The sequence below is a fragment of the Bombina bombina genome, chromosome 1, assembly GCF_027579735.1.
Source record: "Bombina bombina isolate aBomBom1 chromosome 1, aBomBom1.pri, whole genome shotgun sequence".
NCBI lineage: Eukaryota > Metazoa > Chordata > Amphibia > Anura > Bombinatoridae > Bombina > Bombina bombina.
In genome coordinates, this window is record NC_069499.1 from 1,042,172,965 (window position 1) to 1,042,245,053 (window position 72,089).

Here is a 72,089-nt window from a genome sequence, read left to right on the forward strand (position 1 = left end):
TTGTGTTACCCCTGGCACCTGATGCCGACGTTTCCCGTTATCGGCCAGGAACATAGGGGGGTGACATTCAGCGTAGCTGGGCAGTTTCTTTGGTGTTTGTTTGTTTGTTATTTAGTCCTTATAGTGGGTAAATATTTAGGTGATTTGTTTCACTTTTCTATACCGTTTTTAAATTGTTAGAATAAAGTATGTATTTTAAGTAATTACCATTCACACATATGTTAGCTGTGTTTACAGCATTATACACAATAGATAGGAGCAAGGGTGCTAAATAATCCCATGTCAGTCCTTTTCTATCCCTTACCCTTCTTTTGAAGCAGTAAGGTATTGAAATACTAAATATGGCTTTTCAGATACATACATTTTCAAAAGAGAATACTTCTGTATTCATATTTTAAGTATAAGTGGTGGTTTCAGCTATTTCTAATGACAAAATGAAGGTAAAGGAGCTATCTGCAAACAATGTAACTCACTTCAGCAGATAAAATAGATCACTGGGAACAAGGGTATAACATTTTATAGTGCAATGTCTCTTTAATGTACTAGTCCTTTGAACAGCTTAAGCATTTTTTGAAAAACAAATATTTAAATTGGTATATAGTTAAAAAGAACTGATCATCATTTATACCTTTAGCTATAAGTTTCATTACCACCAATAAAAAGTATTAGAGTAAGACAGTTTGTCTCATTAGTGTAGGCAAAATCTATATATACAGTATATTAAAAGTAAGTTACAATTCTTCCTGGATGTAGTGGAGGTACTATTTATTTGTCTATTTATTTTTCTTCCTTGCAATATTTAACTGCTATCTGCATATTTGTTTGGCAGCGCATGGATTCAATAAGAGAGCTACTGATATATTTGCACAAAGTGTTAAAGTGTTACTGGAATACATGCTGCTACATGCAGATGACTCAGATTACATTGTTTGGTAATTCTTTGTGCATATCCGGTCCGGGGAATCCAACATGCATATAAACAACCCTGTACCTAAGGTGACTATTTATTTCTTTGATGTGAACTCTTTGCCTTAAAGGGGCAGTATACACCAATTTTTATATAACTCCATGTAATAGACACTACTATAAAGAATAATATGCACAGACACTGATTTAAAAATCCAGTATAAAACCGTTTAAAAACTTACTTAGAAGCTCCCAGTTTAGCTCTGTTGAAAAGATTAGCTGGAACACTCACTGCAGGTGGTTCTACAGCAAAAACAGACCCTCCCCCTTCCTCTGCATATGAACAGACTCTTTACACAAACAGGAGCAAGCTGGAGTAGGTATACATCAGTATTCTCCTAAATCTTTGGGGCTTGGTTAGGAGTCTAAAAATCAGCGCAGTGTTATTTAAAAATAAGCAAATCTATACATTTTTACAAAAACACTCCCAGGGCTATATAAATGGATCATCTACAAAACTTTTATGCAAAGAAAAATGTCCCTTTAAAGGGAGTCGGGATATTAAATAGCAAATACATTGTAAAAAATATTAATTCAAAGGAAGTAATTCTTTTAATCAGCTTGGCCCCTGCAGAGCTTGGTAGGATAAAAGACCTAGCTTGAATAGTATGCACCATTTTATTGGCACCCAGTGCAGGAAGTGTAGGATGGGTGTTGCTTTTGACTGGCCAGTTAGCAGCTTTGCTGCAGCATTTTGTTCTCACTGAAGCCGATAGAGTAGTTTTTCTGGGAGACCATAATAAAGTGCATTGCAGTGGTCCAAATTTGATGTCACCAATGCATGGATGATCATGTGAAGATCTTCTGTAAGAATCAGGTGCTTGAGCCTGGTTACAGTCTTTAAAAGGACAGTCTACACCAGAATTGTTATAGATTAAAAAGATAGATAACGCCTTTACTACACATTCCCCAGCTTTGCACAATCAACATTGTTATATTAATATACTTTATAACATTTAAACCTCTAAATGTCTGTCTGTTTCTAAGCCACTGCAGACAGCCTCTTATCACATGCTTTTTTTATTTGCTTTTCACAACAGGAGACTGCTAATTCATGTGGGCCATATAGATAACATTGTGCTTACGCCCGTGGAGTCAGCACAACACAGCACTAATTGGCTAAAATGCAAGTCACTAGATAATAAAAAGTCATATGATCAGGGGGCTGTCAGAAGATGCTTAGATACAAGGTAATCACAGAGGTAAAAAGCTATATTAAAGGGACATAAAACAAGTTGGAATAGAGAAAACATAATATAATATGTACTTTAATTACTTTACCTGCAAATGTATGCTACAGTGCCTCGCCATTAACCCTTTCTTTTTAGTTTCTGAATCGTAAAGCTCTAACTCCTGCCACACAATTCCTTTTATGGCTGTATCTATATCTATTGTTGTTTTGGTAAAATGCAATAGTGAAGAGGGCTTATCTGCTGGAGCAAGCCTAGAAGCTGTGAACTCAGTTGAACTACAATGTCTGTGTCTAAACACTGATAAGAGGGGTGGAGTTGGCTGCTCCAGACAGTATAGCTATGTAACTAATTTTGCTTATGTTTGAAAATTATTTTAAAATACTTGCCAGCAATTTTTAAACAATTTTATTATGCAAACTAATGGCTTGTACTGTGGCTGATATATGATGTTTCAGAGAAAGGTCACTGTCAAGCATAACACCAAGATTTCTTGCTAGATTTGAGAATTGTAGTTTTGATCCGCCACATTCTAGGTCAATTTGTTGATCTTGTTGCAGCTTTGTTATCATACTATTTCTACCCATGCTTTTTGGTAACCAAGGCTTTGTGGAGTATATAAATGTTACAGTAATTTTATGAATCAGGGTTTAAAGTCCATTCAACATTACCATTTTTGTATACTTTATCCCTAATTATCAGCAGTAGAGTCTATTTAAAAAAACCTAGGTTTCAATATGGATGTTCCAATTATTTTATAGAAACTCAGGAGAGTTGAAATACCTACAATTTTCATAGTTAAATGATAGGAAAGGGGACAAAATAAGTTAATAATGAATAAAGTGCATTTTTTTACTAAACATACATAAACATTTTTTTTTATTACAATCTAACTGTTCATATTTGTTTAAAGGGAAAATAATAGCATTTTATATATGCATAGTATATAAACAACAATCTAGTGCATTATTTCAGAAAGATCTGCATACAAAATTAATATTTATCAGCATTTTAAAACCTTTTTGTTAACAAAGTTTGCATGTTTTTCAGTTCAATGATGCACCCCTTAAAAATCTTCTTGTGTATTTTTATCCTAACTCTTGTGTTGTTGCCAGTTAAGGCCCTCCACTGATGAAACAATAATTATGTATAATGTTGCGGGTTCCATTTCCCCCCCCCTTTTTTTTTTAAGTCATTGGCATATACACCAGCAGTTTCATAAATAATACAACAGAAAAGGGGAGTAAATAAAACATTGATGTACTTACGCTGTTTATTTTCTACAATGCATATTCACCTACTTTTACACAACATTTATATGAAAAAAAATATTAGTTACAGAGAGTTAAATTATGTATCCATTAAATAAAATAAAATAAAAGCTGTCTAAAGTTATCATGAAACAGCAGGAAGTGGATGTCTGTGTGCAACTGATTACTATGTATCTATCCCACAGGAAAAAAGTTGGTTTGTTTTTGTTTAACAAAGAAACATCAATTTTCAAAACTAAATTTAGAAATAAACACAAATCACTGTTACAGATTTTAAAGGGACAGTCAAGTCCAAAAAAAAACATTCATGATTCAAATAGGGCATGTATTTTTAAACAACTTTCGAATTTACTTTTATCACCAATTTTGCTTTGTTCTCTTGGTATTCTTAGTTGAAAGCTAACCCTAGGTGGTTCATATGCTAATTTCTTAGACCTTGAAGGCTGCCTCTAATCTAAATGCATTTTGACAGTTTTTCAACACTAGAGGGTGATAGTTCATGTGTTTCATATAGATAACATTGAGCTCATGCACAGGAATTTACGGAAGAGTGAGCACTGATTGGCTAAAATGCAAGTCTGTCAAATAAACTGAAATAAGGGGGCAGTCTGCAGAGGCTTAGATACAAGGTAATTACAGAGGTAAAACGTGTATTATTATTACTGTGTTTGTTGTGCAAAACTTCTGGTGTTGACTGTCCCTTTAAAGTGTCTTCTGTAACAGAAATGTTGTTGAGTAGATTCTTTCCACTTTTTTAAAACAAATTTACACATAATCTCTCTTTTATCTCTCTTACAACCTGAAAAACGGCTTCATCCAGCAACACCTTCCCCTGATAATTATAACTACTGAAGCAGGTTATTGGTGTTAGCATTATAATACCTGATCCTTCAAGCTAACATGTATAATTAGCGTTACTAACCCCCTGATCAGACAGCTTAGATTAACCAGAAAAAGAGGGGCGGTTCTAAGTGCACAATAGTTATTTTTAGGAATTTGCATTAAAAAGACAAGCACAAGTCGTAGACGTTGTCCATAGGCCTAGCCCCCAATAGCTTCCAAGGTATCCAGTTATCGTCCAGAAATACCGGGCGCACCAACTGATATTGATTCACATCTCCAGTCTGGGGTGTTTTATTATATTTTGCCCATAATGATTACGTCTTTTTAATTATAATAGCATAGGGAATATAACTCTGTACAACTGTGCCTTAAAGGGACAGTGAAGTTAAACTAATTCTAATCACGTCACTTACTGTGCTGTCATGTTAGATGCACCCCCTGCTCTGATTTATTTTTGGTTTATACCTCTAAAGTTAATTAAAATCATTCCCCTCTGGCCACCTACCTGCAAAAGCTTCCCCCCCCACCACCACATTTTTTCCTATAAGGATCAACACACCAAATGCTTTCTCTGTAGGCAAATACCAGTGTATGCTCCCCAGTAGTCTCCAAATTGTACAAGTTGTGCAATCATGTACATGCACTGATCACTCACCGGCTGATAAGCAGAACTCAATCTTCTTAATTGGTGGACAGGGACACTCCTCATGATCATAAAAACATTGCAGTACATTTTAGAGAGCCCCCTTAGATGCAAGAAAGAAAAATGGCTTTAAAGGCACATTCTACTGCAAAAATTGCATGCTCTAATAGGTTAGAGTATCTAATTTTTGCACAACTTGCAATGGAACTGTGTTTAACTCTACAACATGGTTAAATGCATAGGTAAAGTATCACTGGGGAGCTGGAAGCACTGGGGCTCCTGACTGGAACACAGCTAGTCAGGGCCGGATTTAAAGCTCAGATGCCTGTAGGCACCAAAATGTGAAGCATCCCCATGCTCCCCGCTCACCACTGTGCCAGCAACTTTAACTAAGATAGGCGCCAGCAGTGAAATAACAGCATTGCTCATGCACAGGGTTGCCGTGCATGTGCAATACTCGCTGCTACATTAACAAAGATGAGCGTCACATATATGCTGCTGGTGGCAATCTTAGTTAAAGGGACACTGTACCCAAAATTTTTCTTTCGTGATTCAGATTTAGCATGAAATTTTAAGCAACTTTCTAATTTACTCCTATTATCAAATTTTCTTCATTCTCTTGGTATCTTTATTTGAAATGCAAGAATGTAAGTTTAGATGCCGGCCCATTTTTGGTGAACAACCTGGGTTGTCCTTGCTGATTGGTGGATAAATTCATCCACCAATAAAAAAGTGCTGTCTAGAGTACTGAAACCAAAAAAAAGCTTAGATGCCTTCTTTTTTAAATAATGATAGCAAGAGAACGAAGAAAAATTAATAATAGGAGTAAATTAGAAAGTTGCTTAAAATTGCATGCTCTATCTGAATCACAAAAGAAAAAATTTGGGTTCAGTGTCCCTTTAAGTACGCCAGCTGACCGGTATTTATAAGAGACAGGCACCCCTGCCGACTCTGCCTTACTTTAAAATCGGTCCTGAGGGCCAGTGATTGGTGGGGTCATGCAACTGCGCTGACGATCTGCTCACTGATGTACATAAACAATAATAAATGTATCTAAGTGTTTTTAAGTACATCTTGCATATTTCAGTTTGAGGAAGTTATGCTACGCTACGCTACACTACATATATATATATATATATATATATATATATATATATATATATATATATATATATATAGAGAGAGAGAGAGAGAGAGAGAGAGAGAGAGAGAGAGAGAGAGAGTACTCAATGGAGCATATATAGTGCTCAAGAGAAAAAAGTAATTTTGAAAATAGAAATAAAATTGAACAATTTTCAAAACTGTACTGCATGAATCATGAAAGTTTAATTTTGACTTTCATATCCAGTTAAAGGGACATTATACACTCATGTTTTCTTTGCATAAATGTTTTGTAGGTGATCTATTTATACAGCCCATTTTTATTTATTTTTTAATGTATAGTTTTGCTTATTTTTAAATAATATTGCTGTGATTTTCAGACTCCTAACCAAGCCCCAAAGTTTGATGTGAGTACCATCAGCTACCTACTCCAGTTTGCTCCTGTTTGTGTAAAGGGTCTTTTCATATGCAAAAGAAGGGGAGAGGGGGAGTGTCTAATTTCCCACTTGCAGTGGGCTTTCCAGCTACCTTTTCAACAGAGCTAAACTGACAGCTTCTAAGTAAGTTTTTAAACCGTTTTACCATGGATTTTTATATCAGAATCTGTGCATCTTGTTCTTTATAGTAGTGTCTATTACATGCAGTTATATGAAAATCAGTGTATACTGTCCCTTTAACTATATAGTGTTATATTTAGATTAATATATAGCTAACAAGAATTTATCTTCACATTCAATCCTTTAGACACAAATTCAGTTACCTCAAATGATACTAAATAAAGAATGAATTTATGAATTTTATGAATAAAATCAGTGTATAGGACTTCAACTAATTGTATATTTGGTTTTTAATTGTTTTATTGTAATTTATTGTTTCCTGTTTGCTTGTGGATTTATAAATATCATGAGAAAAATAATAAAAATAATGATTATATAAGTAGAATCACACGCTGATTTTCTCCTTAAATTATTACTAAATTCAACTGAGATTTTCAGAGAAATATAAAACTGGGACAAACTTAATGTTATTGAAATAGACTGCTATTCACTTTATATCTTCAACACACCTACATTTTATTGTTAGAGTCTTCTTTTTCAGCAGCTACAAGTTGTCATGTTATCTACTGACCCTTTATGGGTAGAGACTAAGTTAACAAACAGGTAATGCAGCAGGGGGTGGGGCTAAACCTCTAGTACAGCTATGAGGAAATACAACAGAAACTGGAGAGATCATGTGGATGTAACTGGGAATTTCTTTGCCATTGTCAGACAACTAGAGAGTTATTTAAGGCTGCTATATTCAGTTTTGTTATTGAGAATGTCTGACAAGACTGTATAGCACACAGCAAGGAGCACACGTTTATAAGGAACCAGCTGATTATTATTTTTTTTTACCAGCTGTGACTATTTTTGTTAATTAATCTACAGCAATGCTAAATCCAGAGACAAGGAGAACGGCAAGAACATCTGGCCAACTTAAAAACCGAGTAGAGGGACTTAAAAATCCCTGGAGACAAAGCTCACCCCTGCTTCTGAATTATAATGAAACTTCACGTCTTGCTCTGGATGCTTTACTGGAGAAGGGGGAGAAAGGGTATATTGAAGTGCTAGACGAAGAAAAGGAACTGCAGTTTTTATCAAGTTTAGATATTGGCTTTATATGTAATAGTGCAGATGTGAACAGAGACAATGATGACAGCTTTGGCCCCCACTCACCATCTAGTGATCGCTGCCTTTCTGAAATCACATCAGGGACATATTTTCCACTAATGTCAGATATTGATATACCAGAACTGGAGCTTGGGTGGCCTGAAATTCCGCTAGCCACAAAGACTGGGAAAACAGAAGTGCAGATTATTTTTCAAAGACATCGATCTAATGAGATCAAGGATCTGATTAGATCCCTTATAAACAAGGCAAGAATGGTAAGTACCAGTTATTTATATATTTAACCAGACAGCATGGCTCATTTCAGTGACAGATGGATAGACAGACACACAGATAGATAGATAGATAGATAGATAGATAGATAGATAGATAGATAGATAGATAGATAGATAGATAGATATGATAGAGCCAAAAGCCTATCTGATATGAAAATCTCAGTATTAATAATAGTATGATACACACATATTCAATGCATTTTAATGTGTTGTTTTAACGTTTTTTATGCTATTAGTATTCCTGGGTGGTGGTTTATTGTTTTGGACTTGTCAGTCACATTTTTGATAGACAGATAGATAGATGATGGATGTTTATGAGATTGTATAGTCACCCCAGTACTCACAGTGTATATTATCTGTACAGTTTGAGCAACAAATGTAACTTTGTAATATCAGATGTTACTTCTTAGCAGTTTTGATTCATCTTGATAGAAAGTATTAAGAGTATCAATGTCTACAGAAAATCAATCCATAACCTGATTGTATTCCATTTATGCTGATATTGTATGTAATAATGACATCCAGTAGTCCCCTGAATGTAAAGAGGATCTCTCCATCTGTACCTGTGACAAAAGAGTAAGAATAATGCATATTCAATTCCTTATCTAACATTAGTCCCCTGAATCTAAATAAGATCTCTCCCTCTGTACCTGTGATAAGAGTCAGAATAATGCATATTCAATTCATTATCTAACATTAGTCCCCTGAATCTAAAGAAGATCTCTCCCTCTGTACCTGTGATAAGAGTCAGAATAATGCATATTCAATTCATTATCTAACATTAGTCCCCTGAATCTAAAGAAGATCTCTCCCTCTGTACCTGTGATAAGAGTCAGAATAATTCATATTCAATTCATTATCTAACATTAGTCCCCTTAATCTAAAGATCTCTCCCTCTGTACCTGTGATAAGAGTCAGAATAATGCATATTCAATTCATTATCTAACATTAGTCCCCTGAATCTAAAGATCTCTCCCTCTGTACCTGTGATAAGAGTCAGAATAATGCATATTCAATTCATTATCTAACATTAGTGCCCTGAATCTAAAGATCTCTCCCTCTGTACCTGTGATAAGAGTCAGAATAATGCATATTCAATTTATTATCTAACATTAGTCCCCTGAATCTAAAGATCTCTCCCTCTGTACCTGTGATAAGAGTCAGAATAATTCATATTCAATTCATTATCTAACATTAGTCCCCTGAATCTAAAGAAGATCTCTCCCTCTGTACCTGTGATAAGAGTCAGAATAATGCATATTCAATTCATTATCTAACATTAGTCCCCTGAATCTAAAGATCTCTCCCTCTGTACCTGTGATAAGAGTCAGAATAATGCATATTCAATTCATTATCTAACATTAGTCCCCTAAATCTAAAGATCTCTCCCTCTGTACCTGTGATAAGAGTCAGAATAATGCATATTCAATTCATTATCTAACATTAGTCCCCTAAATCTAAAGATCTCTCCCTCTGTACCTGTGATAAGAGTCAGAATAATGCATATTCAATTCATTATCTAACATTAGTCCCCTGAATCTAAAGATCTCTCCCTCTGTACCTGTGATAAGAGTCAGAATAATGCATATTAAATTCATTATCTAACATTTGTCGGATCAAATGTAAAAGCCATGCTGACACACACAGGGGCTGCCCTCAGGGAATTCTGTAAAAGGAGGGGCTGTCCCTGCGAGTTATAAGATGCATCTGAAAGAAAGTAATGGAGTTCACTAGGAATGGAAACTTCACTGGTGAATGTAAAGTTAGCAGGGGCAAGTTACATACAAACCAGATCACTCTGTTTTCAGCATATCGTACAATTTCCTCTGTGAATGCATGTGTCTTTTTTCATTAGGGTAATAAGTGTTTTGAGTATTTTTACATGTTCTCTGCCCACCTTTCAGCTTGTGAGATAAAAGAGCGAGATCTGCAGGGGGAAATATTTAGAGAATATGCCAGACCCGGAGGGGAAGTGTCAGCTAATGCCATGGAACACCACTATTAAGCCACTAGTAGAGGCAGGAAAATTAATTTTACAATAAGAAAAACAATACACTTTGTATTTTGTATAATAATGGGGGTTTTTTAAACGTGCAGTGTAGTTTATTATGATTTCTACTGTGTACATTAAATATTGTGTTTAATTTTTACATAAAATACAATTTTTGAAGAACAACTTTATTACAATTTTGAATTCAATTTAATAATACAATTTTTACAGCGTCTTTTTATTTCAAAATCTCATTTATTCATTTCATACTATTTTCAAATTATGATTTTTTTTTTGTGAGCCCTATTGTAATTTATGCATTTCCTTGCAAGGAACACCCCTTTGCAGCATATAGAGCTCGATTTATCAATCCATGGCGGACAACGGCGTACATATTCACCCCTATCTGCACAAGCTCTCCTCTGGCGGGCAGCAATCAGCTGCCGGATTTAAACATTGCACACGAACGCTCCTTTGTGCATGTGTGCTGGACAAGAGCTGTCATTCTCCTCGGTCGAACAAGACCGAAGAGATTGAATTTCTCCACCTAAGAGGTGGAGAACAGGGTTGGGAAGCAGCGGTCTGATGAATGCTGTATGATAAATCCTGACTGCAGGTTCTCTTGTTCGAACCTTCAGTCAAAGGGAGGAGAACAGCTTGATAAATGGAGCCTGTACTATTCACAAGGTAAAAACTGCCTTTAGAGAATCCCACCATCATATTACTGGCAATATTTCTTAGAGAATATGTTGTATATACACAGTGCTATAAAATGTCAGCCCCCTTGGTGTACTTTACCTCTGATGCCTAGTTCCACCTTCTGTTACCAGCTGTACATAAATTTAGTCCAGTGTGACTGAATCCTTTACAGGCCATGCACGACATAACTACAGGCCCCAGAATGCCACTTGGGCAGAGGGGGTATGTGGATCTCTGCTCACAGATCTGACGGTAACTATTCATGGTAAACAAAGCTTGTGAAGCGAGCAAACCACTGCAGTTTCACAAGCGTTGTTTATGGAGGATGCAGCTCTTGGATGGTACTATAGAGAGGAGGCCTTGACCCAGTGGCAATACTGCAATGTCAGCCCCCGCTCTATGCACAAAATGTTGCATAAATATGTTAGGGCAGTCATGGGAACAGCGAGGTCTAAGGAGATGTCAGCAGTGGAACAAGTAAGATGACTGATCCAAACCCCATTGCCCCTGTGTTCCCGTAGGAGTCCCAGGTCACCCTTCTACCGGTCATATGGGCAGCAAGCTCTTCTCCAAGCTGCTGTCCTACATACCTAGGCTGACCCACAAATATCACCTGCTGGGAAGCAACAAGCTCATGGCAGAGGTGAGTGCAGGCCAGGGGTATGGTGACGTTTGTCAGGCAGGTGATACCTGGTGGGGATTTATGGGTTAAGACAGGAGAGAGTTTTATAAATTGAACATGGGGGTTGAGTCTGTGTCTTTCCCTGTTGGCAGCTGTGTAATCCAATACAGGGTCTTTTTCACATTTTAAATTATACAGCTAAAAGGTTTTGATAAACCCAAGACAATGACTTATTACCTAGTACCCCCAAAAAATAAACATTTTCTTCGGTATTTGGGAAAAACCCCTGAAAATACTCCAGTGTATTTGAAAACATTAGGAAGTGACTTCACCAAAAGATACAAACACTACCTGCACAATCAAAGTTAACCCAACAAACACACATGCTCATTGCACCAATAATGCTCCTGGTCAAATCCCTGTAAAGGGACATGAAATTTAAAACATGTTCTTTCATTAGTCTGATAGACTCCCAGAGCATACCATTTTAAACAACTTTCCAATTAACTTCTCGTATCTAATTTTCTTTCTTCTCTTGGCATTCTTTGTTGAAAAGCACAGCTATGTAAGCTAAGAAGCTGAGAGCTAGCTGCTTATTGGTTGCTGCACATATACAGGGAGTGCAGAATTATTAGGCAAGTTGTATTTTTGAGGATTAATTTTATTATTGAACAACAACCATGTTCTCAATGAACCCAAAAAACTAATTAATATCAAAGCTGAATAGTTTTGGAATAGTTTGTTTTTAGTTATAGCTATTTTAGGGGGATATCTGTGTGTGCAGGTGACTATTACTGTGCATAATTATTAGGCAACTTAACAAAAAATAAATATATACCCATTTCAATTATTTATTTTTACCAGTGAAACCAATATAACATCTCAACATTCACAAATATACATTTCTGACATTCAAAAACAAAACAAAAACAAATCAGTGACCAATATAGCCACCTTTCTTTGCAAGGACACTCAAAAGCCTGCCATCCATGGATTCTGTCAGTGTTTTGATCTGTTCACCATCAACATTGCGTGCAGCAGCAACCACAGCCTCCCAGACACTGTTCAGAGAGGTGTACTGTTTTCCCTCCTTGTAAATCTCACATTTGATGATGGACCACAGGTTCTCAATGGGGTTCAGATCAGGTGAACAAGGAGGCCATGTCATTAGATTTTCTTCTTTTATACCCTTTCTTGCCAGCCACGCTGTGGAGTACTTGGACGCGTGTGATGGAGCATTGTCCTGCATGAAAATCATGTTTTTCTTGAAGGATGCAGACTTCTTCCTGTACCACTGCTTGAAGAAGGTGTCTTCCAGAAACTGGCAGTAGGACTGGGAGTTGAGCTTGACTCCATCCTCAACCCGAAAAGGCCCCACAAGCTCATCTTTGATGATACCAGCCCAAACCAGTACTCCACCTCCACCTTGCTGGCGTCTGAGTCGGACTGGAGCTCTCTGCCCTTTACCAATCCAGCCACGGCCCATCCATCTGGCCCATCAAGACTCACTCTCATTTCATCAGTCCATAAAACCTTAGAAAAATCAGTCTTGAGATATTTCTTGGCCCAGTCTTGACGTTTCAGCTTGTGTGTCTTGTTCAGTGGTGGTCGTCTTTCAGCCTTTCTTACCTTGGCCATGTCTCTGAGTATTGCACACCTTGTGCTTTTGGGCACTCCAGTGATGTTGCAGCTCTGAAATATGGCCAAACTGGTGGCAAGTGTCATCTTGGCAGCTGCACGCTTGACTTTTCTCAGTTCATGGGCAGTTATTTTGCGCCTTGGTTTTTCCACACGCTTCTTGCGACCCTGTTGACTATTTTGAATGAAACGCTTGACTGTTCGATGATCACGCTTCAGAAGCTTTGCAATTTTAAGAGTGCTGCATCCCTCTGCAAGATATCTCACTATTTTTGACTTTTCTGAGCCTGTCAAGTCCTTCTTTTGACCCATTTTGCCAAAGGAAAGGAAGTTGCCTAATAATTATGCACACCTGATATAGGGTGTTGATGTCATTAGACCACACCCCTTCTCATTACAGAGATGCACATCACCTAATATGCTTAATTGGTAGTAGGCTTTCGAGCCTATACAGCTTGGAGTAAGACAACATGCATAAAGAGGATGATGTGGTCAAAATACTCATTTGCCTAATAATTCTGCACTCCCTGTGTACATATTATAGTTGGCTTACCGGTGTGTTCAGCTAGCTCCCAGTACTGCATTGCTGCTTCTTAAATAAAGGCTACCAAGAGAATGAAGCAAAGTTGATAATAGAAGTAACTTGGTACGTTGTTTACAATTGTATGTTCTGTCTGTATCATAAAAGAACATGTTTGGGTTCCATATCGCTTTTTAAAAGACATAGACACCATACACATCTCTATGGATTTGGGGCACAATGGGTTAATTGCACACTTGTCATCTATTAGTATCACACATATTATTAAAAAGGATAAGTCAGGCTACAGACCTTTCAACCTGTGATGTAATCGCTAAACCCACTCAAATCGCCATTTTGTTTGTTATTAATCATGTACATTTGGTTTTAGACTTTCATGATTCAGGTAGAGCATGTCATTTTAAGAGACAGTAAACCTTATGAACTATGTGCAGAATTGTGTAACATAAGGATTGCCTCTTGTTTTATTTTTGTTCTTCAAAATAACTATTTTGGGTGCTAAAACTATTGTGATCACTAAAAATAGCCACTGGCTCCTAGAATTTTTCCCTTGGCTCCTAACTTTACACATAGAACTGTCTGGCTCCTAAACATTCTTACTGGCTCCTATATTTGAAACAGATTAGTCAACCCCTGCCCTAAGCTACAGGTTAAAAAGACTGATCTTGTCAGATCTGCTGAGACCAATAGGGGATAGTTATAAAAAATGAGCTGGAGAGTAAAAATCTCATGGGGATTTCATGTCTGTTAGAACTTCTTTCTGTCTAGTTTGCATTTAGTTTACTCATCGTGCTGACACTTTTCTCTTGTTCAAAACATCCAATAAGGTCAGTTTGTACTGTAGAATATGACGGAAAAAATAAAGGGTAGACCGGGGGACCCAGCTGTCACTATAATATACCCTCCAAGATAAAAGTGGTAAAGTAGTTAAACAAAACAAAAATAAAGTGACAGCGCTCCTAAGCTAGGGTCAAAATAGAATTTTTAAAAGGCAGCACTATTGATATAATTTAAGCGTTGCTTATTAGCAAAGATAAACTATGGCTAAAATAAGTAGAGGATATAATTAGAGTGAACATTTTTATATTTAATTATATATTAAGAAATATATAAGAAGGGGGACGTCTCCCCATAAAAATAACCTAAAATAGTATCAACATAAAATCAAGTGAAAAATAGTCGTATAAATGTCCACATATAGGGTAGGATACAAAGCTAAAAAGTTCAGATATAGACTGGTATCTCGTTTTTGGGTATAGTAATTATAAGTTCCTTATAGGTTGGAGATTGTTTCAATGGGAATCCTCCTAGCGGGTCATTCTGTTTATCCAAGGGTAGTTTAAATGGAAAACAGGTTAGGGTGAATACCTTCTGATGAGTGTAAAGCGGTTTGTAAGTGATACCGTTTCTTGGCTGGGTTAGTCGTTTGATGTCCTCCTTGGCAGAGCTCTTTGCACCACTCCGGGCGGATAATGCAGTCCTCCTCAGCAGAGTTGTTAATCGGCTCGTGTGCCTCATTATTGCAGGTGATGCTGTTAATTTTCCTCCTTGGCTCTGCCTCAGTGATGTTTTTGCTGTGTTCGCCGTGTGACGTCCTGGTCAGAGGTCACCGGTTGGAGTGTGATAGGTGACAATAGCGCTATTGGAAGTGTAGTAGAATGGATTTGAAGAATACCACTAGTAGTGGATGATAGATCACTTCGTTGGTAAATGCAGATATCCAGTAAAAAGTTTTTTGTCCATATACACCTCCATCTGTTCAAATTCGGAACTCTTCAGGATAGGTGTACTTAAGAAAAATATATCAAAGCAAAACTGGGTCCTGGTCAACGCATTTTGCCCACTTGTGGGCTTTATCAAGACTTAGAAAGCCCACAAGTGGGCGAAAAAAACAAAACATTTTACTGGATATCTGCATTTACCAACAAAGTGATCTATCATCCACTACTAGTGATATTCTTTAAACCCATTCTACTACACTCCTAATAGCGCTATTGCCACCTATCACACTCCAACCGGTGACCTCTGACCAGGAAGTCACACGGTGAACACAGCGAAAACGTCACTCAGACGGAGCCAAGGAGGAAAATTAACGGCATCACCTGCACTAACGAGGCACACGAGCCGATTAACAACTCTGGTGTGACATGTACAGCGGTCCCACCCGCTCTCTACATCCCTCTAAAGCGCATTCACGATCGTGATTTAAACTGCACATGCGTCAAACTCCACAATGGCTGATCAATTGTTTAAACATGTATACATATTTGACATTCAATATTAGAGATACGCTATTTAATCCAGCTTTGCTACTTACTTGTACTGCGATTGATGTGCAATCATATTTTGTAACTAAGTTTCAACTATGGTGCCTATAGAGCATGCGCGTCTCATGAACGAGCATGTAGAATAAACAGTGCTATTCCGGGTTTAACACATGCGCTTAACAATCGTGTGACATTTCAGAGAATGGGCTGAACACCCCGGGGGGCGGGGAGGGAAGCGACCATTGGAGCATTGAATATGACTCATCTGTCAATCATTTAGACAAAATGGAGGGCGGAGGAATGTAGGTTATCGTAGGCTGTTTAAAAAGTAAAAAACATCACTAAATATGAATATTTAAAAAAAAATGGATGTATTAAAGTATGCCTTATTTTAAAAAATCTATACGATGAAGTTATTGAGCTGGGTTAACTTTACCTTCACTTTAAACACTAAGGGCCAGATTACGAGTAGAACACAAAATATCACTTATGCGAGCACGATATTTGGGCTTCACTCAGTAATACCAGCAAACGCAAATGTGTGCTGGTATTACAAGTTGAGTGCAATGTGAAAGCGAACTCGCATTCACATAGCATTGAAGCTTTGTGCTCACGAGACTCGAGCGCGCTTCCATATGCTGGTTATGTATTGTGCACCCCATAAACGTGCAAATTTGCCCGTTTACGGGCACACAATTCATTAACGCTCCACTTGTAATCTAGCCCTAAATACATTTCATGGGCACTGCAAGTATTTGAAAGAAAGCTGTTGCACATGTGCAAACACGTCAGCCCTGGAGTGCAGTGAAAGATAGATTTCAAAATGGTGGCACCCATGACGAGAGGGAGGTGGGGTATAACTTCAATTCTTTCAAAAAAAAAAAAAAAAAAAAGGCTCCTTAACAGGACTCTTGCCTTATGACCATCAATTTTAATTTACTGTGGTAAATATCACCTTAAAGCACAGGTTTTCAAACCTGTCCTCGAGCCTCCCCAACAGGCCAGGTTTTCAGGATTACCTTGGATGAGAGCAGGTAAATAACTTTCTTTACTAATCAGCTGATAATTTAACCTGTGCTCTAGTTCAGATATCCTCAAAATGTGACCTTTTAGGGAGGTCTGAGGACAGGTTTGAAAACCAGTGCCTTAAAGGGACAGGAGACTGTAAAATTGTTTTCCCATTAATGTATTTTCAATGACTTGTTATACCAGCTGCAGAGTTTAAAATGTATGAGAAATTGCATTTTCAGGTTTATTTGTGTATTTGAAGTAGCTGGTTTTGTACTTTTAAACCACAGCCTATTGAAATGGGTTAGCTTTCAGCTAATATAAATCATTATGTTATTACTTTTATGTACACACACTTGCTTCCTTATCTTATATTTGTCTGTAAACCAACGCTCAATACTTAGAAATAACTTTGGAAAATTATCATTTTATTACTTAACAATCCTGAACCCCAGTAGAAGTGTAATTTCTTCTGCTGGCTGTGTTTATATAGGCTTGTCAATAACCCAGACTCCAGTATAGAAACTTTCAGTATAGGTTGGTATACCACAGGCTAAATCAGCTATTTTAAATGCGAAATAAGGGTAAAGGAGCTACTTGTAAACAATTTAATACACTCCAGCAGGTAAAATGGATCATTGGGAATAATTTAAAGAGGAGACTATTTTTGGGTGAATTGCCCCTTTAAAAGTGAATATAAACTCTGAAATATAGTTGGTCACAAGTTATTACAAACATATCTCACTGAATATACATAAAACTCGACATCTAATTTCTTATTGCTTTCAATGAGGAAACCATCTGGGAAGCCTATCAACTGTTAAAACAGTAGGCTTTTTCTATAGCTCTGTGAATGTGTGCAGAAAAGATTATGGCTTTGTCACAACTTGTGACATTCTGTCAGTCTGTCAATCATAGCAGAATCAATAACTGGAATAACAATGGATATAACTATGGTAGTTTGCCCTCTGGGATTGTACCCACCCTGGGTGTAGCCTCTTGTAGCTCATGTGTCTTATACAAAAGATTCTAAAAAGACAATCCAGCCCCAAAGTTCTTCACTAAATGAGGAAATTGTACAGCTAATCCCAGACAATATGTTTCGGCCTGTATGTGACTCTTCAGAGGAGGTGAAACTATATCCCTCTGAAGCAAATTAGGCAAAAGATGGGCCTCATAACACCAAGAATCCCTGAAGGTCAACTGCAAAAAATAATTTTATATATATATATATATATATATATATACACACACACAAGAAAGGAGAGATGCTCAATTGGGAATAGACATAGTTATAGTAGCTTGCCCCATGGATGATTAAAGCCCACTCCCAATATGTCAGGCAGTTGCTCTTTGAATAAGGATGGCAATGGACTGATATGCTGTCGGAATGTCCTTCTTTGTAAAAGACATGTGAGCTAAAAGACGCTGCCCCCGTGTGGGTACCATCCCATAGGGCAAGATTCTATAGTTCCCAGTTGAGTTTTTTTGCATGTTTCATGTGTACATAAAATCATAAATGCACTTCGCTGACGGACAGTCTACACCAGAATTTTTGATGTTTCTAAAGATAGATAATCCCTTTATTACCAATTCCCCAGTTTTGCATAACCAACAGTTATATTAATATACATTTTACCTCTGTGATTACCTTGCATCAAAGCCTCTGCAGACTGCCCCCTTATCTAAGTTCTTTTGACAGACTTGCATTTTAGCGAATCAGTGCTGACTCATAAGTAACTCCATGGGAGTAAGCTCAATGTTATCACACAAGTACTAGCACTGTCTAGCTGTAAAAAAACTGTCAGATAATAGTCGGCCTTGAAGGGCTTAGAAATTGGCATATGAGCCTCCTAGGTTTAGCTTTCAACTAAGTATACCAAGCAATGGATAACAAGAGAATGAAGCTAATTTGATAATAGAATTACATTGAAAAGTTGTTTAAAATTGTATGTTCTATCCAAATCATACATTTTTGGGGTTTTCTGTCCCTTTAATTTTCACTTGAGTGTCCCTTTAATTATGTACTAGACGTGCATTACCACCTAGAGGAGACAGACAGCCTCATTACACATATGCTAAACTTACATTATACAGCACCTGGTTTGTTTGTTACTTCATTATGCATATCTAAGGATTCATGTTCTGGAGGAAATCGTCTCTTCACATATTCCTGTCAAATCATTCCCACTGCTTTGACCTTGTCACTGTAACATAAAATATGCTCTTGTTTTGCATATTTTTATAGCTCTTATTCTGTATACTGTATATACATTTACCCAAGGGTTCATTTGTAAATCACACTGCCTGACAAATAATCCTTAGTGTCTAAAAAAGCTTGCAACAGGTTCTTATATATTCAGGACATATCAGTCTGAGTTTTCTTATATTACTATTAAAAATACAAATTAAATTGAGGTGGCATAAACTGGTGTTCAGAAGCAACATACATTACCCCTGTACTATTCAGACACTTAAAGGGACAGTCTAGTCAAAAATAAACTGAACTTTCATGATTCAGATAGGGCATTTAATTTTAAACAACTTTCCAATTTACTTTTATCATCAATTTTGCTTTGGTTCTCTTGGTATTCTTAGTTAAAAGCTACACCTAGGTAGGCTCATAAGCTAATTTCGTAGCCCTTGAAGGTCACCTCTTATCTGAATGCATTTTGACAGTTTTTCACAACTAGAGGGCGTTGGTCCATGTGTGCTATATAGATAACATTATACTCATGCCTGTGGAGTTACCTAGGAGTCAGTACTGAATGGCTAAAATGCAAGTCTGTCAAAAAACTGAAATAAAGGGGCAGTCTGCAGAGTCTTAGATAAAAGGTAATCACAGAGGTAAAAAGTGTATTAATATAACTGTGCTGGTTATGCAAAACTGGGGAATGGATAATAAAGGGATTCTCTATCTTTTTTAACAATAACATTTCTGGTGTAGACTGTTCCTTTAACAATTCTTTCACAGTATTTCTATTTTATAACAGCACATTGAGAAGCAAACTCTTGAGGCTAGTTTAATGGACGCTTATTACACTAAGGTCTCATTGTTTAGACAAGATTATGTTCTAAATTTATTGAAATTCGCTTCACCTATCTTTTCCAGCCTCTTGTCAGTGGGCTTTCTTACAGTTAACATGTATAATTGCATGAGGGTCCCAAGATATGACATCTTGCACATCAAACCAGAATCCCTAGCAATGTTGAAAACCGTTAATTAAAACCTGTTTCTGTAAATGCATGTATTTGTTAAATATGTGCATGTATGCTTTGTTATGGTAAAGTAGTCTCACTGGATAAAGCAATATGTGTTTTTGCAATCTCGCAGACAAGATCGAAGGGTAGATTATGGGTATTCTGAGCTGCCAGGGCATTATTTAGGCATGGCCCAAATATTTTACCTAACGCTGGAGTCTGCATAGGACAGATAAAAAAGACACAATTTTATTTGTGAATGATCTCGTCTCGCAGTCGTGTCTCGTTATATGAAACCTTGTCTTGTACATGTTTTTACAAAGTAGACTGATTTACAGAGAATTATTTTGTTCTTTTTTTAAATGTTTTGAAAGCGTCTTTATGGTGCTGGTATCCTTCACAGTGAAACTTGTTCTACGCATCAAGAAAATTAGCAGTTGTGAGAAAAATGTGGCTTTGTTGATTATAATGGAGCACTGTGACAAGAGGCTGTTGTAAATCTTTATGAATTCCACAATTTTAAATTTGCTACAATTTTCTTCCCATAGAGTTTTACAAAAAGTTTTTCTTGAATCTAAGCCTGGTCCATTAAAGACACGTGTGACATGTATTAACAAATGAGCTTTGTATCCAAAGCATTGTCAATAGAGATTACTTTGTGCTATTTTCTAAAATAAGATTTTCTTAGCCCTCGACTCTCTCTAGTGTCTACAAATTATTTTAGGGTCCACCTGTACCAAATATGCTGATTCTTAATCGTAGTTCAGTTAGTCTGTTTGTTTGTCTTTCCTGTCTAGGCCAGTAAATAAAGCTCTAAATACACTAAAATCAAATAAAAGTTCAGCATAACTTTCATAACTGATATAAACTTCAGCTCAACATAACTTGCAAATTCAATATAACATGGTCACTTAATTCATTTTTTCAGATTATCTCTGCTTTATATGGACAAGAAACATCATGAAAGTTGCTTTGAAACTTGGTATCTGTCTGATGAAGATAGCTACAGTACATTTAGCTATTTTGTCTTCAAAAGTCCATAAAAAAACATTTTCATATTTTAAAATTTTGTTAAGTACTATTAGCTTATTTACTTTAGAATTTTAGGGTTTGAATTAATTTCTAATCCCAACAGCCAAATGTTTGTATCTATTCAATGGTAATAAACATTTGGAAATCAGTATTAAAGGAACACTGAACCCAAATATTTTCTTTCATGACTGAGATAGAGCATGCCATTTTAAGCAACTTTCTAATTTACTCCTATTATCAATTTTCTTCATTCTCTTGCTATCTTTATTTGAAAAGTAGGCCTATTAGAAGCCGCCCCATTTTTGGTTCACAACCTGGGTAGTCCTTGCTTATTGGACAGCACCAATAAACAAGTGCTGTCCAGTGTACTGAACCAAAAATGGCTGGCTCCTTAGCTTAGATGCCTTCTTTTTCAAATAAAGAAAGCAAGAGAACAAAAAAAATTGATAATAGGAGTAAAGTACAAAGTTGCTTAAAATTGCACGCTCTATCTGAATCATGAAAGAAAAAATTTGGGTTTAGTGTCCCTTTTACATTTGTTTAATCAAACTGGATGCAGAATACATGTACACACCCTAACTCATATTACAATGTCAAATGGCAAATCTCCCTGTTAAACAATATTCTATATTAACTACAGTTACTACGCAAATTAATCGCCACATAGCTTTGTATTTGTGACTAGTTTAGACATATACTGAACATTGGAAAATGATGTAGAGGAATTATTAGTGAAACATGATGCAATTCTTATGCATGTTAATACTTATTATGGTATTACAGCCAAAGGCACACATTACTAATGATGTCACAAATCCTTTAAGCCAAAAAGAGTTGTTAAAATAATGGGTGAAAGCTATTTTGTAATTCTTTAGTAATGCAAACAAACTTTTTTTTTATAAACTAATATAAAACAGGTTACAATGTGTATAGAGCATGAAAAAAATCTATAACACAATCTATAGCATAATCCAGGTATAGTTTATGCTATGGGGATGATTTATCAAGCCCTGTATGCTGCCTTATGCTCTTCCGCCATCTCTAAAGCGGCGGCGGACAGCAATCAGCCCGATCAGATATGATCAGGCTGATTGACACCCCCTGCTAGCAGTCGATTGGCCGCAAATGTCCAGGGGGCGGCATTGCACAAGCATTTCACTAGAACTGCTTGTGCAATGATTAATGCCGACAGCGTATGCTCTCGGCATCTATCGATGTGCGGCTGATATGATGCGCTGCTCGCATTTTGATAATTCGGCCCCTAAGTGTTTATTTGCATGTTAAGGTTGGAAATGTTTAGAAAGTTGAAGTGTTTCCTATCCCGCTGCAACACCATATTGACAGTTGGAGTTATTAGCTTTGATTTTTATCTTTTGTTGTACCTGCAGTAGATTAAATTGTTCTCCATAGAGGGGACTCATTTATTTTATATGTGCATAATATATACCTGGATTACAAAACAATATCTGCATACAAAATAGCTTTCAAATCTGTTACCAAAAACTGCAAAGTCATGTGAGCATTTTTTTTTTGTTTTGTTATTTTAAATCTCTGCTGTGATCAAAAAGCGACAGATAACTGAGCTTCTGCTCTGATTATGTAATCACTGAGTTAAAGGGACATTGTACACTAGATTTTGTTTTTAGATGATCCATTTATATAGCCCATCTGGGAGTTTTTTGTAACAATGCTTATTTTGTAATAACAGTGTGCTGATTTTCAGACTATTATTCTGGGATCATCTGTCCCCTAGACAATATATTGTATATTTATGGTTAGTTGCTAGATTGTTGTTGAATATATATTTCTAGTTGACCTGAATAATACTTTAGCCTATGGCCCTCCTATATTTCTAACATAACCATAACTAGAACACTATGAGACAGCGGCATCTGCAACAATGTTTGTAACAATGTTATACCTACAGTGCCCTATATGTAACACATACTGACATACATATACATGCATAGGGCCTTATTTATAGGGGGCAGCTATTGTATTGCAAATCCACTTAAATACACAATGAAATAATAGCAAATAAAACCCTTGCAATTCTTCTTGTTACAGGTTATTGCTGTGGTAATGGATCTTTTCACAGATGTAGATATATTGTGTGACCTTGTAGAAGCAGCCAGCAAAAGAAAAGTCCCTGTTTATATTTTACTTGATGAAAAAAACCTTACATATTTCATTGAAATGTTTGAAAAACTGAGCTTCAATAAAATTTACTTTCCGGTAAGTGTTTTGCTTTTTTCCCCCCAACTTATCATGTTTTCGAAATGTAATCACTCTAATAGTGGTGTTTCATTTAAATATATTTTTCATTCAAATTTTGATATTAGCCTCTCTAATGTTGGTGTTTTATCCAAGTATTGTTTCTTAAGGGAACAGTCTAGTCAAAATTAAACATTCATGATTTAATTTTAAGCAACTTTCCAAATTACTCTTATTATTAATTTTTCTTTGTTCCCTTGGTATCTTTATTTGAAAAAGCAAGAATGTAAGCATAGGAGCCGGCCCATTTTTGATTCAGCACCTTGGTAGCACTTTCTGATTGGTGTCTAAAGGTTACCACCAATCATTAAGCGCTACCCAGGTGCTGAACCAGAAATGGGCTGGCTTGTAAGCTTATATTCAAATAAAGATACCAAGAGAACGAAGAAAAATTGATAATAAGAGTAAATGAGAAAGTTGCTTAAAATTGTCTGCTCTATCTGAATCATGAAAATCATGAACGTTAAATTTTAACTAGAATGTTCCTTTAAATTCTCCTTCAGACATTAGCATTTTTTATACTATTCTGTGTATTATGACTAAAGAACCACTAATGTAACCTAAGAGAATTTATAAATTAAATATGGCATCAGTATCTATATTATTGTTTATTCTCACGTAAAATGTAGCATAGAGTTTCTAAAGGGACAGCAAAACTGAAACTTTCATGATTAGGGTAGAGCATGCAATTTTAAATAACTTTTCATTAAACTTCTATTATCTAATTTGCTTTGTTCTCTATCCTTTGTTGAAAAGCATACATAGGTAGGCTCAGAAGCAGCCATACACTACTAGGAGCTAGCTGCTGATTGGTGGCTGCACGTATATGCCTTGTGTCATTGGTTCACCCGATGCGTTCAGCTAGCTCCCCGTAGTGCATTACTGCTCCTTCAACAAATGATAGAAAGAAAATGAAGCACGTTTGATAATAGACGTAAATTGGAAAGTTGTTTAAAATGGGGGAACTCATTACCAAAGGAGGTAGTGAATGCCAATACCCTAGATACATTTAAATATTGTTTGGATACATTTCTGTCTATAAATAAAATTCATAGATATGATTGTTAGTATTAAATGGGTCACCTTTTAATGGGATTATTTAAGCTTAACTAGAGCTTGTAAGTATTTTAGATTTGTATAGGTTGAACTTGATGGACTTCAGTCTTTTTTCAACCTCATCTACTATGTTACTATGTTACTATGTATGCACTTTCTGAATTGTGGAAGAAACATTTGAGGTTTCATGTCCCTTTAAATCTTGTCCCAAGAAAACTAATTGGTTTTACTGATTGTAAGTACTGGCTCCTGCAGGGATTTTAACTATGCAAGTTAAAAACGTAATTTAATTATCTTTATACAGCATATACAATGTCAGGAAAACTGCATTTTAGTGCCTCTGAGGGAGAAGAGAAGCACAATGTACAGAAGGAAATGACGGAAATAACAAGGAAATTAAATAATGAATGTGTAATGTTTTTGCTAAGCTTAAAGGGACAGTATACTATAACATTGTTTTTCCCTTAATGTGTTTCCAATTACTTTTTTTTACCAGCTGCAGAGTATAAAATGTATGAGATTTGCTTTTTAATATTTATTTGTGTATATGAATTAGCTGACAACCTAATAAAATGTGTTTAGCTTTGTCAGTATATTTATGAAAATCTTAGCAGTGCTATCCAAATAATATATATAAGTTTATGGCAGGGTTATAAACACAATACAAAGAAATAGAAACCCTAATTAACCATGCATCTACTAGACCATACAATTAATATAAATACCTGAATTCTTTTATTTAGTTAATATCCATGAACATATTGAACTATATTTGCAATAAAAGGAAACTAAATAAAAGTTTATATGCGTTAGAACCAACTCTTAAGATATGCTATTCTTCTTACAAAACCCAGAACAATATACCTTCACAATTCAGCCTTATTTATTTAACACAATGGGACTAAAAACCTTTAACATCCAAGCAATACAATTCTAAACAGTGTTTATAAAACAATAGGATAAAATATATATTCTGTTATTTAACTGCAATTTATCCTAATACAAAATTAACCGACAATATCAGAACTTGTATAGATGAGTTACTTAGCCAATTCAGACACAGATTTGAACAATACCTAGGCTTATAACTACCAATTTAAAATACAATATACTTCACCAATTTTGAACCAATTCGTAGCGGTCTTTAGGTCATCTCATTTGAAAGAAGGTTTTTGCACAAATCAAGGATAAGTTTTAAGCTCCTTGCTGAAGTGAACTTTTTTTTTTTCAGGTATATCGCAGCCAAAATCAGATCACTAATTTTCAACAAGTTACAGACAACTCTCCCTTGTGCATTCAACACTCCCATTATATAATCATTGATGACATCATGTGGGTGGCACTACGGGAGCTGACCTTCCCATTGGTTATCTGGGAAGTCTAAATCGGATTGGCCCTTGGAAATTTCATTTTTAACAGCCAGAAAGAACCTTCTGGCTGTAGTTCTCGCAACATAACACCAGGTGGCAGCATACAGTACAACATAGCAATACAATACAGCATTTCTGACATTTTTAAGCAAGTTAATTTTTTTTTTATAAAATGGTTATTTAATCAGATCACACTCTCTGCATTAATCATATATAACCCCAATTACAGATGGTTAATATTAGGTTATTTTTTCTGATTATTCTGATACCAAATATGTTATATTATTAACATTTTATTATATTAAGGTAATTTAATACTGCTAATTAGTAGCTTAAAATGCATTACAATTTTATCGGTATCCTGGCATTTATATGTGAATAATAGCTTATTTTTAATTCAGTATTGTACTGTATTCCAAGTGAATCCTGTCTATGTAGATCTGAAATAAGAAAATAAATGTTAATAATCACTTCTCTTCAGGTCCATAAACACCTATTCATGTTTTTAAACACACAGAGGCTAAGTAAGATCTTTTATGTTTTCAAAACATATAAATATATATACACATATATACATATATATACACACATATATATATATATATATATATACACACATACATGCACATTCACTTCTATGTAGATTTGAGATTATCTGTCTGAAAAATATAAACAAAACAGAATTTATTACACATTTTTGACTGATTAAAACAGTTACCTCCCAAGCTTAGCAAATACCCATGTAATAATAATATAGAATTAGACAATTTCCCAAATTTCTATATTTAATACATTCTGGGGCATGTATTTAAACAGAGAGAGAAAAAAAAAATGTTTATTTGCTGTCTGCTTACGTGACTTCCAGAGTCACATCTTAGCATTTGTCTGTGTTTTCCAAGGCCTTTATTGCTCCACATGGGGTCAATCCATGAGGAGTTGTAAGAGTCTTTAAAACAGCATATTTCCTGTTTAGCCAGCAGTGCAGATGTGTATTTGATTTTATTTGTGTCACCTTCCCCCAAGAGGGGTTTTTGCAGTAAGTCTTCAAATAGAGATTCAGTGAGATAGAACTGTTGTATCACACGTGTCAAATTCCAAAGGGGTCCTTGAACACATTCTTTTCTCACCTCACCAAATGTTCTGAGGTTATAAAATCTGCATATATAGTCAAATGAATAGGGTCACTGAGCTATTTCCTTTAGAAAAGAAATGTTTGTGTTTCAAAAAGGCTCTACTGATCGTCAATCCTGATAGACGTGTATTAGAAGCTGTGTTCAACAAACTCATGTTTAATTAATCCTGAGTTCTCATCTAACATATACAGTGTATAAAATATACATATATATATATATATATATATATGTACACATATGTAATATTCATCATAATATTCATATACTCTGACATAAATCCCCCTTCCAACTTCAAATAGATGTAGGACACATGTATTTGAATTGGCTTAAAGTCAGTGGTATTTGATGAGGATCAACCGTATACCTCATAGACAGTCTCTTATGAAGAAAGTTTGTTATTTTGAGCTTTCATGTTTATCAGTTAGGCATCTTTAAATTACAGTATGTCTTTAGTGCATTTGGGGATATGACACTTCATTCTCCCTCTATGACTTGTAGTTGGGACCTGGGATGACATGCCCGCAGTTGATTTATATGTACCCATTTATCTATGAAACCTTCATTTTTGGGGATCCGTATTTTATAGGCCACTGGAGATATTTTGTCAGTAATGACAAAAGGACCTTTCCATGAGGGAAGAAATTTCTTCTCCCTAACCTGATCTCTTCCAAAGTTATAAAGATAAACTTTATCATTTATTTCATATTCCTTTTTGGATGTTTTGAGATCATAATAGGTTTTAGTGGCAGTTGCGGCTCTTTCTAAATTCCTTTGAGCAAATGCAAAGGCATGTTGCAGGTGTCTCCTTAGGTTTTCCACATATTGATGTGTATTGGCAGCGTTTATCAAATTTTGGTCTGATGTACGGTACAGCAGATGCTGAGGTAGAACCATTCTTCTACCAGTCATCAGCTCAAAAGGTGACATCTTGGTAGCACTACTTGGAGTTGCTCTTAATGCCATTAAGACTAGAGGTAGTTTTATATCCCAGTCTTTACCTGTTTCACTCACAAACTTTTTGAGGATTTTAACAATGGATTGGTTGTAACGCTCTACACCACCACTTGAGGCAGCTCTATAAGCAATATGGAGCTTTCTTTTAACCCCTAGTATTTTCCACATTTTTGTCATCACTTCGCTAGTGAAGTGGGTCCCCCGATCTGATTCGATTCTTTGGGGCAAACCAAATCTGGAAAATACATGGTTGATGAGCAATGCTGCACATGTTTCAGCACTATTGTTAGGTGCACTAATGCACTCTACCCATTTAGTGAACAGGCATGTCACTGTTAACATGTACTTGTTACCTCTTGATGACCTTGTTACCGGACCAATAAAATCAATTTGTATATCTGACCATGGCATTACCATCCCCCTTTTCTGCAATGGCGCTCTATGCGTTGGTGCAGTGGGTTGGAACTGTGGACAGATTAAACACCCTTGACAGTAGGTTTGAACATCTTTCAACATGTGTGGCCAAAAAGCGTAGTCACGCAATATTTCGTACGTGAGTTTGGCACCGCGATGACCAGATGTGGGAGCATCATGGGCATGTTGAAGCATTAGACCTCTGAACTTGGTGGGTACTACCCACTGTTGGATGCCAGTTTTGGAGGTTCTAATTAACAAACCATCCTGTAATTTGAATTGTGATTTAGATTTTATTAAGATTCTCAGATCTTCTTTGCCAATACAATCATCTTTTGAGATGGGGTTGCTTTCAGGATCTTCTATGTGTTTATAGAAGATGCCTACAATGGGGTCTTCTTTTTGACTAGTGATCAGGTCCTCACTAGGAGAATCCTGACTCCATTGTACCAAGTTAGGCTCACTCTGTTGTTTTGCCTGGTTTCTGGTAATGGCTTCTACCTGAATTGCACCCATTAAGTGTTCAATATTAAGGAGTTTTCCAGTTATGGCTCCTTGTTTGGCTAATGAGTCCGCAAGGTCATTGCCTTCCTTATCAGGACCTAAAACTCTGGAATGACCCTTGGTCTTTTTCCAGTGTATGGTTAAATCATTGGATACTACCAGATTATCAATCTCGCAGAACAATTTGCCATGCTTGACTGGTTTGTTATTGCTTTTCTGCATGCCATTTCTTTTCCAAGTTGGCAGGTATTCAACAAAACTGTCACGCACATAATTTGAGTCAGTTATGATCACAAATTCATGAATACCATGTTCAATAGCCATTTCAATGGTTTTGAAAACAGCAGTTAGTTCTGCAACTTGACTGGATCTTGGTCCAATGTTGAAACCTACAGATATATTTGAGAATCCATTTGCCCCAGTTATACCAATGCCAGCGACTAATCTGCGCTCATTATCAATAGTGGCATGGTAAGAACAACCATCAACATATACCCAAGGTAATGTTTGACAATGGTCCTCATTGTACATTTTATATGGGGAAAGCAATTGTTCCTCCAGAAAATCATCTTCTGATAATTCTTCCCCAGGATCACTAGCAGTACAGTCGTGGGGCTCAGCGAGCCCTTGCGCGACTGGATTCTTTTTATTCTGCTTGTAGCGAATTTCTAAGGGCCAGCCTTGTAAGGAAAGAGTCCACGCTGTTATGCGGCTATTAGACAAATTCCCATCTCTTATTCTCTCACTTTGCAAATATAGCAAAGGCTGGTGGGCCGTTTCTACAATAATTTTCTCGCCCTGTATATAGCTGCGGAAATTTTGTAGAGCCCATACAGTAGATAAGAGGGCTTTTTCGCAATCGTTAAACTTTATTTCTACTGGGGATAGATTTTTGCTCGCATAAGCAATGGCTTTGTTCAAATTATCATGCTTTTGGTATAACACAGCACTCATGCTTACATCTGTGTACCCTGTTTCTAAGTAGAAAGGTTTACCACCTTCAGGGTACACTAAGCAAGGTGCTTGAGTGAGTTTTCTCTTCAGCTCTCTGATGGCTGTCTCTTGAGACTCACTCCAGTGCCATTTCACATCTTTCTTCAGAAGAAGTAGTAGTGGTTTAGTTAATTCCGCATAATTATCAATGAATTTGCGAGAATAATTTGTCATACCCAGGAATGATCTCAATTCCTTTAAGTTAGTTGGGTTTTTAGAATTCACTATCGCTTCTACCTTTTTCTTCTGGGGATTTAATCCGTCAGAAGTAACTTCATGTCCCAAGAAGTTTACACGAGTGCGGCACCATTGAGCTTTTTGCAGGGATAATTTGACACCTGCCCTTTTAAGTTGGCTGAGGACGTGTTTAAGCTCTGCGATGTGTTTTTCAAAGTCTGTGCTTTTGATTAAAACATCATCAACATAAGATAAGGTCCCCCTTTCCAGTGCGTCAGGCATAGCCTTATGCATGAATACAGCAAATTCATGTCCAGAATTTATGTATCCAAATGGAAGTCTCTGGAATGCATACTGAACCTTTTGGAAGGAGAATGCTAGCTTATATTGGTCCTCTTCATGTACCTTTATGGTCCAATATCCCTGTGCACAATCAATGGCAGTGAATATTTTGGATCCCTGCATTTGTGCTAGGCACTGGTCAATGTATGGTACAGGCCAGCCAGACATGTATACTCGTTTGTTTAGCTGTCTTAAGTCAGCACACAAACGCCATTGTCCATTGGGCTTAAGGACACCTAGAATAGGATTATTATAAGAGCTGTGCACCTGTCTGATAATACCTCTTTCTTCCAAATTCCTTATGATCTCTGCAAGAGAATCATATGAGGCTAAGGGAAGTCTGTATTGTTTGACAAATACAGGTGGTGCATCGGGATCTGTTTGTATTCTTGCAATGTGCAAGTCTGTAGTACCACAGTCATAAGAATCCTTAGCAAAAATATCCTTGTACTCCATCAGGAGTTCTCGCAGCTGTTGGCGTTCATCATCGCTGGAACAGCCATTAGCTAAGGATATTTGCTCTTCGACTATTTGCTGAAATCCTGGAAAGATTTCAGGCTGTCCTATTTCATAGGCTTCTTCCAGTCTAGAGGTGAGATCCCCTTGATTATAATTTACATTGCTCCCATGACTCTGGGTATTGGGGTAATCTTGCTGTTTGATTGGCTGATCAAACACTAGAGAGGCTTCTTCAATTTTACAGATGCCTTCCTCTGAGCTGAAGGGATAAATAGACTGAATATTAAATAGACCCTCTGGCATAGATGCAAAGGATTGTTCTATTAATTGTTCTTCAGTTAGGTATCCTTCAGGTATTAGCCCAATTACATTATTCTGGAATCCAAAAGTGTAATAACTTGATTCCAGTGCATATCCTATGGTAGTTCCCTTGGATAATGTTATATCCTGTGGGGTCATGTTATGCACAATAATATTTATTGGAACAGTTCCAATATTCACCATAGGAGTGTAGGTTACTGAGACACCCAGATTTTGTATTCTATGGGAGAGGCAAATCAGTGTTTCAGAAGTTTTTAATTTCTGACCTCTCTTTACCTGTAAGGGTAAAAGAAATTTATCAGCCCCAGCAGGAATTATGACATCGCTAGATACCTGCATATTCACAGCATATGGCAATTGCTGGTTTGATTTCAGGGCTGCATTTTCATCCTGAAATACTTCAGGGTCCCCCTTTAACCTGCTCCAGAGGCAAGAATTAATCAAATCTATTTGTATGGCATATCTATGTAAGATATCATTGCCAATGTATATTTGATTATGGGGAGTATTTAAAACTAAAAACAGGTGCTTCACTGACTTATTTCCTATAGAGATAGATAATAAGCACTTAGCGGTGATGTTATAGCTTTCAGACCTGTCATCCAGGTTGCTGACACTGTGGTCTTGGGGAGAAAGATATTTAATCACTTTAGGTTCAGCTATCTGCGCTAATAAACCTTCGCTTATATAGCTAGCTTCCTGTTTTAAGTTTATTTTAGCATACTCGGTTTTACCAAGGTCATGCACTTGTATAGGGATAAATAGATCCTCTTTAACTCTCTCAATCCCTGTGAGGTATTGAGTGTGGCCTCCCCCCTTAGGGATTTTATGATCCCCCTTGTGGAGTGATATGGTTAATACATCGCCATCTAGGGAAATATTCGCTATCTTTCCAGGCGAAATTTTAAAAGTATTACCATCAGAGCCACTAAAAGGAGTCTGATCGTCTATTTGTAGAATAGTGATTTCAGGTGCAGAGTTATTCCTGAAATGAATCTCCACAGCATCTGGTTTCTCTTCCACCACGTGACAGCTATGTCGGGCGTGAGATATACCAGATTTTTCATAATTGATAGGCCGTTTAACTTGCGACCAAATTACATTATTTATGCAATCAATTATGGTGCTTAATCGTTTCAGGAGATCACTACCAATAATTAAACGATCAGTTGGCAGATCCACTATAATGACAGGGTGTCTTATGACCCTGTTCCCCAATTTAAATTTTAACCAGGCAGTACCGTAGACTTTTAGGGAGTCACCCCCAACACCTATTAGAGAACCGTCAAATTCTCTTATTTTGGGTTTGTGGGGTGTTAGCTCATTTAGCTGTGTGTAGTACCTGTGGGATAAGATAGTTGCCTGTGACCCAGTGTCAATTAATCCCCTGATAGGGTTGGAGACTGAATCTTGCAGCTCAACTAGTACATAATATCTTCCTGCAGTTTCTATCATTTCACACATAAAATTTGCATTCTTGTACATCTGTGGGCTTCGCCACGTTTTACCTGGATCCGCTGCGTCATTCGATGCAGAGGAAATTTCATACCTACCTGTTTCCCCTATGACAAGGTCAGCTGGGTTCTTGTGTACTGTATCTGTGGAAATAATGTTAAGAGAACACTGCAGAGGAAAAGTTTGGTTAATTTTTCCCGGCTGATATCGCTCATTGTCACAGCTAATTTGTCCGTTTCCGGTCTGTGGGGAGATAACATGATTAGTATCATTGATATTTATTACTACATTTTGTATATCTCTCCCCTCCCCTTCAGGTGATACTGCAGTATTTATGACTGTGCCTGTGGTCCACTGCTGACCACTGGCTGTACCCCTAAAAAAGTATTGTTCGGTTGCTGAGCCGTAGATTTTTGACTCATATTAGCGATTTGTTCGCTCAACCGATTTAATTGGGTAAACAGCATATCTACCTGATTGTACAAGTTACCTCTACCCCTGGGCCTATCTCTTGGTGCCCCATTGTACTGATTCCTGGACCATTGGGTTCCCTCAGAATCAGGGCCACTATTTCTATTCTGGCGTGGTTGCCCCTGGGGTTCAGCTTGTTCAGCATTAGTACTTTGGGGAGCATTATATACCTGGGGTGTCTGGTTACCCTGAGAATATCTTCGCCGTCTATTGTATCTACCCTTGCGCGGATACCAATTATTTGGTGAGTATTCTCTTTGTGAGTAATTATTCACCTGATTATGTCCCCCACTTTGGTTATAGTCTCCCTGCGCCTCAACCTGTGTAGGGGGAGGGGCAGAATTAAACCTCTGTGGAGATGGCCTGTTTTGACTGGCCACCTCTGCATAAGTTCTCTTGTTAGACTCCAAATTGAGGGGTTTAGGTGACACCCTAGTTTCTGCTACAATTTTGGGTTTTGATTCCTTTTTAACCCCCTGCTCACTGGACTGCTGAATAGAGTATAATTTTGTACTCTCTTTGATCAGCCATTCCAATGAGCAGTCCTCATCAAAATCTCTAGCTAAGTTAATTTTGATGGGTGTAGGCAATGCTTCAAAAAATAAATTTACAAATTCTGAGCCATCAAATCTGGGATTATCTTCAGCCATACTGTACGCATTTTTCAATACAGAAAGGAATTCGACTGGACTCTGATTCGCACGACACTTTAAACCATATACCGCTATTTTCGCGGCAGTTTTAGTGCGATATTGCCCGAATTCTTTTCTGCATTGTTGTTTTACCCCATTCCAGGAATGAATATTCATATCCTTTAGTGAAGCAAAGAATTTGTGATGCTTACTGTCAAATACCCAAGGCAGAAATTCAATTTTCAATTTCTCACTTGTAACATTCATTATAGCTAACGCATTTTCAAAAGCCTGTAAATGATCAATTACAGATGTTGTTCCCTTATTGGAGAATATAGGTACTGCGCGTTGTACGAAGGTGATTATTTTATGGGAATCATAGACTTTATCAGACTTATTTTGGGATTCTCTGTTAGAGTTTCCCTCCCCCGCATCAGCTGCGCTACAGCTGTCCTCTGGATTTACATCCTGAGGGGATTGTCTATTTGGGAAATCTACTTCTGACCCGTTAGGGGTCATTTGTCTATGTTGTTCTATATATTTTCGTACCTCGTCCCTGACGCGTTCGCTAAAGGAGTTAGCATTATCTGTATTATTCTCATTGCTAATATAGGGGTTTTCATTATGGCGATATGACCTTTTTAAATCGCTTAATTCTCTCTGGCTTTGCGCAAGCTGTTTATTTAAATCTTGTATCTGCGCGATTAAGTCCATATTGTGCTTATCTAAGGTGGCTAGGTTTTGGGCAAATTCATCCATTTTATTTTTGGCTATTTTTAAACCCTCTTCGCGTCTGCGCGAGGAACGAATACTATTTTCTAGCTCCTGTATTTGCAATCGTTTGTCTGTGACACAAAACGACATTTCGTCAATTATGCATATTAGAAGGGGCCAAGATTTTAGTATTAGTTTTTCTCGCTTTTTGGGATCTTTGCATTGATTAATCATTAATAATTCCTGGAAGAATTCATTCTCTTCATTCCACATATTATTATTAACGGTAATATTTTTAGCCCTAGTTTCAAGCATATCCACAAAATCATTTAATTCACCAGCAATATTTAACTTCCCTTTAATGTAACTTAAGATATCTTTCTTAAGGACCTGACCTTTAGTAATGGGTATTGTAATGGGACCAATTTCATTGCTATGTATAGAATTAAATGAGTCACTTCTGGCTACAGACATTATTGTATTGGTTTAGTATTTATTTAAATAAAATGCTAATACAATTTTTGCCAATAAAAAGAGAGAAAAATTTTATATTTCAAAAAAAAAATATATTAATTAATTTTGAAATATGAAAAAAATTAATATTCCGAAATATGAAAAATTAATATTTTTGATTAACTTTGAAAATATGAAAAATTAATATTTTTGATTAATTTTGAAATATGAAAAATTAATATTTTTATTAATTTTTCAAAATTAATCTTTAATAATATTTCAAGATATTAATGTCAATCTCGAAATATGAAAATTAATATTTCAACTTTTCAAAAAAAAAAATTATATCTTCAAAATATTAATATCGAAATATGAATTATTTTTTTTTTTTTTTCTCTTTTATAATAATTTCTATTTACTTACAAATATATTATATCAATTATGATGGATATTATTAAATCTCATGCAATGCCTCCAATTATTATGTCAGTATATTTATGAAAATCTTAGCAGTGCTATCCAAATAATATATATAAGTTTATGGCAGGGTTATAAACACAATACAAAGAAATAGAAACCCTAATTAACCATGCATCTACTAGACCATACAATTAATATAAATACCTGAATTCTTTTATTTAGTTAATATCCATGAACATATTGAACTATATTTGCAATAAAAGGAAACTAAATAAAAGTTTATATGCGTTAGAACCAACTCTTAAGATATGCTATTCTTCTTACAAAACCCAGAACAATATACCTTCACAATTCAGCCTTATTTATTTAACACAATGGGACTAAAAACCTTTAACATCCAAGCAATACAATTCTAAACAGTGTTTATAAAACAATAGGATAAAATATATATTCTGTTATTTAACTGCAATTTATCCTAATACAAAATTAACCGACAATATCAGAACTTGTATAGATGAGTTACTTAGCCAATTCAGACACAGATTTGAACAATACCTAGGCTTATAACTACCAATTTAAAATACAATATACTTCACCAATTTTGAACCAATTCGTAGCGGTCTTTAGGTCATCTCATTTGAAAGAAGGTTTTTGCACAAATCAAGGATAAGTTTTAAGCTCCTTGCTGAAGTGAACTTTTTTTTTTTCAGGTATATCGCAGCCAAAATCAGATCACTAATTTTCAACAAGTTACAGACAACTCTCCCTTGTGCATTCAACACTCCCATTATATAATCATTGATGACATCATGTGGGTGGCACTACGGGAGCTGACCTTCCCATTGGTTATCTGGGAAGTCTAAATCGGATTGGCCCTTGGAAATTTCATTTTTAACAGCCAGAAAGAACCTTCTGGCTGTAGTTCTCGCAACATAACACCAGGTGGCAGCATACAGTACAACATAGCAATACAATACAGCATTTCTGACATTTTTAAGCAAGTTAATTTTTTTTTTATAAAATGGTTATTTAATCAGATCACACTCTCTGCATTAATCATATATAACCCCAATTACAGATGGTTAATATTAGGTTATTTTTTCTGATTATTCTGATACCAAATATGTTATATTATTAACATTTTATTATATTAAGGTAATTTAATACTGCTAATTAGTAGCTTAAAATGCATTACAATTTTATCGGTATCCTGGCATTTATATGTGAATAATAGCTTATTTTTAATTCAGTATTGTACTGTATTCCAAGTGAATCCTGTCTATGTAGATCTGAAATAAGAAAATAAATGTTAATAATCACTTCTCTTCAGGTCCATAAACACCTATTCATGTTTTTAAACACACAGAGGCTAAGTAAGATCTTTTATGTTTTCAAAACATATAAATATATATACACATATATACATATATATACACACATATATATATATATATATATATACACACATACATGCACATTCACTTCTATGTAGATTTGAGATTATCTGTCTGAAAAATATAAACAAAACAGAATTTATTACACATTTTTGACTGATTAAAACAGTTACCTCCCAAGCTTAGCAAATACCCATGTAATAATAATATAGAATTAGACAATTTCCCAAATTTCTATATTTAATACATTCTGGGGCATGTATTTAAACAGAGAGAGAAAAAAAAAATGTTTATTTGCTGTCTGCTTACGTGACTTCCAGAGTCACATCTTAGCATTTGTCTGTGTTTTCCAAGGCCTTTATTGCTCCACATGGGGTCAATCCATGAGGAGTTGTAAGAGTCTTTAAAACAGCATATTTCCTGTTTAGCCAGCAGTGCAGATGTGTATTTGATTTTATTTGTGTCACCTTCCCCCAAGAGGGGTTTTTGCAGTAAGTCTTCAAATAGAGATTCAGTGAGATAGAACTGTTGTATCACACGTGTCAAATTCCAAAGGGGTCCTTGAACACATTCTTTTCTCACCTCACCAAATGTTCTGAGGTTATAAAATCTGCATATATAGTCAAATGAATAGGGTCACTGAGCTATTTCCTTTAGAAAAGAAATGTTTGTGTTTCAAAAAGGCTCTACTGATCGTCAATCCTGATAGACGTGTATTAGAAGCTGTGTTCAACAAACTCATGTTTAATTAATCCTGAGTTCTCATCTAACATATACAGTGTATAAAATATACATATATATATATATATATATATATGTACACATATGTAATATTCATCATAATATTCATATACTCTGACAGCTTGTAGGTATAATCAGATCTCATTACGTTATCACATTGTGTACATATACCTGCTTCTTTATCTTATCCTCTTAAGGACATATGACGGAATTTTTCTGTCATAAAACAATTGAGCAAACTGAAAGCTGTGTCCTTAAAGGGTTAAATCTATCTGTAAACCAAATAATAATACTAGCTTATTTATAGCTTGGCCCTAAGGCCAAAAACTTTCAGAATAGGCGGAGATACCAGAGGCTAAATAAACTATTTAAAATGCCAATATAAGGGTAATGGAAATACTTTTAAACAATTTAATACACTCTAGCAGGTAAAGTGGATCATTGGGAACAAATTAAAGGGGAAAAAATATTTGAGTAAACTGTCCCTTTAAAGTAAATGTAAAGTTAAGGACAGCCGTTAACGCCATATTATTCTTTCATCAAAAATAGTGCAACTTTAATTCATTGTTTTTTTCTAAAACCACTAATATTGGTAAATTATACCTTTTTATTGCTCTCATTCTTTCTGCACTTCCTCCGCCCGCCATATTGTCTTTTGATTGACACTTCTTGTGAATTGCAATTGCCAATCATTCCCCCGCCCCCCCCCCGGGGCGTTCAACCTCTCTTTTGAAACATCATGTGCTTTTTCTGCGCATGCGGTAACCAAAATTCTTCATATTTAGTTCAGGTGCATGTTCACGCTACGCGCATGGTCTATAGCCCCAAATTTTTAAATAGAGAAATATACATGGATCGTCTGCAAATTACGACAATCACAAATCTGCTGCTGCGCTTGCTGACAAAATAGTATTCAATGAATGTATTAATTCATTGAATATTATGGGGCCCATTTATCAAGCTCCGAATGGAGCTTGTGGGCCCGTGTTTCTGGCGAGTCTTCAGACTCGCCAGAAACAGCAGTTATGAAGCAGCGGTCTAAAGACCATTAGAAAAGCTTTTGTAAAAGTGTTTGTTTTTAATCACTTTAGTGAAATGCTTTTAATTAGTAGTTATTTCATTGACAAGTAATGCTTGGGACTATAGTGCTGAGCATAGAAAAGGCAGCCTAGCATTAGCAACTAAAGCCAGTTCTGCAAATATGTACAGATCATGTACAAACAGAAAAGCAGTCAGGAGTATGGTGATCTAAAGCTCTCCGCTCACATCTGATGATCTAAAATGATCCTACAGCATTGCGATATCTCTCACAAGATTCTAGAGAGGCACATTTTGCTATTCTTCTCTAAGGGGCCTTCTCTGCATTTCTGTATGAGACAAGCCCAGTGCAATACAGCACTGCATGACATGAGATTTTTGTTACACCTACACCTTCTGATTTGTATTTTAAATTACTTTACACTTCAGGTTTTGTCCTTTACATTGTTTTACATTTAAGCTTTGCACATTCTATTTTATATTTTAATACATTTAGATTCTGAATACAGCAGTACATTTTACAAATTCTGATTATGCTTTGACAGTTTCTGTTTATACTCCTCATGTAAATTCTGTCTCCTGTGGATTTGGTTACATTTACTTTCTCTGACAGCCGTAAGCAAATTATATGAGCTGTTCCAACCTGTCTTTAATGGTTGAGGGAGGGTGACTGTGTTTGAATTAGGTATATTTACACACACATATAGGGCTAGATTACAAGTGGAGCGCTAAATTATTGCCATTAAAAGTGGCTGGTTATTGTTATTGCGAGCTTGTGGTAGCAATTAGTGTTCAGAAAATTAACCAAAGATTAGATCCCTAGTTTATTTTCTAAAACTACTTTTATTAATAATAAAAGTACAAGTTTTTCAATGTGAAGAACTTGGGTATGTAAAGTATGCATTTTGCGCATTGGGTTTCACGATTTAGATTTAAACATGGTCAAGGTTAGCGCAACTGAAAATGTAGTAATCTTAAAGGGACACTCAAATCAATACTTTCATGATTCAGATAGAGTAGCAATTTAAAACAACTTTCCAATTTACTTCCATTAAAAAAAGTGCACAGTCTTTTTATATTTAAACTTTTTGAGTCCCCAGCTTCTACTGAGCATGTGCAAGAAGTCACAGCATAAGCGTATATGCATTTGTGATTGGCTAATGGCTGTCACATGGTACAGGGGAAGTGGAAATAGACATAACTTTTAAAATTGTCAAAAAAAAATCTACTACTCATTTGAAGTTCGACTAAGTGCTATTGCATTGTCTTGTTATCTTGCATTTATTGATTATGCAAATCTACTGTGTTGACTGGTCCTTTAACCTTTGTTATTGAAATATTACATTTAAAATATTTTTTAAAATGTATAAAAATGATTAAACATACTGTAAAATATTCATAGAATATATCTCTATTTTACAGTATGTTTAATATATTTAAATACTTTTTATTAATTTAGTTTAATATTTCATATGTAATATTTTAATAACATGCCTTAATAATGTGCACTAAACCGACCGCGTTTAAATCTAAATTACGAAACACAATGCACGTTACGCATATTTTACATTCATATGTTCTTTACATAGAAAATAATGTACATTTTATTATTAAATATATATTCCTATATATATCTGATACTGTTCATGTAAAATACATATATATATATATATATATATATATATATATATATATATATATATATATATATATACAGGGAGTGCAGAATTATTAGGCAAGTTGTATTTTTGAGGATTAATTTTATTATTGAACAACAACCATGTTCTCAATGAACCCAAAAAACTCATTAATATCAAAGCTGAATAGTTTTGGAAGTAGTTTTTAGTTTGTTTTTAGTTATAGCTATTTTAGTGGGATATCTGTGTCTGCAGGTGACTATTACTGTGCATAATTATTAGGCAACTTAACAAAAAACAAATATATACCCATTTCAATTATTTATTTTTACCAGTGAAACCAATATAACATCTCAACATTCACAAATATACATTTCTGACATTCAAAAACAAAACAAAAACAAATCAGTGACCAATATAGCCACCTTTCTTTGCAAGGACACTCAAAAGCCTGCCATCCATGGATTCTGTCAGTGTTTTGATCTGTTCACCATCAACATTGCGTGCAGCAGCAACCACAGCCTCCCAGACACTGTTCAGAGAGGTGTACTGTTTTCCCTCCTTGTAAATCTCACATTTGATGATGGACCACAGGTTCTCAATGGGGTTCAGATCAGGTGAACAAGGAGGCCATGTCATTAGATTTTCTTCTTTTATACCCTTTCTTGCCAGCCACGCTGTGGAGTACTTGGACGCGTGTGATGGAGCATTGTCCTGCATGAAAATCATGTTTTTCTTGAAGGATGCAGACTTCTTCCTGTACCACTACTTGAAGAAGGTGTCTTCCAGAAACTGGGAGTTGAGCTTGACACCATCCTCAACCCGAAAAGGCCCCACAAGCTCATCTTTGATGATACCAGCCCAAACCAGTACTCCACCTCCACCTTGCTGGCGTCTGAGTCGGACTGGAGCTCTCTGCCCTTTACCAATCCAGTCACGGGCCCATCCATCTGGCCCATCAAGACTTACTCTCATTTCATCAGTCCATAAAACCTTAGAAAAATCAGTCTTGAGATATTTCTTGGCCCAGTCTTGACGTTTCAGCTTGTGTGTCTTGTTCAGTGGTGGTCGTCTTTCAGCCTTTCTTACCTTGGCCATGTCTCTGAGTATTGCACACCTTGTGCTTTTGGGCACTCCAGTGATGTTGCAGCTCTGAAATATGGCCAAACTGGTGGCAAGTGGCATCTTGGCAGCTGCACGCTTGACTTTTCTCAGTTCATGGGCAGTTATTTTGCGCCTTGGTTTTTCCACACACTTCTTGCGACCCTGTTGACTATTTTGAATGAAACGCTTGATTGTTCGATGATCACGCTTCAGAAGCTTTGCAATTTTAAGAGTGCTGCATCCCTCTGCAAGATATCTCACTATTTTTGACTTTTCTGAGCCTGTCAAGTCCTTCTTTTGACCCATTTTACCAAAGGAAAGGAAGTTGCCTAATAATTATGCATACCTGATATAGGGTGTTGATGTAATTAGACCACACCCCTTCTCATTACAGAGATGCACATCACCTAATATGCTTAATTGGTAGTAGGCTTTCGAGCCTATACAGCTTGGAGTAAGACAACATGCATAAAGAGGATGATGTGGTCAAAATACTCATTTGCCTAATAATTCTGCACTCCCTGTATATATATATATATATATATGTATATGAATAGATATACAGGTATAGGTATATACTGTATAGATAAATACAGGATAAATATGTAGACATGTGTACGTATGTATCTCTAAGTTAAAGCTGTTTGCAGCAAAAACCTCATATCTTTGAGACCTTATAACTTTTAAATGCATTTTTTAGTAAGTTTTATCAGACAGTAATATTATGAGTGTAACTGTACTGTTAAATGTGTTTGATGTTTTTTTGTTCCACTTTTTAGTCTTTGGTAAACCAGAGCTCTACAGTCGTGTTAACCCGTCACAGGTTAAATTAAATTGTTTATATTCAACTCGTAATACACATGCTACTTCCGAAAACACTGGCAAATAGCCGCAATATACCCCTTATCACTTGCTTGCAACAGTTAGAGCTCCATTTGTAAACGAGCCCTAAATTACTATAAATGTCGATAAATGACGATATCTGACTCTGAATATGGAGAGTTGTGAGGTGTTTTTTGTTTGAGGATTAGGATAAAGCAAAGTATACAAATTTGGGAACTAGATAAGATGGATTTATAACTATGAGAAAAGAGGGTGCATAGAGCCAGTAAACTAACTAAAACATTTTATAGGGTCTGGACACCGCCGGGTCTCCACCTCTTGGCCAATCCCAATACACTTTTTGAAGGGACGTGGTGTAGGTGTGGCAGTTACCATGACCCACTCAATTCTCCCTCTGCAAGCACAATAGAGAAGTGCAGTACCCAGTACAATCTTTCCACTTAATGACACAGCTCTTTAGAAATGGGGCTCTATGTCTTTTTTTGCACCCAGGATCATTACCTTGGACTTACCTAATAATTCTGAGAACTGCCTAGATGAGACCTGGGTGTGCAGTGAACCTAGTCTCTGCACTTTGCCATACATTCATTTTTAAAATATGCTATGCTAATTCAAAAATTGACTAACTTTTGTTACTGCCTTAATACATTGTATTAATTCATTAATATTAATTAATTTAATTAATTATATTATTGGGCAAAATCAGCTGTAACAATTCTGAATATGTTTTTAGACACATTCTTTAAATATCATTGTTTATGTTTACAGCACATCTTTTGTAGAGAAAATAAAACTGAAGGTGCAGCACTCACATGATTCACAATAAAGGAAAAGTTTGTTTGCACTAATAATGAAACCGCACCCATGTTGTACTGACTATAGACTTTAGGTATATGCAGGCACTTAATGTTTTCCATCATCTGATTCTTATTGCCACATTTTCTTTTTGTATATAGGTCGATAGACAATGTAGGTAGGCTTGCTAGATTTACAGTACACTGCCTATTACCATACATGCTGTGTTCCATACACTTGGCAGCCTAGGAAAGCCAATCAAAAACTGTGTACACTTGACAGACAAGGACAGCTAATCAAAAAGTTTGTACACTTGGCAGCCCAGGACAGCTAATCAAAAAGTGAAATGGGAAATGTGTAGGATTTCAGAAGCAGTTATATAGTTGAATGCTGGCAACAGTGCATACCTACCTCACAACTTTTAGTGTCCCCATTGTGAATCTGGGGCGCTAGAGGCAGAGTCGGGGAAGTCAGAACTTGTGGGTGGATAAGTCAGGGCAGTCAATGGGGAGCATTCATGACCAGGATTGTCTCAAAATGGAGCTTTTAAAACGTACATCTTATCTGGAATTAAAAATAATGTAACAAGCAAATTATAGGTTTGTTAGTTTCACATTAAAATAGTTAATATATTTAAACATTAATTAGAAGGTTTTATACAGTAATAACCAGATTGATAGTTGTGGTACTTTGTTTTTATGAAGGAAAAGTCATGCTAGACTAACCTAATTAGTTACTATGAGGAAGAACTTGCTCAGTAGATGTTGTCTATTTTAAACAATGTACATTTTCTTTTTATAGATCGAAAATACAAGGTCAGTGTGAACTATTAAAATGAATCTCCATAAAAATGTCAGGATTAAAGATAGCATCTTAAGTGCATTGCTGCAGGAAGTTAAAGACGCTCATTTAAGCACAATTTGTAATATTGACATTCTGGTGCAAAACACCTCACTGATGGGAACTCTTTGTGGCCTCCTGTCACTGTGCTAATCTAGTAAGTTAGCTCTAAAAAGTGAAGATTTGTTTAGTTCTCATAGTTGGAAAGCTGGGAATGCACACTATTACTTGTTAAGGCTAATTCAGCTACATATCTCTCCCTAATTGGATTTATCTCGTAACAACTGCAAAATACTGCCATTTATATTAACATGATGACTGTTGTCTGAAGACTCAAGCCCAAATTGGCTTCTTCGAAATAAGTGATGGGTGTAGCTGAGCTATTGAATAACAATTGCAGCAATCAAGATCTTAATTTGTTGTTGTTTTTTAAATTTGTTGATATGTTGTTCTATAGCAAGAAAATAGAAGTTTACTGTCCCTTTAATATTTCTTTGAGGTCCCTTTAAATTTTCAAAAACTGTAACATGGGCACTCAAGAATCTTTTAGTACAGGGAGTGCAGAATTATTAGGCAAGTTGTATTTTTGAGGATTAATTTTATTATTGAACAACAACCATGTTCTCAATGAACCCAAAAAACTCATTAATATCAAAGCTGAATAGTTTTGGAAGTAGTTTTTAGTTTGTTTTTAGTTATAGCTATTTTAGGGGGATATCTGTGTGTGCAGGTGACTATTACTGTGCATAATTATTAGGCAACTTAACAAAAAACAAATATATACCCATTTCAATTATTTATTTTTACCAGTGAAACCAATATAACATCTCAACATTCACAAATATACATTTCTGACATTCAAAAACAAAACAAAAACAAATCAGTGACCAATATAGCCACCTTTCTTTGCAAGGACACTCAAAAGCCTGCCATCCATGGATTCTGTCAGTGTTTTGATCTGTTCACCATCAACATTGCGTGCAGCAGCAACCACAGCCCCCCGGACACTGTTCAGAGAGGTGTACTGTTTTTCCTCCTTGTAAATCTCACATTTGATGATGGACCACAGGTTCTCAATGGGGTTCAGATCAGGTGAACAAGGAGGCCATGTCATTAGATTTTCTTCTTTTATACCCTTTCTTGCCAGCCACGCTGTGGAGTACTTGGACGCGTGTGATGGAGCATTGTCCTGCATGAAAATCATGTTTTTCTTGAAGGATGCAGACTTCTTCCTGTACCACTGCTTGAAGAAGGTGTCTTCCAGAAACTGGCAGTAGGACTGGGAGTTGAGCTTGACTCCATCGTCAACCCGAAAAGGCCCCACAAGCTCATCTTTGATGATACCAGCCCAAACCAGTACTCCACCTCCACCTTGCTGGCGTCTGAGTCGGACTGGAGCTCTCTGCCCTTTACCAATCCAGCCACGGGCCCATCCATCTGGCCCATCAAGACTCACTCTCATTTCATCAGTCCATAAAACCTTAGAAAAATCAGTCTTGAGATATTTCTTGGCCCAGTCTTGACATTTCAGCTTGTGTGTCTTGTTCAGTGGTGGTCGTCTTTCAGCCTTTCTTACCTTGGCCATGTCTCTGAGTATTGCAAACCTTGTGCTTTTGGGCACTCCAGTGATGTTGCAGCTCTGAAATATGGCCAAACTGGTGGCAAGTGGCATCTTGGCAGCTGCACGCTTGACTTTTCTCAGTTCATGGGCAGTTATTTTGCGCCTTGGTTTTTCCACACGCTTCTTGCGACCCTGTTGACTATTTTGAATGAAACGCTTGATTGTTCGATGATCAAGCTTCAGAAGCTTTGCAATTTTAAGAGTGCTGCATCCCTCTGCAAGATATCTCACTATTTTTGACTTTTCTGAGCCTGTCAAGTCCTTCTTTTGACCCATTTTGCCAAAGGAAAGGAAGTTGCCTAATAATTATGCACACCTGATATAGGGTGTTGATGTCATTAGACCACACCCCTTCTCATTACAGAGATGCACATCACCTAATATGCTTAATTGGTAGTAGGCTTTCGAGCCTATACAGCTTGGAGTAAGACAACATGCATAAAGAGGATGATGTGGTCAAAATACTAATTTGCCTAATAATTCTGCACTCCCTGTAAATGATTTGCCTTCCCTGGCCTATATACACATGGGAAGAGCTGACATCATATCTCTGAGGTTGCGTGATAAAAATACTGGCATGAAAACGTTAATACGCCAGAATGGGTGGCACTATTGTGGTACAATAACCATTCTTGAAAGTATTATTTTGTGCACATACAATATGAAGGGCATTCTCGTTATACAAAAATAATTAAATGAGGAATCTTCATTGTTCAAAAATATTTAATAGCCTTATATGCAGTAGAAAGGTTTTGGAATTTGTTTGCATTAAAGGGACATTTCTTTCATGATTGATTCAGACAGAGCATACAATTTTAAACCACTTTCTTATTTACTTCTATTATCAAATTTGCTTAATTCTCTTAGGCCTAGATTTAGAGTTTGGCGGCCAAAGGGGTGCGTTAGCTACGCGTGCTTTTTTTTCTCCCGCACCTTTTAAATACCGCTGGTATTTAGAGTTCACAGAATGGCTGGGTTTTCACTGCGTTAGGCTCCAAAAAGGGAGCGTAGAGCATAAGTTAACGCCACTGCAACTTTAGATACCAGCGGTGCTTACGGACGCAGCCATCTTCAAAAACGTGCTCGTGCACGATATCCCCATAGAAAACAATGGGGCCATTTGAGCTGAAAAAAAACCTAACACCTGCAAAAAAGCAGCGTTCAGCTCTTAACGCAGCCCCATTGTTTTCTATGGGGAAACACTTCCTACGTCTGCACCTAACACTCTAACATGTACCCCGAGTCTAAACACCCCTAACCTTACACTTATTAACCCCTATTCTGCTGCCCCCGCTATCGCTGACACCTGCATATTTTTTTAGCCCCTAATCTGCCGCTCCGTAAACCGCCACTACCTACATTATCCCTATGTACCCCTAATCTGCTGCCCCTAACACCGCTGACACCTATATTATATTTATTAACCCCTAATCTGCCCCCCCCCCAACGTCGCCTCCACCTACCTACACTTATTAACCCCTAATCTGCCGAGCGGACCGCACCGCTACTATAATAAAGTTATTAACCCCTAATCCGCCTCACTCCCGCCTCAATAACCCTATAATAAATAGTATTAACCCCTAATCTGCCCTCCCTAACATCGCCGACACCTAACTTCAATTATTAACCCCTAATCTGCCAACCGAATCTCGCCGCTACTGTAAAAAATGGATTAACCCCTAAAGCTAAGTCTAACCCTAACCCTAACACCCCCCTAAGTTAAATATAATTTAAATCTAACGAAATAAATTAACTCTTATTAAATAAATTATTCCTATTTAAAGCTAAATACTTAACTTTGTATTTATTTTAACCAGGTACAATAGCTATTAAATAGTTAAGAACTATTTAATAACTAAAATAGTTAAAATAATTACAAAATTACCTGTAAAATAAATCCTAACCTAAGTTACAATTAAACCTAACACTACACTATCAATAAATTAATTAAATAAAATACCTACAATTATCTACAATTAAACCTAACACTTCTCTATCAATAAATTAATTAAATACAATATCTACAAATAAATACAATTAAATAAACTAACTAAAGTACAAAAAATAAAAAAGAACTAAGTTACAAAAAATAAAAAAATATTTACAAACATTAGAAAAATAACTCCATCGTGAAGACCTGATTCCATCAGCCAATCAGAATTTTCCTACCTTAATTCCGATTGGCTGATAGAATCCTATCAGCCAATCGGAATTCGAGGGACGCCATCTTGGATGACGTCCCTTAAAGGAACCGTCATTCTTCAGTTGGACGTCGGAGGAAGAAGATTGATCCGCGCTGGAGGTCTTCACGATGGAGCCGTTCCTCATCGGATGAAGATAGAAGATGCCGCTTGGATCAAGATGGTTGCCGGTCTGGATCGCCTCTTCTTCCCGGATAGGATGAAGACTTTGGAGCCTCTTCTGGACCTCTTCAGCCGCAGGATTATGGATCGCCAGCCCCCGCTTGGGTTGGATGAAGATTTCGGAGCCAGGACCGATCGGTGATACCCGGCGAGGTGAAGATAAGGTAGGAAGATCTTCAGGGGCTTAGTGTTAGGTTTATTTAAGGGGGGGTTGGGTTAGATTAGGGGTATGTGGGTGGTGGGTTGTAATGTTGGGGGGGTATTGTATGTTTTTTTTACAGGCAAAAGAGCTGAATTCTTTGGGGCATGCCCCACAAAAGGTCCTTTTAAGGGCTGGTAAGGTAAAAGAGCTTTGAACTTTTTAAATTTAGAATAGGGTAGGGCATTTTTTTATTTTGGGGGGCTTTGTTATTTTATTAGGGGGCTTAGAGTAGGTGTAATTAGTTTAAAATTGTAATATTTTTCTAATGTTTGTAAATATTTTTTTATTTTTTGTAACTTAGTTCTTTTTTATTTTTTGTACTTTAGTTAGTTTATTTAATTGTAGTTATTTGTAGATATTGTATTTAATTAATGTATTGATAGTGTAGTTTTAGGTTTAATTGTAGGTAATTGGAGGTATTTTATTTAATTTATTTATTGATAGTGTAGTGTTAGGTTTAATTGTAACTTAGGTTAGGATTTATTTTACAGGTAATTTAGTAATTATTTTAACTAGGTAACTATTAAATAGTTATTAACTATTTAATAGCTATTGTACCTGGTTAAAATAATTACAAAGTTGCCTGTAAAATAAATATAAATCCTAAAATAGCTACAATATAATTATAATTTATGTTGTAGCTATATTAGGGTTTATTTTACAGGTAAGTATTTAGCTTTAAATAGGAATAATTTATTTAATAATAGTTAATTTATTTCGTTAGATTTAAATTATATTTAAGTTAGGGGGTGTTAGGGTTAGGGTTAGAATTAGCTTTAGGGGTTAAAAAATGTATTAGAATAGCGGTGAGCTCCGGTCGGCAGATTAGGGGTTAATTCTTGAAGTTAGGTGTTGGCGATGTTAGGGAGGGCAGATTAGGGGTTAATGCTTGAAGTTAGGTGTTGGCGATGTTAGGGAGGGCAGATTAGGGGTTAATGCTTGAAGTTAGGTGTTGGCGATGTTAGGGAGGGCAGATTAGGGGTTAATGCTTGAAGTTAGGTGTTGGCGATGTTAGGGAGGGCAGATTAGGGGTTAATACTAGATAGGAGCTCACCTGACATGTTGAAGCCTGCTCCATAATAAACTCTTACTATTTGACTCCAGGACTCAGCTTCCTTTTTCCTCATTCAGTTTATAGGGATAATGTAGGTGCCAGCGGCGTGCGGTCGGCAGATTAGGGGTTAAAAAAATTTAATAGAGTGGCGGCGATGTGGGGGGACCTTGGTTTAGGGGTACATAGGTAGTTTATGGGTGTTAGTGTACTTTAGAGCACAGTAGTTAAGAGCTTTATAAACCGGCGTTAGCCCAGAAAGCTCTTAACTACTGACTTTTTTCTGCGGCTGGAGTTTTGTCATTAGATTTCTAACGCTCACTTCAGACACGACTCTAAATACCGGCGTTAGAAGGATCCCATTGAAAAGATAGGATACGCAATTGACGTAAGGGAATCTGCGGTATGGAAAAGTCGCGGCTGCAAAGTGAGCGTTAGACCCTTTAATGACTGGCTCCAAATACCAGAGGGCGGTAAAAACCAGCGTTAGGAGCCTCTAACGCTGGTTTTCACGGCTACCGCCCAACTCTAAATCTAGGCCTATGTATTCTTCGCTGGAGGAGCAGCAATACACTGCTGGGAGCTATCTTAACATATCTGATGAGCCAATGACAAAAGGCATATGTGGGCAGCCATCAATCAGGAGCTAGCTCTCAGTAGTATATTACTGCTCCTGAGCCTACCTAGGTGTGCTTTTTAACAAAGGATGCCAAGAGAACGAAGCAAATTAGATAACAGAAGTAAATTGAAAAGTTGTTTAAAATTGTATGTTCTATCTGATTCATAAAAGACAAATTTTGAGTTTCATATCCCTTTAATTAAGAACTAATAATTATCTGAAGTCTATTAAGACTGCATTAATTGTTAGAAAAATCAGCCTTTTTGTCTAACAAATGTAGTGCTTTAAAAGGATTCAATCAATCCAATAGATTCAATAAAGTTGACTGAAAGCTCACAGGGTCTTGTCATAAAGTGGTTAAAAAGAGATGTGAGGTAAGACCCTCAGTAAATAGTGGGTCTTGTGTATTTAATCCCTCATAGATGGTTTTGAGTTAAAAAAAAAAATATGAAAATATCTACTAACATAAAAAAGTGATAAAAACCTATTGTTAAAATTAACTATATTTTAAAATAGGAGCCATGTAACTTGTTTAATTTTAAAATGCTTTTTTTTGGTGAGGTGATGAAATATGAGTTTTTCAGCGACTGAAGAGTGAGAAAGATTTTTAGCCCTGTGAGAAAACTTTAAACATGCCCGAGGCATGACTTATTTAGCCAACAACATGCCGATACTGCAAGACCTGTTTTTCCATATCAATGGCTAGGAATGTAAATGTGTTCATATTGTAAACAGATTATTTTGTACTATAGTCCTCAATCTCAACTAAGATATATATGTACCGTATATACAGTATATATAATATATATATAGCCCAAGAGGTATATTTGTGTATTTCTGATCAATCCCTAGGGGATTTTGCATTGGACATTATTAATATAAATAGGGAGAAGAGGAAGAGAAACGTACAAAGGAAAAACAAATTGGTAAAAAAAAGGTCATCCTTGGAAGATGCCCCCGCTTTACTGGTAGATAGCTGGAAATGTTTGTGTCAAGTGGAGACACCCTCCAAGAAATGTCAAAGAAACCTAAAAAGTGTGTGTAGGGGGGCAAAAATACAGACGAGATTTAAATCAGAAAATTTGATTATTTGTAGTGACAACTAGATATTTTGTTTTATTTTTAATACAGTGTATGCATCAATCCTTAATTGTGGCCCTTGCTTTTTTAAGAGTTAAACTAAGTGTTTAACCCTTTGCTGGGATAACAAATGACAAAGAGTTCCATATAACAATCTGTGCAATGATAAAATGTACCAATACATTACACAATTTAGCAATGCATTTCTTTTCCTTTTAAACACCAAATAAAATTACTCATTAAAAGTGCATAATTTAGCAGTAAACCATAATAAAAAAGTGCAATGTACATTTGTTATTTATTTTTCCTACTCAATAACTTACTTTCAATAGATGATATATGGTTAGCTGTTTTTTTTAGCTGTAAATTACATACATATTTCTAACAAATAAACATGTACACAGGGAAATAACTCTTGACAGGGTAAGAGATTTTTTTTTATAGAGCAACTACAAAAATAACACTCAGAAATCGTAAAGATAAAATACCTTGAGATAGTAACATAAAATGTTTAACTATGTGTAGTAAAAGAAGCCTTGTTTTTCTGTAAATTGTTGGTTTTCCATTTCTGGGAATTAGAAGTGTGCACTGTAGAATTTACTAGCCTAAACCTGCTACATATATGTCCCTAATTAACTTAAGCAGAGATTATAAAATAAGGAACTGCAAAACTTTGGGAATTTTCCAATTTTGGCTAATCCAAAAAAGGCAAGTGGTGGGGAAAGGAGTTTAAGCAGATACAAACCACAGCAGCAGACGGTGTTCATGTACTTGGTAAGTTTTATTAGCTTGGCTGACATGTTGAAACCCTACACATCTTAAAAAAATGTCAATACTGCAACATTGGCTTTAGAAACACTATGCAAGCAAGAGTCTGCTGCAGAAGCCAAACTCACAGGGGCCGATTTCAAGCAGTTCTGGTAAACTGCTTGTCCAATGCCGCCCCTGCAGATTCGTGGCCAATCGGTCACTAGCAGGGGGTGTCAATCAACCCAATAGTATAGGATCGGGCGGATTGATGTCCGCAGCCTCAGAGGCAGTGGACCAGTTAAGGGGCAGCGGTCTTAAGACTGAAGGCTTGTGCGGAAACAGGGGCATCAGGGGCCATTCGGCCCTTGATAAATGGGCCCCAGAGTGTGTGTTGGGGAAGGGGATAAAGAGTCAAGCCCATTTGAAAGTGTTCCTGTCTAGGCGCTTTCAAATCTCACCCCCTAACACCTTAAAACTGGCTGTGGATTACATAGCTCTTCCCCAGTCAATCCAAACATATACCTACACTGCCGAGCTCTACCTCAGGGCCTCTCTGTTCCTATTTACAGGCCTCACCTCCTTACAGCTTTCAAATAATAATGTGGAGCGGTACGAAATATTGTGCAGTTTAAAAGTATACATAAACTCAGTGTTTGCAAAAACGTATCTTATTTCACGTTTACACTTTTACGGGAGTAGACAAGGCTTGTCTAATTTTTTTTTTTACCAAAATTTGCATTGTTCACTTCAGAACCCTTCTTAAAAGCATCTTATCTCCTCTGCTGAAGCAGGTTAAGCTGAGATATAAATGAATTTAAAAGTTACGTTTCAGGTAAAGGTAGAAAAATAAATAAAGTATATTGCAAAAAATGTTTATGCAACAGACATTATTAGACATGTGCAGCTTCGAAAAATTCAGTTCGGATCGATTCGGATCGATTCGAATTCGGAAGAAATCGAATGAATTCGTTTCGGATTCGTGAAAAATTCGGTCCGATTCGGTTTAAATCGATTCGGAATTTCGGTAAGTGTTACGTGGATGTGCTGTGTATTACACTAGTATACTGTACAATACTAGTGTAATACACGGCCATCCGAATCCATCCGAATCTACCGAAGAAATTTGAATCGATTCAGATTTATTCGATAGATTTGGCACTACCGCAATTCGGAAATCGAATCGATCCGAATCTCCGAATTCGACACATTCGTCCGAATTTCGATTCGGACTGAATCGAATCGCACATGTCTATTTTTTATTACAGTCTCAGGACTAGAATATAAGTGGAGCTCAATCGATAGCTTAGGGTGGGTTACCTTGTACTTGGTCTTGCTCCAAGAGTAATGCACAATCTAGTATTACAGGTTGGGGGGATACAATTTTAATGTAGCCAAAACATTTTTAGCGCCTACACTTTTAATGGATAGCGCAGGAAGAACCATCTATTGTGCTCATATTGCAAGTGGCGAGTCATAAGTGTTGCTCTCAAGTGCAATCCAAAATGCCGTTGTAAAATGTAGCGCTTTTTAAGACCTAAAGTAAACCATTATTATAAATAGTATTGCATAGAACTACATGAAGAACTCTACTATGTGAGTTTATTATGTGAGGGAATTAGCGCACTCACACTATCTGACATGCATGTCCAGACCTAGACTATTGCTCAAGTGATAAAGAAAAAATAACTTTGACAGGAAAGATAAAAGCGCTGTAGACTGTGCTCAACTGATGTTAAAGTACAATAGCGCTAACATTTTAGTGCTCCACTTGTAATCTAGGCCTCAGTATTTTATGTTCCTTTTACATGACTGATAAAACTGTATTAAGTAGTCAGTTTGGCTCCCCCAAAACAGACAATCAATAGAAAAAAAATATGGTAATGACATTCAAATAGCAATCATACTTTATATCTTCCTGTTTACTTTAATTGTGTATATGTATTAGATATAATAAATAATCTGTTAGAAATTCAGAACCAAAACTCTTTTGCTGTTTACAAATGTTTGTCATTATGAATCTAATAACAGTTTACAGTTTGCAAGTTACAAATATGACATTCTGAAAAAACAGGCAAACTTAATAGTTCAACCTTATTAACTTTACATTTTATTATTTTTGTTGTTGTTAAGAACATGAAAATCCGTACAGTAACGGGGGATACTTACTGTACTAAATCAGGAAAGAAATTTTCTGGTCAGTTTCTGGAGAAGTTTATAATGATCGACAGTGAACATGTTGTGACAGGTGCCTACAGGTAAGAAAATACATTAGAAGGAAATAAATGGCATACAGCTATCATATCATACACTGTATAGGGTAATGTTGCCAAAACAGCAGGGTTCCAAGAAAATCTCATTCGTTTGGGTGGGGTGTAATACACAGCTATGCAAAAAAACAAACGTATAGCAACACTGTATTAAAAAATGTTCCACTGTGCATATATAATAGAGCAGCAATTAAACATGTTCTTGGTTTTTTTTGGATGGAACATTTAAACTAAAAACAGGCTATGTTTATTTGTGCACAACTAATATTCCAGTATTCATTCATATTGGCTGACAGAGACGACTCCCGAAACTCTATTGATGGAGAGGGACAAACCTTAACACCACCACAGGAACATTCTCTTTAAGATAATAAAGAAAAAAAAATTGTTCAACACCCCCTTAATACTTTATCGTACGTCACTTTCCTGCAGTCCGTATATAACAAGCAGTCGTCATCAACGGTCACCTCTTAGGTTGCGAATTTCAATCTCCCTGGTTTCGTCCGACCGGGGAGATTGAAAGCTCCTGCCCGCGTGTGATTGGCTGTGGACAGGAGTGTACGTGAGTGCAAAATAGCTCTCGTGTGCAAGGCTGAATTCCAGCAGCTTGATAAATTCACCCCAAAGGATCAATAATACAATTATCTAATTTAATGCGGAATCTGTTGGCGCTCTACAAATAACCGATAATAATAATAATGATAATAGTAATAATGTGCTAGTGCATTTTATTATTAGATTATTGCTTTAACAGAACTTTGTGCTTAAAGGGACAGTAAAAACTTGAGACGTTTATATTAAATGTTTAGTTATGTGTAATGAAACAACTGTGCAATATACTTTATTTAATTTGCCCCCTTTTCATGTAATTTAGCCCTAAAGCAATTTCTAATACTCAGAACATGAAAGCACCCTGCTGACTTCTAAAAACTAATCCTGCTGTATATCTGTCCCTAATTGGCGTTATCAGATAACAACTGCAAAACAGAGTGCTTTATACTAACTATATAACAGCGGTTATCTTTGTTGTCTGCGGACTAAAGCCCAGATTGCAGTAAGAAGGATCTTAATTTGTTTTAAAAATGTTTAGACTTGGCTGATATGTTATCCTATAGCAACACAACAGAAATGTCTTGTAATAAGAAGGTGTTAACTGTCTTTTTAAGCCCTGATAAAATCAGCTCTGAGTGGGCAATGTACTGCAGATTTTGGGCTAAGCATAGCTGGTGATTAGAGGCCTGCACACCCCCTTATTGGCTCAGGTCTGCATTTAGCTTCAGACCAGTAGTACATTGCTGATCTAAATCTGAAAAGGATGCTAAGGTCTCAATTCTTTTTTTTGGGGGGGGACTTATGAAATATACCATAATATATTAATATATTATAAATCCCTCTTGCCCTTTGTTGATCCTCTTCCCCTATTATATACAGAGTAGTAGCAGCTAAATTTACATATAGTGAAGTGGGCACACATTGTCCCTTGGAGAATTGTAAAATGTGAATTATTAAAGGGATACTAAACCCACATTTTTTCTTTAATGATTCAGATAGAGCATGCAATTTTAAGCAACTTTCTTTTCTTCGTTCTCTTGCTATCTTTATTTAAAAAGCAGGAATGTAAAGCTTAGGAGCTGGCCCGTTTTATGTTCAGAACTCTGGATAGCACCTGCTTATTGGTGACTACATTTAGCCAACCAATAAGCAAGCATAACCCAGGTTCTGAACCAAAAAATGGGCCTACTCCTAAGCTTTACATTGCTGCTTTTTAAATAAAGATAACATGAAAACGAAGAAAAATTGATAATAAGAGTAAATTATAAAGTTGCTTGAAATAGCATGCTCTATCTGATTAACTAAAGAAAAAAAATTGGATTTAGTATCCCTTTAATCATTACTTAATAAAGTAGAATATATCCCAAATAAAAAATGCAGCTTTTTTTGGGAAAAGGACACATTTTTCACAAAAAACAAAATATATAGAAATGATCCCGATATTTATTAGCGATAAATGTAATTTTGTTAATTTTTTATCTTTTTTCTATTTCAGCTTTAGTTGGCTTTCAAGTCATGTCCACAGAAACCTCGCAACATACTTGAAAGGAAATATAGTTGAAGAATTTGACAGGGAATTCAGATGTTTATATGCTGAGTCACTTGTTGCAGACTATTTCAGTAACATAGAAAATGAAAGCAATATGCAGTCTGGAATCTCACGGAACAGATGGGCTGTTAAAAAAACTCCACCAAGGCCTCCACCAATTCCCGAGCGTCCGTTTCCTTCTGACACCAACTCGAGCTCTGGCAGCCAGTCAAGTGTCAAGACACCTACCTTTCATTTGAATGAGGCAATCACTGTGATCCATGAAAACCAAGCAAAAACGTCTAAGTTTATCAGTAACAGAGTAAATGAAGAGTTTAATAAACCAAACGTAGACATCTTCAATGGGCAGCGGAGACAATCAGATCCCTGCACAATACAAAGTAAATTGGAATTTTTTCTCAAACCTGTTAACAATGACAAGAACATTATTCAAACCTCCCCACAACTTACAACCAAATTCAGCTACTTACAGAGCAAACCACTACAGCCGAAAATAAACTCTGATGCTGTTACAAATAAAGTTATTAAAGGACCAGAAGATAAGAAGGATACAGCAACAGAGGACACACAGGGAAATGATAAAAAACAAGATAAACGAAGAACATTAGGGCATAGTAACCTCGATCTCATCACAAAAGCTCACAACATGCCAGTGATCAACAAACTTCTGCCATCAAAGCCATCTGCTGATTCAGAGGTTAAGAAAGAACTTGCAAAAGAGAACGACACTACAAACAAAATTAACAGGCAGACTTTGGGCCATAGCAAACTCGACCTCATCTTACAAGCTCAGAACCTGCCAGGGAACAAAGCTTTAGCTACTGAATGTGCCAGCTCAGAAGCCAAGGCTCACAAACCACCAGAGAGTAATTTTGAGGAGAGTAGAAGGATGACACTTGGACATAGTAGATTGGACCTCATTACGCAAAGCAATAAAGACAGAAAGGTCTATAGTAGATTCAGGCCATGATCATGTATATTATAAACTATCTTGTTATTGATCCTACCATACAATCCTATTTTAATAGATAGTGTGTGCATTTTCTGTACTTGGGAACTAATTCTCTTGTAAGAAACCTGACATTTTATACAAATCTATTAACATAATTTAATTAAATAATTTCTATTAAAGAGAGAGCCAACTAAACTCTTATGAATGAATTGTAAATCAGAAACATGACAAATTTAAATTGTATAAAGCTTATTCCTGACAAGTGAGAGAGCAAATCCTCTGGACTCTATTATATGTATATTACATTTATATTTTCATATTTAAGCTCATGTGTTGAAGATGACTACAGCATGAAATTAAAGAAATTGCTTTATAGACTGTTGATGATTATTTTCTCTGTGGTTAATTTCTATGTTTCTGATTAGTATTTGCAACAATGATATTATTTAATAAGAATATTATTTTCTGTACAAAGTTATTGAATGAGACTAACAGACAGCAAATATAAGAGGGAGTACTAAGGGAGATGACCAATTTCATCTTCATAAAAAGCCATGTAACACTGAATGCACCATGTGCCATGGTTTCACCAATAGCCATATGTCTTTACATTCATATAGGCATGTCTGGGTCATCTTTCTGCATTAACCAAGGTCACAGATCAGGGGTTGCACAGGGGAGCTACTAGAGAATGAAGCCTGGATGGAATTTGATTGATTGAGCCCCTGTTGTTTCTTGGGGGTGTACTGGTGCACAAATTATGTTGTAATTCCACCTATATCCACTATTCTTTTCTAGAAGTCACTATTTATATCTGCTCTTGTGGGTGAACATAAACTGTATAACTCTTCTCTCTATGTATAGTATATTATATTTAATAGTATTTGTTATTACATGCTATATTACTAATCTCAGCATATGAGAGAATATTGTGGACAATATAGTTATGGTCAATGTTAGTTTTTTAACTTTCTTACAACTGAAGGCCATGGACTCATGGAAGGATCATACAGGCCCTGCTAGACATTATTTCTTTTATAATTAATTAATAAAACATATAGGGGCATATTTATCAAGCTCCGTATGGAGCTTGATGCCCCTTGTTTCCGACAAGCCTTCAGGAAACTTGTCCGTCTGCTCTGAGGCTGCGGACAGAAATCAACCCGATTGAATACAATCGGGTCAATTGACACCCCCTGCTAGCGGCCGATTGGCTGCAAATCTGCAGGGGGCGGCATTGCACCAGCAGTTCACAAGAACTGCTGGTGCAATGATAAATGCCGACAGCATATGCTGTCAGCATTTATCGATGTGCAGCGGACATGATACACTACTTCGTATCATGTCTGCATGTTCACATTGATAAATATGCTCCATGGAGTTAATAGGAGTAAGAAGACATTATGCAATAGTATTACCTAAGCCAAATCATGTTGCATTTAACACAAGAGTACACCTGGGACAATATGTACATTAACTGATAACATCAACCAAGTTGTCAATGAGGGCTTAGGACTCCCAGAATTCCTACTTGTATCCTTTATAGTTACTATATTGTCAATAAATTCAAAATTACCCCTAAATACATCCCCAACTATTACATTAAATAGTGTTATCATGTTTTCCCCTTGCTCCACATATTTTATATCAAATTTGCCTTATATTTGTTTCTCAATAATGAGAGTTTTTAACTCTTTTCTGCCAGACAAGTAAAGAGTATTATGTATGTACTTCCTTCTAGACTAAGAAAAGTAATCAAATTATTCTTGACAGGGTTTACGAAGCAGTAAATAAGCCCTCTAGGTCAGACAAACAGAGCAGTAACTAGTTCTTTCTTTAGAGAGTTGTAACTAACCACTTCCTGTCAGGCAAAATACTGATTAATCCATTTCCTGCCAGGTACAGACTAGGAAATTACCCTTTCTTTCCAGATCTACAAATGAATCATTAACCTGTAAGACTCGTAGAAAGCGGTAATAATTCACTTCAAGATAGACACATAAGGTAATAATTAATGGTTAATCACTTCTCACTAAAAATTCCAGGTATTATTGATGATGCCAACTGATAGTTTCATAAGCTCTTCTCACTGTGCTTTACCACAGACACCAATGTAAACTGTATGCACAAAATATTTAATACTGCATTATTCTATTGTTTTATGTTGAAATATTTTGTATTAATCATTTACAACAAAAAAAATATATTACAGTAGGATGTAATCAAAGCAAAATTTACATAGATAACCAAGCAAATTGAGGATATAACTTTATGTCCAATGTCCAATAATCCAATGTCTTCAGGTGATAGACTTGAAGGGGTCTTAAGATTTGGTGTACAATCCCCAAAGGTTGACCCGTGCATTACTTTCTCCAATGTTACCCCTAATGTGTCCAACAGATAACCTTATTCTACTGTTTTAATGTGACATGTAGTATGTCCAGATTCCACAATATGGAAAAAGAAGAAGAAAAAAACATAAAACCAATAAAGACCCCATATTTGATTTGATTCCTACAGACTAGTCACAGTATTCCGTCTATACTTCAGGGCTGATTTTAACAATGCGGACCATCTCGCATTATAATACAGCATAATGCTGCTATAACACACATTTAACAATTTTAAATCCTTTACAGTTTTTGCTAGATGTCAATGATGTTTTTTTGTGGAATATTTGTGTTTTCTTTCTATGAGGCTGACGCATATGGTGCTGGGAGAATGAAACATACATATCCGTGTCATACTGGAACCAATATTAACCCCTTACCTCTGCATTTCCTTCACTAACAAACCTATTGACTTATATAAGACCTTCAGCAATTACCCCATTTATATTAACTTCTTAACTATGAGAATACTTCTGAATTGGGAGCTTACTGATGCTGTCTCTCCTTCCTATTTTTATTCAATGTACAGATTTCAAACTGTGCCTTGGGCTCCCAGATTGCTCACCTGTCTCCTTTTTGGTGAGCCTGCCAAAATAAACTTACTGCTATGTTCTTTAAACAAACCTAAGGTATCAATTGTAAAAAAAAATAAAAAAAATTCACAGGGCCAGAAAAGGTTGACGCCACTTAAGGCATGCCTGTAATGTAGTTCAGTGGGTGCAAGGGTTCACAAAACACTCTCTGGTCTTTTCTAGACCCAAAACAATGCCCAAAACTCTGCTTTTAATGCCACCCACACTAAATAATCTCTACTGCCACCTTGTAAAATCGTAAGGAAAACCCAGACTAATTGAGTAAAGATCTCAAAACACCATCTGGCAATAATCAATCTAAAATCCCAATGATGTTATTAATAGTCTCTTCTAGTAACATGGTTCAAATAATATAAAAATGCAAAGCCTTATAAAGTAATATTTCTTTCATGTAAGTCCATGAGCTAGTGACGTATGGGATATGCAATCCTACCAGGAGGGGCAAAGTTTCCCAAACCTCAAATGCCTATAAATACACCCCTCACCACACCCACAAATCAGTTTTACAAACTTTGCCTCCTATGGAGGTGGTGAAGTAAGTTTGTGCTAAGATTTCTACGTTGACATGCGCTTCTCAGCATTTTGAAGCCCGATTCCTCTCAGAGTACAGCGAAAGTCAGAGGGATGTGAAGAGACTATCACCTATTGGGCCATATGTATCAAGCTTGATGTCACAAAGACCGCTGCTCCATAACCTGTCCGCCTGCTCTGAGCAGGCGGACAGACATCGCCACAATACAACCCGATCGAGCACGATCGGGTTGATTGACACCCCCCCTGCTGGCGGCTGATTGGCCGCGAGTCTGCAGGGGCGGCGTTGCACCAGCAGCTCTTGTGAGCTGCTGGTGCAATGCTGAATACGGCGAGCGTATTGCTCGCCGTATTCAGCGAGGTCAGACGGACCTGATCCGCAGTGTCGGATCAGATCCGCCAGACCTTGATACATATGCCCCATTGAATGCAATCGTCTTCCTAACGGGGATCTATTTCATAGGTTCTCTGTTATCGGTCGTAGAGATTCATCTCCTACCTCCTTTTTCAGATCGACGATATACTCTCATATACCATTACCTCTACTGATAACTGTTTCAGTACTGGTTTGGCTATCTGCTATATGTGGATGGGTGTCTTCGGTAAGTATGCTTTTTTATTGCTTAAGACACCTCAGCTATGGTTTGGCACTTTATGCATTAATATAAAGTTCTAAATATATGTATTGTACTTATATTTGCCATGAGTCAGGTTCATGTACTTCCCTGTGCAGACTGTCAGTTTCATATTTGGGGAAAATTAACATTTTTAAGAAATATTTTTCTTACCTGGGGTTTAGTCTTTTTTTCAAAATTGACTACATTTTTCTTGCATATTGCAGGCAGTATTAGGCTTGCGGGTGCGCCAAATGCTAGACTTTATTGCGTCATTCTTGGCGCAATAATTTTTTTGCGCACCCGCAAGTTTGTAATTTCCGGCGTCGTAGTTGATGCCGAGTTCCTTACACGGGGTTGTGTAGTTAGTGACGCGAGTGTGTCATTTCCGGATGTTGTTGGCACAAAAAAATTTTCAGTTACGTTGTGCGTCATTCTTGCCGCCAAATATTTTCATTAATTTAATACCCCATTGCTATTTGCCTCTTGCCTTTTTCTATGTCAGAGGGCTATGCTATTTACATTTTTTCCCATTCCTGAAACTGTCATATAAGGAAATTGACAATTTTGCTTTATATGTTGTTTTTATTTTACATTTTGCAAGATGTCTCAATCTGATCCTGCCTCAGAAGTATCTGTTGGAACTTTGCTGCCTGATGTCGGTTCTACTAAAGCTAAGTGCATTATATTTCTGAATGTCATTTGTATTGGTTATCATGATAAACTTTTACATGCAGATATTGTGTCCATCAGTAAATAGTACATTGCCTGTTGTTGTTCCTTCAACTTTTTATGTACATGTTATACCTATGAAATTTAAAGAATTTGTTACTGATTCTATTCAGAAGGCTTTGTCTGCTATTCTGCCTTCTAATTAATATAAGGTCTTTTAAAACGTCTCATAAGGTTGATGAAATTTTTAATGACCAACAACATAATGAATTATCCTCCTCTGATGAGGATCTATCTGATTCAGAAGATCCTTCCTCAGATATTGACACTAACAAATCTACTTATTTATTTAAAATGAAGTATTTTCGTTCTTTGTTAAAGAAGTGTTCATTATTTTGGATATCGTGGAAACTAGTCCTCTTGATATTAGAACTAGTAAATTATGTTTTTAAACCGCCTGTGGTTACTCCAGAGGTTTTTTCCTGTTCCTGATGCTATTTCTGATATGATTTCTAAGGAATGGAATAAGCCGGGTACTTCTTTTATTCCTTCTTCAAGGTTTAAAAATTGTATCCTTTTACCAGCAATTTCTATAGAGTTTTGGGAAAAGATCCTCAAAGTTGATGGGGCTATTTCTACTCTTGCTGAACGTACCTTTATTCCTAAAGAAGATAGTACTTAAGTTCCTTTAGATAGGAAACTTGAATCTTATCTAAGGAAAGCTTATTTATATTCAGGTCGTCTCAGGCCTGCAATTTCTTTGGCTGATGTTGCAGCTGCATCAACATTTTTGTTGGAGAATTAGCGCAACAAGAATTGGATTCTGATTTATCTAGTATTGTTCGCTTACTGCAACATACTAATCAGTTCTGATGCCATTTTTTTATATCATCAAGATTGATGTTAGATCTATGTCTTTAGCTATTTTTAGCTAAAAGAGTTTTGAGGCTTAAATCTTAGAATGCTGATATGACTTTTTTAAGTCTATCTCTTTTTTCTCTCTCACGCATCCCAGCAAATCCAGTTAAAGCTCAGGCTTTCCTGAAGTGTGTTTGAGACCTGGAGTTCAGGGGTAGTCATGCCAGTTCCTTTTCAGGAACAAGGTCTGGGGTTTTATTCAAATCTATTCATTGTCCCAAAGAAGGAAATTTCATTCAGACCAATTCTGGATCTGAAAATTTTGAATCGTTATGTAAGAGTACCAACTTTCAAATAGTGACTTTAAGGACTGTTCTGCCTTTTATTCAGCAAGGACTTTTTAGGTCCACAATGGACTTGCAGAATGCATACCTTCATATTCCGATTCATTCAGATCATTATCAGTTCCTGAGATTCTTTTTTCTAGACAAGCATTACCAATTTGTTGCTCTTACATCTGGACTAGCAACCGCTCAAAGAATCTTTTTTAAAGGTTCTAGGTGCCCTGCTTTATGGAAACCAGAGAGCAGGGTATTGCGGTGTTTCCTTATTTGGACGATATCTTGGTACTAGCTCAGTCTTTACGTTCTGCAGAATCTCACACAAATTAAATGGTGTTGTTTCTTCAAAAACATGGTTGGAGGATAAATTTACCAAAAAGTTTCATGATTCCTCAGACAAGGGTCACCTTTTTTTAGGTTTCCAGATAGATTCAGTGTCCATGACTCTGTTTCTAACAGTCAAGAGACGTTTGAAAGTGGTTGCACCCTGTCGGCACCTTCAGTCTCAGACATTCCCTTCAGTAGTTATGTGCATGGAAAATTTAGGTCTCATGACTGCAGCATCGGACGCGATTCCCTTTGCTCGTTTTTCACATGAGACCTCTCCAGCTTTGTTTGCTGAATCCATGGTGCAGGGATTATACAAAGATATCACAACTAATATCCTTAAATCCCAATATTTGACACTCTCTGACGTGGTGATTAAATCACCAGCGTTTAGTTCAAGGGGCTTCTTTGTTCAGCTAACCTGGATTATGATCTCTACAGATGCAAGTCTTTCAGGTTAGGGAGCTGTTTGGGGATCTCTGACAGCACAAGGGGTTTGGAAATCTCAAGAGGCGAGATTATCAATCAATATTTTAGAACTCCATGCAATTTTCAGAGCTCTTCAGTTTTGGCCTTTGTTGAAGAGAGAACCATTCATTTATTTTCAAACAGACAGTGGCATTTGTCAATCAGCAGGGTGGGACTCACAGTCCACAAGCTATGAAAAAAAGTATCTCGGATACTTGCTTGGACGGAATCCAGCTCCTGTCTAAATTCTGTGGTGCATATCCCAGGTATAGACATTGGGAGGCGGATTATATCAGCCTTTACATCCGGGGGGGGGGGTCCCTCCATCCAGATGTGTTTTCTCAGATTGTTCAGATATGGGGTCTTATAGAGATAGATCTGATGGCCTCTCATCTAAACAAGAGACTTCCCAGATGCCTGTCAAGGTCCAGGGATTTTCAGGCGGAAGCAGTGGGTGCGCTGACACTTCCTTGGTGTTTTCAACCTGCTTATATTTTCCTGCCTCTAGTTCTTCTTCCAAGAGTGATTTCCAAAATCATCATGGAACAATCGTTTCTGTTGCTGGTGGCTCCAGGATGGCCTCACAGGTTTTGGTATGCGGATCTTGTTCGGATGTCCAGCTGCCAACTTTGGCCACTCGTGTTAAGGCCGGACCTACTGTCTCAAGGTCCATTTTTCCATCAGGTTCTCAAACATTAAATTTGAAGGTATGGAAATTGATCGCTTAGTGCTAAGCCATAGAGGTTTCTCTGACTCAGTGATTAATACTATGTTACAGGCTCGTAAATCTGTTTCTAGAAAGATTTATTATCGAGTTTGGAAGACTTATATTTCATGGTGTCTTCTCATAAATTCTCTTGGCATTGTTTTAGAGTTGCAAGAATTTTACAGTTTCTTCAGGATGGTTTGGATAAGGTTTTGTCTGCAAGTTTCTTGAAGGGACAAATCTCTGCTCTTTCTGTTTTATTCACAGAAAGATTGCTAAACCTCCTGATATTCACTGTTTTGTACAGGCTTTAGTTCGTATTAAGCCTGTCATTAAATCAATCTCTCCTCCTTGGAGTCTTAATTTGGTTTTGAGGGCTTTACAGGCTCCTCCATATTGAGCCTATGCATTCTTTGGACATTTATCTACTTTCTTGGAAAGTGTTGTTCCTTTTGGCCATCTCTTCTGCTAGAAGAGTTTCTGAGCTATCTGCTCTTTCTTGTGAATCTCCTTTTCTGATTTTTCATCAGGATAAGGCAGATTTACGAACTTTTTTCCTAAGGTTGTGAATTCTAACAACATTAGTAGAGAAATTGTTGTCCCTTCCTTGTGTCCTAATCCTAAGAATTCTTTGGAAAGATCCTTACATTCTTTGGATGTGGGGAGAGTTTTGAAATATCATATTGAAGCTACTAAAGATTTCAGGAAGACTTTTAGTCTATTTGTTATATTTCTGGTCCTAGGAAGGTCAGAAGGCTTCTGCTATTTCCTTGGCTACTTGGTTAAAGCTTTTGATTATTCAGATTTATTTGGAGTCGGGTCAGGCCCCGCCTCAGAGAATTACAGCTCATTCTACTAGATCAGTCTCCACTTCATGGGCCTTTAAGAATGAAGCTTCAGTTGATCAAATTTGCAAAGCGACAACTTGGTCTTCTTTTTATACATTTACTAAATTCTACCGTTTTGATGTATTTGCTTCTTCAGAAGCAGTTTTTGGTAGAAATGTTCTTCAGGAAGCTGTTTCAGTTTGATTCTTCTGCTGATCTTTTAAGTTTTTCTTGTCATTTTAAGAATAAACTTATATTTTGGGTTGTGGATTATTTTTTCAGCGGAAAATGGCTGTTTATTTGTATCCCTCCCTCTCTAGTGACTCTTGTGTGGAGTTCCACATCTTGGGTATTGATATCTCATACATCACTAGCTCATGGACTCTTGCCAATTACATGAAAGAAAACATAATTTATTTAAGAATTTACCTGATAAATTCATTTCTTTCATATTGGCAAGAGTCCATGAGGCCCACCCTTTTTTATGGTGGTTATGATTTTTTTGTATAAAGCACAATTATTTCCAAATTTCTTTGTTGATGCTTTTTACTCCTTTCTTTATCACCCCACTACTTGGCTATTCGTTAAACTGAATTGTAGGTGTGGTGAGGGGTGTATTTATAGGCATTTTGAGGTTTGGGAAACTTTGCCCCTCCTGGTAGGATTGTATATCCCATACGTCACTAGCTCATGGACTCTTGCCAATATGAAAGAAATGAATTTATCAGGTAAATTCTTACATAAATTATTTTTTATTATGAGCAAAAAATAGTGATTTATATAAAAAAAGGAATTACAAAACATAATTACACAAAGCAAACAGTTTAAAATAAAAAGGATAAAATAACAGTCCCTATAACTTTGCCAGCATATGGCCAGATTACAATTGGCTCGCTAATAAGCAATATCGCAACCACACTAAGTAGCGCGCATATTAGAAGTTGAAAGTAAACTGTTGCACTCGAGCGCAAACAAAATTTGTGCTAAACGGATAAGCATGCCTGAAGACCTAGGGGTAAATTTACCAGTGTTTGTCCGACATGATACGCTGTAGCGTATCATGTCCGACAGACATCGCTAAATGCCGACAGCATACGCTGTCGGCATTTATCATTGCACAAGCATTGCACAAGCATCATTGCACATTGCACAAGCATTGCACAAGCATCATTGCACATTGCACAAGCTGCTTCATAACTGCTGTTTCTGGCGAGCCTGAAGGCACACGAGGAAACAAGAGGAACAAGGGCCATTCGGCCCTTGGTAAATCGACCCCCTAGAGTAAAGTGTAAGGTTTAAAAAAAAAAATGTGCTCAAAACATATTAAAATAAACTAATACAAATACATATACACTTTCTAAAAAAAGGGAAATATTACTAAAACATTTTTCTAAGGGATATGGCATAAAACAAGGTATTTGGCTGCGAGGCACGGCTATGGGGGCGAAATATGCGCCCTCATATGCGTGCCTCTATCTGGGCTACTGGGAACATATGTATGTAATGAGTTCCTCCATAGTGAGTGAACACGTGTCTATGTGGCTTCGCTACATAGATGACGTGTTCCTCCTATGGAGGGGCACAAAAGAACAACTTGTTGACTTTGTTGAGTCTCTAAACAATGTGTCATTTAATCTAAAATTTACATTATCCTTTGATTCATATGAAATTAATTTTTTAGATGTAACGGTTATGGCACATGAGGGTAACTTGACCACTAAGGTGTATCGTAAACAGACATCGACAAACAGCATTTTGAGAGCAGATAGTTTTCATCCTAGACATCAAATAAGAGGCATTCCTGTCTCTCAATTCTTCCGAGCTAGAAGAAATTGTACGAAGCAGGATGACTTCAATACTGAATCAAGGGAACTGACTAAACGGTTCACTCAAAGGTGCTACCCCAAAAAATTGATTAGTCAAGCATATCAACGACAACAGAATAAAAATCAACAGGATAGCATCTTTAATGTCTCTAAGAATAAACTGGAAGTGTCAGGGCAACAAGATAAAATAAGATACATATCTGGATACAATGAAAATTGGGAGGATATCCGAAAGATAAAGAAACGCTATTGTCATATCCTCCAGTCAGACACAGTGTTGAACGAGGTCTTAACGTCACAACCTCTTCTGACATCACGTAGGGCACCAAACCTATGCGATAATCTGGTACATAGTCATTTCATCAGACCGCGAGGTGATTCCAATTGGCTCAGCAGAGCTGGGGTTGAACCTGGATGCTATCCTTGCAAACAATGTAAGGCTTGCAATTACATTGAACGAATTAAGTTTTTTTCTGATAGAAGTGGCAAAATATATAAGATCAGGAGTAAAATAACTTGTAGAACAGAAGGACTAGTGTATCTGGCTAAATGTAGCTGTCCCCTTTATTATGTGGGGAAAACCACTAGGGCCTTCTGTGACCGTACATTGGAACATATACGTGACATTGATAATGAAGTGACAACGTCAAGTATAGCAAGACATTTTTCAGAATTTCACAACTCTTCCCCCAGAGATTTTAGAATAATTGGCATTGATAGTGTTAATTTGGGGATTAGGGGGGGGTAATATAGACCGAGTATTACTCCAACGTGAAAGCAAATGGATTTTTAATCTAGGAACTCTCACACCATATGGCCTCAATGAAGAAAACAATTGTGGCCATTTCTTGTGAATTTGCAAATAATATCAAATTGACTAAACGAAATCTGAGTCCCTGTTACTATTAAATAAATATGTAGCTTTAGGTTAAATATATAGCCAAATCTAAGATGCACAAATTTAGTTTATAACATTGTGTAATTTATTTAATAATGTAGCGGTTAAAAAAGTAACTGTATTCGCTATAAGAAATTTGTTACAATGTATTAAATAGGAACCTATATTCACTGGCCAAGATTCCGGAGGTGGTGGTGTAACGATAGGCCTTAAATAGAGGATAGGGATAACCTCTAAACATACAGCCCGGAAGAAGCCAAATCATTGGTGAAACGTACGTCGGCATTTTGCTCAGTAAATTCTGAGTATTTTGAGGAGAAACTCTCACTTGACTTTCTGACAAGCGGACAGCTTTATTCAGCACTTTTTGTATTACCTGCTCTGGCACACATGTAAGGGTAGAAGGCGGAAAAGATCAGCACTCTGTCATTACAGCTTTCTGTGAAACGGATTCACCTGCATCACCTTGTTTCCGGCCGTGAGGTATAACGGCAGTGTTCCTTCCACAATCACTTACATCTGGCTCACTACAACACAATGTTAGTGTAGAAGGATAATTTACCAGATATCGGTCTTCACGGCTTCTTGTATGCTGGACTTACCTGTCGTTTAGCCGTGTGATGTGACTGTAGCGGCCTTCCAAAATCCCTTACGTGTAATTTACTGAAGTGTGGTGGTCATCTTCTATCACAGTACCTGCAGTTGCAAGCTATTACAGGTTTCTGGGAGATTGAAAAGTAAAAACCTCTCCTTTTGTGGATCATTCTGTGTTATGGCTACCTGCTTAAACCACCCAGGACACTGAACGATAAGTACCTGAACTATTTCAGTATGAACTGTGCCTTTTTCAGCTCTGCAAGCGCAGATATATTTAAATAAGTGCATTTATTTAAAGTGTTAGGTTTCTTCCTTTATTTTATTATTGTGTGCATCCAATACGGATGATGTTTATTGTTCTATTGCCATTGGGTATATTAGATTATTGTAAACTGTGCACAGTAGGTTTGGTATAGGACAATTTACTATATCAATTAAATATTTCTTTATTAGACAAAGAGTGCTGTTGTAAGGTATCTTTTTTTTCTTATGTATTATTGAGTATTTGGCTGAAATGTTTAGGATTTCTAAGAATCCAGTTTACTAAGTAAGAATTCAGGGTAAGAATCTGATAATCAGTAAATGTTGTACTTAATTAAAACAATACTTTAATAGCTAATATCTAAAATATATATATATATATATATATATATATATATATATATATATATATATATATATATATATATATATATATATATGAATATATATATATATATATATATATATATATATAAAGGTGAAAAAAGTTAAAGCAATGTTAATATTAACATTAATTTAAGTCATGAAACTGCTAAGTAACGAGGTGAAATATCTGCAAATAGTCCAAACCTCATTGTACAGAACAAGGTTTTGTCTTTGCCAAATATCTATTACTCTAAGAGTATGGAGACACAAGGTTCTAAATATAGTAAATTATAATTACCGTATTTTTCGTTCCATAAGACGCACTTTTTCCCCCATCAAAAGTAAGGGGAAATGTCTGTGCATCTTATGGAGCGAATGCAGGCCCTACGCTTGAATATTTAGGCTATTTACCAATTTTGTTAGAGCAGCGATGTTAACAGTTACGATGGTGTCACATCCCCTAATTGAGTTCCACTTGCTGCGTGCGGGGCGCAGGTTATCTGTCACTGTCTGAGAAGTGACTGAGGAAGCGCTATAGTACGTGAACCCACACACAGTGTCTATGGGAGCAGGACAGAGCTTTTACAGCCGAGACTGGGGGCTGATTTGAGTGAAGCTGCTGTGTGAAGGCTCGGGGATCTGCTGCAGCTAGTGCTACTGTGGAGCAGAACTTATCCCGGTGAAGAACACTGGCAACAGGTCAGCCATATGCTGCCAAAAAATGCACTAGTTTTACTGTTTGTGGGCTGGAGGAGCAGGTGATTTTTTTTTTATATACCGGTAAGAATTTAAATCTGGCCCTTAATGTTTTAAAAATTGGCACTGCGGGTTAGGGTTTAGGGTTACGGTTATTAGGGTTAGGGTTTATTAGGGTTAGGGTTTAGGGTTATTAGGGTTAGGGTTATTAGGGTTAGTGGTTTAGGTTTAGGGTTATTAGGGTTAGGGTTTAGGGTTAGGGTTATTAGGGTTAGGGGTTTAGGAAATATTTTTTTCTTGTTTTCCTCCTCTAAAAACTAGGTGCGTCTTATGGAGCGAAAAATACGGTATTCAAAACACAATTTTACTTACTTTAGTTTACTGTAAAAAAAAATGTGCAAACAATATTGTTTGCCAATAAACAAGTTGTAGTGGCAGAACGGTTAAATCCCGATCACAATGATGCATATGCCAATATTAATCCCATTCAAGAAGATTAAATTACTGTAACTTTCATGAAAATGTGAGTAAACACCATTTCTAGATGTTGCTTTCATGATGTTGGTTTTCTCACTTTTCCTACAAATTAACTGTATGAGGCATCACATATTTGTCTATTAAATACATAAAGATGTGTAAATGTCTATCCTGCACATTGCTCATGGACTATATAATAGTGATGATAGCCTTATATTATTATATACATTTTTTCTTTAATTGTATTTTTATTGAGGTTATAAAATATGCAATTGAATGCAGGGTTACAATACACATTTAAATTTGAGCATATGAGAGCATTCTTGCGTGGCAGTAAATAGAGTCCATTTTGTATACAAGAGTTTCGGTATGTAGTGTACATTTTTTATGCTTACATAGTATAGTAATTTGTAGATATGTAACAAATATAATCAGTATTGAACCTCTTTTATATTGGAATCGACCGATTTAAGGTGAGTTAATTTCATACATCACCAAAAGGAAATAAATTCCCCTTTTAGAAGTAGGAATCAAGCTGTCAGGTTGTAGGTCTGTCTGAATCGTCTTAACAAGCATCAGCAGTTAAAATCCAAAATTATAATCCCATAGTCTCGGACCTCTGTAGTTGATTAGCAAATTACCAACTCCATATAAGATTTGACCAGTTCAAAATACAGGAAACACGATTCACTATTCTAGGAGGAGTCATTAATTATAATATATTAATCATTAATTAACATAAAATTAATTAGATGAAATATTATTGTTCTAACAGTAGATGGCTCTCGCATATAGAGTAAAAATTCAAGAAAAATACTTATTTTATTTATGTTTACCCCAACATTCCTAGACTACAATCAAGGTTATAAATAGCACTTATTTACAGAAATAAGCGACAAGCTGGAGCCTAAGTAAGTAAACTGAGCAGAACTACCTTGAATAGTGAAAAACATATTGATATAAAAGTTCTCAGTCCTCAAAACTGAGAAAAACAAAATTAAATGTCATAATAGCTGAGCTTAAGCAAAAAAAAAACATGGAGTCTGTTGTGTCATGAAAAATTCATGACGTCTATTTCCCAGTATATTTAACAGCTATTTTTGGATTGTGGTCATTAAGGATATAAGTAGGTGGGAGTAGTAATACCAAATTTACAGGGATAAGGGATATATTTTTGGAACAGCAAAGGCAAACTATAGTGTACTAGAACTAGTTGTAGGTGATATATAGGTTTGATAGAGACAATTTTTAGATTTGAATAGTGGTCAGTGAAAAAATATATTTTTAAAATGATCAAATCCCCTGGGAGGTAATTTATAGTTTGCTGCCTCTGTGGTATAGTATTTGTGTCTAATAATTGTTGGGGAGAATAGGTCGTAGGATACATTTTCCTATGTTTACTGAGTAAACCTTGGAGGGGGCGGAGCTAGTAGTTAGGAATAAGGGATCTTATTTGGATATGAGTAGAATGAGAAACTGCAACATTAGCTAATATCAAGCTATCATCTTCAGTCAAGGGTTATTTGCTAAATGTTAGGTAACATAATTATTATTGGTGCTAGTAGGGATTGTGAGGAAGATATGCTACTGCTAGATGGCTATCTTAAGGAATATAGGACAGAGAGATGAAGTCACTGAGTGTTACTCCTTAACATATTAGTCTGCCACATGGGCATGGGCCCTATGCCCTGCGACAGAATGCTTAAGGTTCCAGTATTAAGTTAGGTATAAGAAATGACTATCACAATAAAATGCATTGTACCCGTAAGTTTTAGAGTGATATAGGTATATTATGTCTACCTTAGAACCTCGGATAATAGCCAGATATTTTTATACCTCATCTTCCTTCAAGCTTAACTTTATATCACATGTCAGGATTCAGATTCTGTCCTTGAAAATCATTTGTGGGGATTCAATTGCTAAGCCATTTAGCAGACATTGAGGCATATTTAACAAATGTCTGTCGGACCTGATCCGACAGTGCGGATCAGGTCCGACAGACATCGCTGAATGCGGAGAGCAATACAGTCTCCGTATTCAGCATTGCACCAGCAGCTCATAAGAGCTGCTGGTGCAACGCCGCCCCCTGCAGGCTCGCAGCCAATGGGCCACCAGCAGGGGGTGTCAATCAACCCGATCGTACTCGA

The 72,089-nt window shown here is 36.5% G+C and overlaps 1 protein-coding gene across 1 annotated transcript; it reads left to right on the top strand.

Annotated features, from left to right (window-relative positions):
• Positions 1–7,216: 7,216 nt before the first annotated feature.
• Positions 7,217–56,679, top strand: FAM83C (family with sequence similarity 83 member C). Its single transcript, XM_053720529.1, has 4 exons — positions 7,217–7,938; positions 23,022–23,189; positions 53,305–53,429; positions 55,489–56,679. Exons 1-4 carry the CDS (start codon positions 7,444–7,446, stop codon positions 56,510–56,512), a joined length of 1,812 nt encoding a protein of 603 aa, XP_053576504.1. The 5' UTR covers positions 7,217–7,443; the 3' UTR covers positions 56,513–56,679.
• Positions 56,680–72,089: the final 15,410 nt, after the last annotated feature.

Coding starts and splice junctions, on each gene's coding strand:
- FAM83C (XM_053720529.1), top strand. CDS start 7,444: ATGCTAAATCCAGAGACAAGGAGAACGGCAAGAACATCTGGCCAACTT. Junction 23,190..53,304: donor TCAATAAAATTTACTTTCCG/GTAAGTGTTTTG, acceptor GTTGTTGTTAAG/AACATGAAAATCCGTACAGT. Junction 53,430..55,488: donor GTTGTGACAGGTGCCTACAG/GTAAGAAAATAC, acceptor TTTCTATTTCAG/CTTTAGTTGGCTTTCAAGTC.